This window comes from Strix uralensis, chromosome 5 (genome assembly GCF_047716275.1).
Source record: "Strix uralensis isolate ZFMK-TIS-50842 chromosome 5, bStrUra1, whole genome shotgun sequence".
Taxonomy (NCBI): Eukaryota; Metazoa; Chordata; class Aves; order Strigiformes; family Strigidae; genus Strix; species Strix uralensis.
The window spans coordinates 52,363,704-52,424,651 of NC_133976.1; the positions used below are offsets into that span (position 1 = coordinate 52,363,704).

A 60,948-nucleotide genomic window follows, 5' to 3' on the forward strand; every position below is an offset into this window, starting at 1 on the left:
AGTGCTGGAGGCATCCCACTGTGATGGGGCCCTGCTTCCCCAGCGCAGCAAGGAATCACAGCAAGGCTCATTGGATTAAGAAGTTTCTACTGCAGGGCACATGGCCAGAGCAGAGGAGAAGGAGGAATCCGCATCAGAAAAAGTTACCCCCAAGCCCAATCCTCTTTAGGGGTGATAGTTTGATACCTTACCAGAAACATGATGATGTCTCTGTTTGGAAAGGCTGATGGTGCAGGGTACCTGCTCCAGACAAGATTATTTCCCCCCTGCAATAGTCAAGGTATTTCTATACAAGCTCTGTATGGGTCTATTGCCGAAATCTTGTTATGCCAGGGAAATAGCAAAGCTAGTTTACAACTGCAGTGACAAACTCCCAATACCACTAAGACCTTCTTCCTTTAATTGCTTTTCCAACAGGGCTATAGAAGTACTCACCTTAGACACTGAAATGGCAGAGCTATGATCCCTGAAAAAGGTTGGGCATTTAAAGTGTTAATTGATAATTGATCACTGAAAATTGCAAAGGCACTCAGGTTTTGGATGAATACTTTCTTACTGGGGAGAAGAAGAAATGGAAATAACAGATAAATATTAGACTACTGCATAGCAGGTGACTGACTGTCATTACACTCCACCACTAGTGCACCGTCTTGTTCAATCAGATGTCCTAGAAGTCACAGTAAAAAATGGAAAACAGGAGCAAAGTTGTGCTGATTATGTACATTACTTACAAAGAAGAGAGAGCTTTTTATGTTCAAATTAAAACATACGGATAGTTTCTGCCTACCTAGAATTAGCAATTAGCTGCAAGGGGAACACTGATATTTCTAAATCTGACAGCATTTATATAAACAGAATTAGACACTGTTTGAAAAAAACCCTTGATTTTCACTTTGGTTTTTTTTACTGTTTACTGGCTATTGAAAAGCCAAACTGGTTGACACTCTCAAAAGGTGTGATGAATGTGACAACATTTCTTAACAAAGAGTTAAAAGATAGTACCATGTTGTAGGCAGGAATCTGCCTTTGGTATAGATCTGTAAATTGCCCCTTTACCTTCTATCTCTTTTTGACAATTCAGGTGAAATCAGAAGCGCATCATGACTTCGAGACATTGATCCTGGCTTGCTTTGGACCAGACATCGATTCTGTGGCAAAGATGATGAACCGTGTGGGTGTTTCTGTCACCCGACGGGCTGAGCTTTGTGTTTGCAACATAGCTAGGGAGTTACAGAGTTGTTAAAACTTTGTAGCAGAAAGTCTGCTGCAAAGTTTTCCCTGTATATGTACTAACCTTTCTCCAATTGCAGAGCATTTGTCATTGGCAAAACAGTGTCTTCTATGTAAAGTGGTTTATTACAACCACTTGTGTTGTAATGACCATCCCCAAGCCATTTGCAAAACCTTCTTTAGGGCTAAACTCAGCTATCAGCTATACAGTGATAAATCTGGTTCACACTGAAGTCTTACACAGGTCGTTCACGTGTCTCATGCTAGCCATTTAAACAGAGGCCGAGTTTCACTCAAACGTGAGAAGTGTGTAACAGCAGCATGGCCAGATGAGTGTAGGGATCAGATGGATAAGCAGGACAAAGAATATGGGAAAGAAGAGAATCGCTCTCCTCTTTGGAGCTTGATACCTCAACCAACGTCCTTCCTCTAGCAAAAAATATTTCAGTATTTTACTGATGATAAATGAGCATCTGCAGCAGTCCAGCCTGAACTATCAGCATTTTCATTATGTATTCAGGGAATGGCACTAGGAGATGGTGCTCTGCAGATGGCCAGCACACGTGTTCTGCAGCATCAGAGTCCTTCTCTGTCCTTTGGATAGGAATTTTGGGATTTAAATGCCAAGTATCCCTGTGCTGGTCTTCAAAATCAGGCTGGCTTTCCCTCTCCACATGGAAAAATGAGTTTGAAGTGCTATGCACGTAATTAAACCAAACTCTGCTCCAGACGTTCAAAACTGCCAAGCTAAGCATGGCTGGGACAGTAGTTGATTACTGAGGGAAGTGCATCACCTGCAGTCTCTGAGACCACTCCTAGATAAGGCAGGTAATTTTTTGACAACTTTCCATCCAGTACTGACCAGGTCTGAACATGCTTAATTAGTGAGATCTGATGAGTGCTAAGCCTGAGGTTGTACTAGTCTAGCTTCTATATTTGGACGCATGCTTTGAACTAGCAATACAGGAGTTAAAAGCATCATGTAAACACGATTAGACTTGGCTCACAAAACCTTGGCTTCTTCCTTGTTTGAGGGAATAAGAGACAGCAAGACAAAAATGGCTAGTAACTCTAAAAACACACCCTTCAACATCTATCTCTGAGCATGTAAGAACATGGTATGCCTGGGGTCCCATGATGGGTGTCAGCACTTGCAGGTGGGATGACGTGCCTGGGAGGGCAGCAGCACTCAGCAGCAGCAGGGACAGGAGTCTGCCTACGGCCCCCACCAAGCAGAGGCCTGGCTGCCCCATTCAGAAATATATGCCCGTGGGATGGCATTGCACATTTGCAGTGACTGGAGCAGCCAGTGCTATGGAGCAGCCTGGGAAGGGGCATCATTGCCCAACCTCCCCACTCCGAGGGAGGTAAGGAAATCCAGAGCCCTTATAGGGAGCTGGCGAAAGCCAACTGAGCAAAACTTCCAGGTGGAAAACAAAGGAAGTGTCCAGGAAAAAAAAAATTGTGAGGTTTACCCCATGGCTGAGACACAGCGCTTTGGCTGTTCCCTGGATCCAGATCTTCTGTTGCCAGACTTCAGAGTTCATGGACTAGGCAATCACTGCCTCCGACCAGGGTATGGACATGATGGAGGGAGCACTGGAGGAAATAATATATGGGAGCCTTCCACTCAGTGTGTGGTGCAGGCATTTATCCAGGGATTTGCTGTCTCAGCAGCAGTGCACAAAGAACACATGGAGCTTGATATGTTTGAAAATATGTCAGACAGCACTCAGACCCATGCATTGATGGATGTACACAGCTTAGTATGTTTCATACATCTGAAATACAGCTTTATGAGAGAAGCTCAAGCTTTTGGGAGGGCAGTAGCTCTCTGGGAGAGTGTCATCATATGTGTAAATTCAGCCTAGCACATGGGAATCCAGATTCTTATTTGATCTCTTGACATTTCCCTATATAAGTACTAAATGATAATTTATTGCATCTTCTGAATATGATCATGGATGCCCCCCAGTTTTGCAGCTCTGGGTGACATGGATGCTCTTAGAAATGTATGTTCATATCATTCTTGTCCAGTCCCCAGCATCGATCTCCCTGAGCAGGGATCTCCCAAGCTAGCCAGAATCCCTTCATTTGCATTTCTGTTTAAGAGAGATTTAAATCCCTTTTATGTATTACTTTGCCTTATTTGCTTTTTCTCATTTATCTGCAGATGTTTCAGGACTGGAGTAGAGTGCTTAGAAAAAAATCTCCCTTCTGGCGAACAAAAGACAGTATTTAATTTAGTTACTTTCAAGTAATCCAGTCAAGCCATTCAGACATTTGTTGCCAAACAATATCATCAAGGCCAAGAGGCTTGTATATACCATTCCTATTGTTCTGGTGACTACTGCCTTGTACTTAGAGTAGTCTATAAACTATTTCTCTATATATAATGAGAAGGAATTTTACACATGTAAAGAATTCTCCATGTTTCAGTTTACAAATGTGATTTAACAGTTCTTGCCCTCAGAGAGCTTGACAGAGAAATATCTGAGGTATCTAAAACATTATGAGAGGTCAGAAATGGCACTGAGAACTTAGGGCTGGCTGCTTTTCTGCACTCATTCAGCCTGCTGCAGTGAAAGAAGTGCTTTGACTTTGGGAAAGAGTCTTTAATGGGCTTAGAAGGAAGTGTACAGAAGCCAAAAACATCTCCTGGAGAGTTTGAAAAACATCCTCTTTTTTTTCTTTACGTGTTTGTTTTCCCACTGAAAAGTACTTTCAGTGGAACGTATCAAAATAGCTCCACTGTGAAGGCTTTCCAAACATTATTAAAATACATTTTATATATAGCCTCCATATCATAAAGTGGAAAGACTCATCTCCTGAAACCATTTATTCCTTGTCTTACGTACTTCCACAAGAACACAAACCCAGAAAGTGGGGCTGTTCACACACCGGGAAAAGTAACATCAGCTCCACCCTTTGCTCTGAGGAATATCAGATGAGTTGCGGTTTGCTGCATCCACAAAGGTGTTGGCCCTTAGCATCAGTCTCCTCTCGAGGACCCTCCTCTGGCGATTCCTGCTGACTCGCTTCCCTCCAGACTCCTGCATTTCACCAGACACTTTTGGATTCAAACACTGGACTCCACCTCACTTGCAAATCTGTGGTCTGGATCACAGTGAGGAGAATATTGGTGCAGATATTTTATTTCAGATTTTAAGATGCATGTGTCACTGGGGGGCTGCAACCAACACAGTTCCGTTAGTGGCTCTGAGATGCAACACTGAAATGTTTGCTCTTTTGGACTATGTCTCTTTTGGCCCAGTCAAGATTTGTATTTCCTTTTTCCTTAGTCATTTTGAGCCCATTTCAAATTCAGTGCTGAAAATGAACTTGGAATCCAAGCATCTTTTTTCTAGTTACGGCTGTTCTGTTGGAAGATGTGGCACCATCAGCTGGAGTCCATCCATGTGCAAGTGAAGGAACCAATTCAAACAGCCTTTAGCAACAGTTCAACCACTTTCAAAATTGAAGGCAATTCAAAAATATACAGTTATCTCTAGGAAGATCAGTATTTTCCACCCTCGAAGAAATTTCCACACCCAAGAAGATCATTATTTACAGAACACTTAAATAAATCCAACAGAACATGCATTTTCACAGTCATGGTGGGTTTTTTTTTTCTGCATGAGCAAGTTTTTAATACTTGAAGAAAGCTTCCTTGATATTAGTTTGGAAAGTTAGAGTTCCTTGGAAATAGATAATAAAGCTTGATCTATGCTTTGTACTGTGTGCTTAAAGGCAATTCAGGAATATGAACCTGCTCTGGAAAACTGGACACTGGTGTTGTTGGTGTGGAATGCCTCCAGAGGAAAGCCTCTCAGCTGTATGTGGTTGCCTCCCTCCCAAGACTGTTCTATTGTGTACAAAACCCCACCTGCACTCCTGCCTACACCACTGATCATAATTCCTTCTTCACAAAGTTAGAGTTTCTCTCTCTAGCAACTGAATCTTCCTGGTGGGGAGGACAAGATATTTCTTTGGTTTATCCCAACAGCAGATTCTGACTTTCCCTGTCTTTGATAAAGCACATCCACATCCACAGCCATTTCATTCCTCTCCTGTTTGAGTCTCCCATGAAGGACTGCATCTAGGGTTTATTTCACCTCTTTCTCAAGACAGTCTGGGAACAACATGTGCCTTGTTTACTTAGCAGTATCTCACCACAGCCTCACAGGAGATGTCACCTTGATGTACATCTGCCAGGCCTCTGTTTTTACAAGAGGTCAGTTCCTATGGCGCTCTGGACAGACTGCATGTGTTGCGAGCAGCAATGTAAAACCTAGATCAATATATTCACCTTCCCTTTCAACAGTCATAGTTCCTGAAACTGAATGATTTTATGCCAATTCTGCCAGATCATTTTAATCTCCATATTTGTCTTTGAGCAATTTTTCTGCCTGCATCACATCCAAATTTAACATTTTCTACTAATTTCATTGACATGCTCCTCCCTTTCCAGTTCATTAATAAAGTTGTTAAAAACCTTTTGTTGGCCTTCAGTATGATTTACTACATGTTTTTGCTTCCCTGACTAAGGAGGACTATTAGAGGGTCTGGAACATCTCCAGTGTGCCTGGAATATCTCTGTATCTCTGTAGTTTAAGTCCTGCCTACAAGACAGACTGCCTAGAAGACAGAAACAATAAAATAACACAGTTTTAGACCACTGCATGTGGATTCATCCCTTCCCATTTCTTTCCCTTCGGAAACAGAAGATGTTTCTTTGTGATTTTACATCCCCCAAAACTCTAGCAATAGCCATGAGTCTTCCTTGACCACAATGCTTGAGTACTTAGAGACCTGTGGCTTCATTCATATTTCCAAAGCAGCTGACCTATTGGAACGGCACACTGTGAGGATTCTTTTTATTTATTTACTTATTTATGGCCTAAATTGGTTTTTACTTACTTTGCTGTCAAATTAGGTCTTGCTGAAATTTGCTTTAGAGTGATTGTCTCCATTCCTGGTAGACACCATTTCTCCACAGTAGTGCTGAAAATTACTACTCTTGGTGAAGCCCCTTCTTGTTTCTGCACTAAAATGTGTAGGAAACTCATTAAATTTTCATTGTCTACCGGTATGCAGCCAGACCTTATAAATCAACTGTTTTGCTCTTTCTAATGATTAAACTTAAAAACATCAGTTAGAGGACATGCAGTCCAGGGTTTCAGTTTGCATAGAAAATTGCCTCTGATATCACAAGATATATGTAGCAAAGGTGAAATATGTGACCTCCTTTAACATTCCCCATGTCTTGCTCCCATCCCATTAGAAGCAAGGGCATCTCTTGCCTGTTCTGAACAATCTACTCCACATTGCTCTTGTTGGGTGCTTTGAATGAAGATCTCTCCTTTGCAAGCATCACTCTCCAAGCTGGAGGTAAGATAACAACATTCCACGACAGCCAGAAAAAAATGGCTCTTCATGGACAATCCTCCACATCCCCTCCTGCTGAACCAGCCTGAGGAACTTCTAGTTGGTGGTTTCCATAGACCGGTTACACCCCAAGAGCACTTCTGCAGGACTCAGAAGTGTCCTGCATATCACTCCAGCGACACAAGGGAGTGGACAGGATCTCACATGTAGTTCTCGACTGGGCCAAAAAATCACAGGGTAGTTCAGTGCATCTGGATTTTAAAAGACAAAAAACAGAGAACACTGAAAAGCAATATTTAATATAGTCTTCCTGGTTCTTTTCTTGATTTCTTTTTCCAGACTGGTACCTTGATCATGATGTCCTGGTGAAGTCAAAGGAGGAAGAGAGACAGCACTACAGAAATCAGACCCAGGACCTCAGAACTGAACTGCTGCCTCGAGGGTGGACGATGTGTTTGTGCGCTCTAAGTGGAGGGCAGCCTCCCATCCCTTTGAGCAGCTGTGGTTTCATTGTAGTATCATACAACCCCCTGCTGGCCTCACTTTCTTCCTCAGCACTTGTGCTGCTAATTTTTCTGTTTTTTCCCCCTCGGGATGCTTCATGGAGCCACCCTCCGCAGGTGCTCCTTTCTGAGGATGAAAGTAACCTTTTTAGAAAAGGATGGCCCTGCAAGAGTCCGACCGGTGTTGCCTGGCATTGTCCTGCTCCCTCTGCGGCAGCAGTAGTGGCAATCCCTGGCAGGAACTGACCGTATCTCAGGCTAATGAGTTGTCAGAAACCCGTCCCCATCCCACGCCTCCCAGGCAGGTTATTATTATGAGGCCTGTCAGTGGCAGATGAGGATGGGGCAAGCAATCCATTTCTGCAGCCAGCGGGGAGCTGCGAATCTGTTCACAGGGGATCAGCGGGGTGCTGTGGGAACCGGCCTGCCCTGCAAGCGTCCACCAAGGGCTACCATTCAAGAGAGCGCTGTGGGTTCATGGCGAGCGCAACAAGTTTGCCTCTAATGTATGCCCTAATGAGTCAGCGGAGGGTGTTCTGCCTGCCTGAATGTCTTTAGTGTGGCAAAGCGGAGTGGACATTCCCATACAATAGTGGGCTTAAATTCAGCTTCTCACCGACGCCTAATTCATGGGCGGAACGGCTTTTGTAATACCTATAGAAGAGGAGTACAGTAGGTCATTTCACCAACTAATTGGAGTCGACAATCCCATATCTATCCATATCTCAGAGCCATTTGCACGCATTTGGAATGGGAAGCATTTTGTCTTCCCTCTTGTGGTCAGCCACCGAGAAGGGAAAAATATATGTATGGGTTTGTGCTTTAGACAGTCACAGCTTTGCAACAAAAACTAATAAATCCTGACAATGCCTTTCTCACTTCTGAATGGCAGGTAGAGCATTAAGGGTTATCTTTCTTGCCCACATTCTCCACCTTTTCAGTGATGCTTCATTTTCCCCACCCATGGTTTGACATCTCTGCAGGGCACCATCTTCATGTTTGTCAGGTGCCCCACAGTGCAAAGCCGCAATCTTGCACAAGTCTTCTAGGTGGCATCATAAAATCAATAAAATAATGTGATGATGGTCGGAATAATAATAAATGTTCCTGCTTTGCAAATGGGAGTTTCACAACTTGCTGAAGGCCACTTGCTGGACAAGCAGTAGGGGTAAGACCAGTCCTTGATCCCACAACTATAATGACAGAGTGCATCAAAGCTGCCACATGTTTTAGTTTTTAGGAGCATAGGACGAACTTCTGCTATTATCAACACTTTATTCACTGGCCAATTCAGATACAACAGTTGCCTTTGAGTATGTACCCAGACAGTATTAATTCTTCCATTTTTAATTAGACATGTAACACCTGAAAAAGAAAACTTCCCACATTCTCTGTGGAAGCCAAATGGGCACTTTGGAGTGCTGTGCCAGTTAAAACTGGACCTTTCCCTTTCTTCAGTAGACCATTTTGTCCTCAAAAACGTCAGCCACAGAAGTAAGTCCTGTCCCCACCTATGGCAGTCTTTGGGAAGAATTAACTGTGGCTTGAGCTAATTTGGGGAAATTTTTTTGTTGTTATTAAGAAAAGCTTGGTTTTGTTCATCTGTCATGCTAAAACCTCCAGGCTTTCTCAGTGCAACCATCAACTCCATTAACAGTCTATGATGAAATCATACAACTAAATTAATGGCTTCTTCCACTCACTAAATGTTTATTCCACATGGGATCTGAAATGTGGAACATGGTAAATTGCCTGGTTGGTACTTTGTGCTGGGACTGAAGAAGACAGTAACACCACTTGGATGGAGACAAAGAACTTTATGCATCGATCCTATCGACTCAGAAGTAATTTAGTTGTTCCTGGTTTGACATGGAAGTTTTCTAAGATGCTCTAGAGCTAGGAAGTAGAATAAAGCCACACAAGAAATAGAAAAAAGATGACAAATTGCTGTGATTTTTTTTCTAAACATGTTCATTAAGGATAATACTTTGCTTAGGATGGAAAACTTTACTATGATTTTTCTATTAAAAACAATGATCTGCTGGAAGTGTGGGAAATAAGTTTTAAAAAACCCAGTAAATGGAGCACATGTCAGTAAAGACAGCTCAATTTCGTTACGGTGGTGTGATCACAAAAACATTTTCTACCATGCAACTTTTAATTAGTCTCGCAAAAAATTATTCTGCTTCACTTATACAGAGTACAGTAAATGGCTACATAAATGCATAAGGAATGAAATAAATATGCTTTGTTGAAATGTGGTGACCTTTGGGAGACAAAGATGATAAGAGAATGAAGTTTCTTTCTGTTTCCCCTTGTATTTATCATGCAGCAAGTCAATGTTCCCTCATGAAATACAGTAATTATGATAAAAAATAAACTGAAGTGAACTTCTTCACTTCACACTTCAACAATCTTCCAGCCATACAGACGCATTCATGCATGTATGGCTGTCATTTCCAATCCAGACAATTTTTGATAAGCTTTAGCTATTCTGAGGTGCTGCCAGTTTGAGTGACAACCTTGATACCTGCAACTAAACGGTTAATCTGTTCACCATTGTGAATGTAATCAGTCCTCTCAGACACAGCAGAATCCCACATTTTTCTGATCTCTGAAATAAAACGGTTGTTAGTAAATAACATAGAGTATATATATATATAACATGTAGCACATGAAAATATATTAATATGCATGGTATTGTCTGCACTGTTGTGTGTTATCACATGTGCATATATATGAGTATATATGTATATACTCTTATACATATGAGTATTAAACCAGAGAAAATATGGAAAGTTAAACATATCCTAAAATGATATAAAATGGATTTGCCTTTGCTATAGATAAAAAAAAAATAATAATTAAGCGATGCTTTTCATTGCAACAGCATTTCAGATGTACAACTTGGGTCTGAGTCATGTGTGCTCTATGACTTTTTAGTATAATTTAGCATCCATTTCCCATGGAACTCAGGGGCATTCTGCCCTTGAAAGCATAGTCATTACTTCCATCCTGCTGCTATTTAAACACACTTGGAGATGATGTGTACTTCCAAATGTGAATAAAGCAAAACCAGTGAAGGCAAAGGTTATGTAGGCAAAGGGTATTCAATTTCCCTCATTTGCTAAAGACATTAGAGCTCTGATCAATGTGCTTAACTTGCACCTTTTAGCCCATTATTTGAGGCTGGAGTCAACTTGGCAACATCAAAAAGGTTGTATTTTTCATTTGTATAAGCTATTATATACTCATATATTTGCTCAGCATCAGAAACACTGGTGTGCAGTATTTTCCATCGATACTAATTTACTGATGTTGACTACTCAGGGGCAAAAAAATCCAATTTCATGCAAATGAACTTTTTACTTTCAGAATAAACTCCCTGAAATTCTGCCAAGTTTAGCACTGCAAGTAACTGATGCATAAAGAGAACCTATTGTATGAATAGCATACTAGAGGAATGGAGATCAGTTATATATAACCTCAAAGATACCTCACAAAATACAGGTTCTTAAGTCTGGTAAGTGTTGCTCTCCAGACACCATAAAAAGTAGAGCTGTATTATAAAGGTCATTGTCAACATGGTCTGTGGAAAGTCCCTCCACAAACCTAAATTCAGCTAGTTATTAAATGGTGAACAAGTAACATGGCAGTTAGGTTTCCGGCCACTCTTATCTTCTGGATGGGTAAAGTATCTGCTGGGGTCTTACAGTGGGAGCTGGTGTCCCAGAAACACTGTCACCCACCGCCATGACCATGCTTCTCCTTGGACAGCCCAGTTCAAAGGGGCATGGGAATTGCCATCCACTTCACTCTATCATAAATTATCTTATCAACTGCTTAATATAAAGTCATACCTCCATTAAAATTCTTGGGGTCTCAACATGATAGTACTGCGAATTAAACTGAAACAAGACTGTTTAGCTGTGGATTTGATGTCTGTTGTTAAATAAATCATTAATTGTACCATTTAATCCTCTAGATCTCCTTTCCCAGAGATAAAAAATAAGAGCTTCTTCTTGAGCATTTAAAGCAAGAACCCACAAAACCACAGATGAGCTGAAGTATTTTATGTCCAATTTACAGAAGCATGTAAATCCATGAAGTGTCACAGGTATGGACTAGCCCTTTTCCCCCCCTTCTAATTACGTATCTTTTACAATCTGTCAAAACAAGTAGTCACTTGCCTTACATGAAGCATCATATGAAAGGAACACCAGTATCAATCCATTGCAACCTACAACTGACCAAACAACCTTAAGAATAATTTTAGAAATACAACATTTGACAGAAAATACTCAACATTGTTCATGGATATGCTAAATCTTTGTTTATTGTTTAGCAAAAAAATGGTACCATAGTTTCATATCTAAGATAGCGTTTATTGTATCAAATCCATATTAAAAGCAATGTTGGCAATCCCATTATTAAGATTTCACTGTTTTCCATTCTAAGCTCCTCTTTCTTTGTGGCTTATAACTTTAGCAGCCTTTAACTGTTTGAATAAACATTTACAGGAGGCAGATATGTAGAAAAGCTTTCCTGAAAGCAGGAAATATCTGCACCAAGCTGATATTCTTCAAGAAAATTTCAGCCAAGAAGGTAATTTCCAAGAATGGTGCTTGGGAAAAAAATAGGTTCCTTTTCCCTTATTTAAAAAAAAAACCAAACTAAAACATGTTTCTTCTGGAAAAATTATAAAGAGCTTTGGAGCAAAGGCTTGATTGTCACAATAAATGATCTTTGTTAGGGGTACACCTTTTGCTACACTTGTGAAATGTGGCCACAGTCTAACCCTTGAACATATCCCAACCCTCCAATTTATCGCAGTTTGCACGTGCTGGTCAGAACGAGCCGGCTCAGAAACCAGAATATGCTTGTTGGCAGAGAAGCAGGTTTTTTCAATTGTTTGTATTACTCAAACTAGATTAAGTATCCCTATCCTGCATTGCAGTAAACAATATGGTCAGGGCCTGATCTCTTCACTTGCCTGGTCAGTAGTGTGTTTGTTACTGCATTCTGGGGCAGAAGAGTGGACCCTCTATTGACCATCTCTGGGTCCTATTACAAGAACACGCTCCCCTTACCTATTTGGCCCTTCCTGTTACCTGCAGTGTAAATTGCCACAGAGAAGACACTGCTCTGGAGAAGGAAGGCACCAAATCCATGTAAATGCCTCTAAGACCATGCTATGCTGTTGAGGCCACCCATGCCAAGTGTAGACAGCAACAGTGGCTGCTATAAAAGACTGTAAAGAACAGAAAAGGACCCAAAGGGAGCAGTGTGGCAGTGGGGCCAGGTTACCTAAGGCATGCAAGGAGCATCACGAATTGTCAGTGCACCATCGGGAGCACTGAAATGGCTCCTGTGGCTCTCCAGGCTCTTGGTGCCCAAGCGGGGAAGCCCAGGGCACATCAGCTGCCTCTTCAGAAACACCTGCTGGGCAAAGAGAAGCCAGCTCCCAATCTCTGTGCACATCAGAAAAAACTTTGTAACAGTTCTGTAAGTGACCTAATAGAGCACTCAGTAAAAATGCCAAACTAAGCGACAACTTAAAAGCATTACAGAAAGCACTTGTGACAAGGGAACACCAGCACATCAATGACCTCCTGGCTAGAAGTGAACCAGGTAGAGCTGGTCTCCATGAGCACTGTTGCCATTGACACAGTGCAGTGGAAACTTTGCTGGCCAAACCTCCAACTTACTGAACTCTTAAAGTTCTCTTTAAACTCTTAAAAAAAATTCTGAAGAAAGGCGTTCCTGTGGTGTACCCAGAACATACAGCTGGGCACTGCCCCAAGAAGTATGAAAGTCAGGGCACTGGTAATTTGGGGATGGTTGGCATAAACCCAACATAAACAGCTTTGGCCATGTTCTCTCTCCTGGATTTGCATCAGATGATGTGTGTTAAACCATGGGATTCCGAGTTACTTCCGCCCTGACCATGCTTCAGTCTTTCGTGCTGTCTGCCTTGGGCATCTGGCCCTAATTCACTGACCATCCCTACGGTTAATTCTTGGTCCCTGTCTCCCTTCCTACCTTGGGTAGGCTAAGCCTATGGGGTTTGTGGGGTCTGAGAAAAGCTTGCTCACCTACTGAAGCTTGGACTCCTGCCTGTTTCAGGCAGGCAGTGAGATGCTCTGAGGTTCTGGTAGCTGACCAGAAACTGGCTGCATGAAAGCTTCTCCTCCACTCTGCTCCATGAGGAAGGTTGTACACATACGTTTGACTTTACAGCAGACCCTCACCACTCCCTAGCCCTGGAGTGGCCATCACAAAAGGACTGTCAGTTTAGCGGAGAGGCAGAAGTCACTGGTCTCAGATGCAGGGCAGTGACTGCTGCATCCCAGCTGAGATGTGAGCCCTGGGCTCAGGTTCAAGTCAAACATGAAATGCAGACATCACCTCTGGAACATTTTCAGAGCACGGGGGGTTGGGGATTTTTTCTGTCTGCAGACCCTTCCCGGAAATGAGACTTTCTGGTCCAGCTGCCCCAGGACCAGCTCTGACTCCCCTGGGAGAGGTGCAAACAGCCCAGCAGACTTTGCAGAGGCTCCAACTCCAAATCACTCTTCCCTTTGGCTATCACAAGAATAGACATATCCAGCCAAATTAATAGAATCACAGCACATTAAAGCCTCACGGTGTAATTTGTCCCTACAGCTGCCAGTCAGCCTTGATGACTCATGGGTTTCTTAGGGACCCAGGCTTCTACTTCTCTGCCTTGTCTCTCCAGAATATTGCTTGGGCTCAGACAGAGTTCTCTAAGAAGTCCAGGAATCCTGGATTTAACTCTTCCTTTTAACCCAGCAGCATTTATCTCTTTTACTTTCTCCTCTCCAGCTAGTTTCCATCTGTTCTTTCTCTGAAATGATGAGGGAACCTCTTGTACATCTAGTCTCTCTTGACCAGTGATCCCCTGGTGACCCATGTACCCACTCAACTGCCCAGATGCCTAACCATTCCTTCCTCTTCTCTTCGCCCACAAGATTCACTGTTAAAAATTGCTTTCCTCTGTGTGTCAGGATAACTGTTTGTCCAAGAGGGCTTCAGCATGAATAAAGGACCATTAAGGTTTAGAAACTATTGTTAGTTTTGTACCACCACCACTGGAATTTCAGTCACAGCTGGAGGTAAAAGGACAAGAGAAGCAGCAGACGAGCTGCTCTGTTAAAATACAGCTTGCCACCTAACAGAGAACCTCCAACACCAGCCACATTTTCTGAGCTCTGCTCAGACAGATTTCTCAAAACACTATTACACAGCTATTAGTCTCCATTAAGATGTTTGTGTGAAAGCACAGTTTCCAAATTCCTTCTGCACAATGCTTGATCCCCCCCACTTTTTGACACACACAAGAATGTAATTTTATTATTTATACAGATCACTTTGTTTTCCTCAGCACATAATTTCAATTCCAATTCATTAATGTCAAAGGATAAAAGAAACAACAGCACATAAAGCAACAAAAGTTTGCCAAAAGCAGAAGATAACAGCTGATAATTAAGGAAGTCCCATTATTTCTTGGCAAAGGAACCTGTGTTTACAGAGACACATTCTTAAAGGGCCTCTCTTTAGTGTAGCTGCATAATTTGCATGAATACTATTTGCACAGATAAATAAAGGTTTTCAATATGCATAAAAGGAGGCTTTAATGTTCCTGTAATTTCTGTACAATAGCCATCCCATGCCCTTTCTCACTGGCACAGCCCCAGCCTGGTGACAGGTTCACAGCAGAGCCACTCTGGCAAACCTCCATGGCAGGGGCAAAAAATTGTTGTGACTCCATCAAGATCTGGGGGCTTTAGTTAGCACACACCTGTCACCCCCCAAATCTCATTTTACTGACACCACTCTGCAGTAAAAAGGCATTGTGTTGATCTGAAACTGCCCATAAATCCTCTACCCAAGAAGAAATCCTCCATTTCCATCTTCCCAGGCTCATCTCTGCCTCCTGCCCTGGGATTCCTTCACAGCAAGGTCTCTGCTTGCTGGGCAAGTCCACCCCAAACAGACTTTGCATCTCACTTGTGTTTCCTCACATTAGTATGCCAGGCACTGCCGGGCATGCAGGGCCGATGGCAAGTCTCTTTTTTTTTGTGGTTCCCCTGTGCCCTTCCCTTCAGCTGTTTCCAAGCGTTATTCAGCAAGACTGAGCATCTATTCTAGGCTACAGCCTTACACTGAGATGAAAACGTGGTGGCATGCGGAAAGAGGCATGTTACTTGGATCAAACCTGAAACAGGCTAACCAGTTTTGTGGCTCCTAGCATTTGGATTCTGTATACCCACCCCTATACCACAGCTCAGCTTTGGTTCGGTTGATGAGGATCTCAGAAATTACAGACCCCCCATTCTTCTGAAGCCCGATGTCACCCACTACCTACTGGATCCCAGTCCTGATCCATGGTGAAGGTCTGTGTTGGATGGTTATTGCCTCATTCATGGAGATTTGATCAAAGATGGTGTTATTAAAGTCACAAATCATCAACAGAGAGAGGAAAGAAGTTTTACTGGCAGAGCTCTCTGTGCAAATACTGCTTGAAGAGAAACCGTTTTATTCTGGCAAAGACCCAGAAGGTCAGGATTATACCCTATGTGAGGGTTGTCAACAATCCACACATACTGCCACAGCAGTTCCCAAGTCACCAAGAGCTGATAACTGATAAAGATTTTTTTCACATACAAAAAATTTGTATTTCTACTGAAAAAGATTTTTAGACAAAGCTTCATCAGATACTTTCTGCAGAAAATTTGTGGGCAAGAGCAAATTCTCCATTACAGTATGATTTATAATTGCAAATCTTCCACTATGCCTATTGCTGAAGGAAAAATAAATTTATTTCATGGCAAGATTTAGCCTGAGTCCTAGATCCTCTTCACATTTTAGCAGTATTGCTACAGCAGCAAAACCCTCCAAGGGTGCACACAGCCTCAAAACCCTTCTGGGTCCGTAAGAGTCATAACCACTGCATCCCCCAGTAGAATAGAGAGCTTCTCAGAAATCAGCTCCTGGTCTGCACAAGGCTACTGAACAACCGTCTAGCTTAGACCGAGGCATCATATCACTGAATATTTTCAAGAACCAGACACCGCAGTCTGGGAGCCTGGCAAGGGGGAGGAAGGAGGGTGGTACATCTTCACCTGGGACAGGTTCGTATGGGGAGAGCAGCAGGTTCTTACATGGCTTTGTCAATTATGAACCCAACAGAACCAGAAGCTGAGGTTCATCCACCGCATAGCAGGGCTAACTCTGTGCTACTACCCTGGATTTATTTTGATGCAAACCTGTCCTTTGAAGGTATTGTCTCCTGGTGGAGCTTCCTGTTTTGTTAACTCAGCTCTCCCCACTCTTAATTCAGGGCTGTGCCCTACACAGTTGCTTTTAAGTTCTCCGACTGCAACCAGTGCCCACCTCATGGTGTCTTTGGTGCGATGGCAAAGTTGCTGCTGCTACTACTCTGGTGGAGATGAACTGTGTGGTATCAGAAATAACTTGCTTGATGTGGGAGAAGAGTGCAGCAGAGCAAAACCCCATTTACACTGGCATATTTCTAGGAAAAGGCATGGGATGGTCACTAAATGTGCAGCCCAGAAGCTGAAACAGGGGGCAGCTCTGAGTTTCCTTAAGAAATGTGTTTATGGCAGGCAAAGGGGGTTACTGCTGGGAGTTCCTGTCTCGGCAACTCAGCTCAATCAGGAAATATTTCTGGGCAGCTCAACTTTCTCTCAGCGATGTGAGGGTACAGGGGCTAGCCCTCTCTGCCTGGCATTATGGTGTGTTAATGATGTCAGTGAGCATTTGTACTTACACAGATAACGCCATCTAATGAGTCCCTCCACCAGAAATGCTGCTGCTGTTTGATGTCCAGCTGCTTAACGTGCTTTGTTAGGAACAGAGTGTAGGCAGTCATGCTAAATTCCCATCCCCGAGCTGTAAAAGAAAATCCTATCCATCCACCCAAGATCTAAAGTTTATATTAATCTATGACAAAAACCCTTTCCTGCTCATTTCCTGTTGAGCAGCAGCCTAAATACCCTGGCCCAAAGGCAGAAAAGATTGCAAGCGATTACTTCCCCTATTACAGGGGGAAATACAAAGAGGACAAAAGGTGAACTTCACCCCTGTGCTGAAGGTCAGGAGAAGACCCACGTAAGCAAACTGAGTCAGAATGATTCAGTCAACAAGGTAAACAGCAAATTCCTCACAGGAGGAAAAAAAAAAGCACAGGCTATTTTGTTTCCTGATTAACCAAGTTATCCAGTTAACTACATCAGATGTAGTCACGCATTCTGTGCTTTCAGTACTCTTTCCTACCCCACCGCCACACAAAATCGCTGCAGACCCAGTCTACAGCTGATGAGATTATTGACGCATGAATTCATGCACTGATTATGAAACTGGAAGTCAAGCACTCCTGCTCTCTGACTTCTATGCTGACATCTATGACCCTGGGAAATTCTTCTGGTTTTTAATAACTTTATAACAACAGGGCTGGAATATTTACTCATCTGTCAGAGGAACAGAGTGTATTGAAAGCTGAATGTAATTGCTCCTGCATTTCTTGGTACACAAAAAGGTTTCCCAACGTGGGTAGAAGACATTATGATCAAAGTTGGTTCCATATGTAAAAATAAGAAGTGCTGTTTACAGATAACATACCAATCCTGTTATATTACCATTCACAGCTATACATATTTAGCCTTGGCAATTGTCAGAAAAGTGCAAAAATTGCTCCCACAGTAGGATTTTATCCAAGACACTCACTCTATGCTCATTGCATTCTGCCACATTATACATGTTATCACTTGAAATCAGCTATTCTTTACTCCAAGTGTCATGATTTTGCTAGATATACCATTTGCCACTGAGTTCATGCTTTTCCTATATAGTCTCAACAGAGACTTCCTTACAGAAATCTTATAACTTAGTTACTCTTTCAGCTGGCCCATAGTGAGTCTCGCTACCAGGAAGACTATTAGCATAATTTTGAGGTTGCCTCTGTTGCCCATCCAATACACCTTAAAAGAAAATCACACTCATTTCTAATGATCATGGAAACAAGTATCTGAGGGCACTTTTGATACATGCTAGTTAAAAAGATTTAAAATTCCAACTCTTATTCACTCCTACACATCCATAAAAGTATCACAACCACTGTGTGTGAAGACAGTCTGGATCTGGAAAAGGTAGGTTGTTGAGTTGACAGCATTAAACACTGAGATTTAATCAGGTGATGATGGTTTTGCTTCAACACTAGGGCACTAGACTGAACTTTGGAAGGTAAAGTGCACAAAAAATTTAATAGTTCTGTTACAGAAAGGTAGTCCTTTATATACATTTTACACATTCAGCATCTAAAGATGAAGGGAATATGCTGTATGCAGGAACACTGTGCATTATATATACGTGCATAAATAGACATTGTGCATTAGATGACTTCATAGAGTAGTACAAGACATTGGCATAGACGTGACAAATTAGTGAACAGTACAAACGTTGGTTCAACATATTTGCCTGTCAAAGATTAAGAGTCACAAATTATAGCTGGAGCAGGACTGATGTTTCATGAGCGCGAACACAGGCTGCTGCTCTCCACAGCCAAGAAAAGCTCTGGCAGCTTCTTCACCTGGGAGTCAAATGAGACTGAGCAGAGCACTTGCACATTGGCAAGGACATCACTCATTTATCTTTTACGCTCTCGGATTTTCTATCCGTGCACGCGAAGAACCTGAACCGCGCCAGCCTGCAAATTTATTGCTGTACACGAAGCGATGTCGCCCCGCTGTCACGGCCCGCAAGGCTCGCAGGTAACAGCAGCACAGGAGCCTCAGACGCCTCCCGTTACGTGCCACGGCCGCCGCGGGCTGAGCGCTGCCTCCGCGCGGAGAGCCCCCGCGGAGGGAGAGGGGGATCGGCCGGGCCGTCTGCCGCCGGGCCGAACGCGGCCCTCTAGGCTGCTACAGCTCCGGGTGAAAAGCAACCGCCGCCCTGCTGGGAAGGGCACGCACACGCTCGACTGCTCAGAAGCCAGGCGGGCAGCTGCTGCTCCGGCCGTCTGGCTTCCACGGCAAAATGAGCTGCTGGCCTGAGGGGGGCGAAACCGGCCCCTTAGGGCCTGCGGGGCCGTGCGGTGCCGAAGAGGCCACAAGCCGGGAGGGAAAGGCCTTACGGGCCTGCAGTTCGCAGGAAGGCACCGGCCTCTCGCCAGCCACCGCCGGCTCCCCCGCCCCGGGATGGCGGCCCGAGGCGCCCGGCAGCCGCGGCGCGGCGCTACCCCCGCCCCTGCAAGCGCGGAACGGCCGGCAGCAGCAGCGATTCGCCAGAGGACAGGGGAGGCGGGCGGTCAGCCCAGCCAATGAGAGCGGCCCGGGGCGCCGCCGAGCCAATGGGCAGCCCCGCTTTTCACTTGGCGCGTGAGGGCGCCTCAGCCTATTGAAAGCGCGGCGCGGCGGGGTGAGGGGTCAGAGGTGAGCGCGGCGCTCCCGGAAGGGGAACCGCCGCGCCGCAGCTCCCATTCTTTCGCAGCCCGCGGCGCGCACGAGGGGTTCCCGCGTGGGCCTGTGTTCGTCGGGCTGCTGCCGCGCGCCGCGTCGCCATGGTGAGAGCGGTGTCCGCGCCGCGCGCGGGAGCGGAAGGCGGGGAGGGGCACGCGGGCAGCGGGAGCTGCGGCCGTTAACGGCCCTGAGGCGGCGGGGCGGGGCGGGGCGGGGGGCGGCGGCACTGACCGGCTGCTCTCCCCGGCAGAGCCTGCCCCTCAACCCCAAGCCCTTCCTGAACGGGCTGACGGGGAAGCCGGTGATGGTGAAGCTGAAGTGGGGGATGGAGTACAAGGGCTACCTGGTCTCCGTCGACGGCTATATGAACATGCAGGTGAGGGCCGGGCTCGGCGGCGGAGGGGCGGGAGCAGGTGAGGGGCCTGGGGCGGGGGTGGCGCTGGGCCTCGGCCCGGGGGGCGAAGCGGGGCGCTTCGAAGCGGTACCTTGTTGGTGGGCGCTGTGTCGGGTGGGAGCGGGGTCGCTCGGCCTCCCTCCGTTCGCTGTAGCCGGGCTGCGGGGGAAAACCCCGGTGTGCTTTGAGAAGCTTCTGTTATAAATATTCTGAGGTTTGCTGGTTTCTTTCTCCAGCTTGCAAACACAGAGGAGTATATAGACGGTGCGTTGTCTGGACATCTGGGTGAAGTTTTGATAAGGTAATGAGGATATTTATGGCAAAGGCAGGGTTTCTTTAAATCTTGCTATCACTTGCATTAAAACTTGTATTACTAGGTGCTGCATTTCTTGTCTAACTAACATGCTAAGTGTGAAGGCTGTGAGGGGAGGAAACATGAATTTTGAAATATTTGTGAAGAAGTATTAACAATCTCTTTTCCAGATTATTGTACATCTATTAATCTCTTGGCATTAGTAGAGTATATTAGTGGTTTGCTACTGAAAGCATTTTGCGTGCTTGGAAATTAAACTTGACCAGAACTGTTAACCTAAGCGTAAAAATTTCTTCTACAGCATTGTCAACCAGTTACGGCTTTTATAAACTTGATGCTTTTGCAGTTGTTATGAACTCTGTGGAAAGCTGTACAAGGTCAACAGCAGCAATTTGTTATGCAGAATTTGTCTTTTGTAAGGCTACACTCAAGCACGAAAATGCTTAAAGTAATGTATATAAGGGGTGGAAAATTAAAACACTTATAGTAAAGGGAATTCTTTGTTTCTATTTACAGGTGCAATAATGTCTTGTACATCAGAGGTGTGGAAGAAGAGGAAGAAGATGGAGAAATGAGAGAATAGGTGTTTTGTATATCTGGAAATAAACTTTTTTCTTTTTTTTTTGTTTTTCCATAATTTTGTAATTTTGTGTTTACTTCTTTTTCATTGTATTTTAATATGGGGGAAGTTAACTCTTGAAAAGTCTTTTTAAGTCTTAAGACTAATCTTTTATTGGTGTCTAAAAAACTAATGTTGGAGGAATAGGCAATTATTTCAATTTAAAACTGAAAATATTAGAATGAAAAGTGAATATTTAAAACCCAAAAAAGCAACCACCCACAACTTTTAAGTATTACCAGTGTCAACAAATGCTGTTACTGTCAAGGGAAATACCTGAATTTAATTTAAGTGATTCCTGGAATAAATTAAATCTTCAAAGTTGTGTACTCCAAAAGAAAATAGATGGTTCATCCATGTGTCAGCTCAGTTTAGCATCAGTGTCAGTACTCTGCCATCAGGTAGTTACGCTGAATGCAGACTAGTGTATAACAGAAGGTGAAGAAGGTTTCATCACCTCTGTGTGACTCTTGTGTTACTCGAAGCTGCGTTGCCAAGTAGCTGGACGGAGCTGCAGGAATAGCCTTTTCTATCCATAATGATAATATGGGATGTGGAGTGAGCAACAGAAAAACTTTTAAAATATCCTGATGTGCCTACTGCAGATTGCTGATTATTTGGTAATGATCCCTTCAGCTCTGAAGTGGTGAATTAAAGAGGACGCAGCTATAACGCTTTGTAGCCTTGTTTCAGCAGAAAATACGTTTCACCTCTATGTGAAAAACTAAGTCATCTTCTGTATTTGCATGTACCTTGTTCTTAGCTGTCTTCTCCACTTTAACGGCTGAAGGCTGTGAACAAAATACCAGTTATTTTCTTATGTGAAATACAGGAAAATATGGCAGTCTACATGTTTTACAGCGTGTATGTAGTTACTATTTAAATACACTTAATCTTTAAATCTGTTCATAATATTCGGAAATAGTTGTGAAGACCTCACTACAGGTGAGATGTGGAGATCTGTTATACCCCAGTGTCTGCTGCTTTGAGTCATGAAGCTTGAAGTGGAGCTGTACAGTTCTTATTAAGAAAGGACAAATTTGTATTGACTGTGTAGACAATATCCACACAAACAAGCCTCCTGGCAGCTATACTGCACAATATACACACTGCACAATAGGAGTGTACTTCCACAGTCACTGTCATAAAAAGAAAGTCAGTGTTACCAGGCATCTGGAACGTTAAGTTCTGGCAGGAGCACAATAACCATGTTTTTGGATGTTTACTCTTAAACTTTGAGGTTAACAATGTCCTTTACCTATCAGCATTTCTTAATGAAGGGCCATTGCTTTGTCAGTGCTGCCAGGTAGAGACTCCCTGTTGGAGGCTCTGATGGAGCTACAAATTGCTACCGGTAAGAGGTGGTTTGGAGGGGCATCCTGCAAACCAGAACCCAGACAGCTAGAGGTATGCTTCATGAACCTCAGTTAAAACCGATGTGTTACTTTGACCCTTTTCTCATCAGTGGTCGCTTACCATAATGCTTCTGTCAAATACAGAAGTATTACCCTTGTTTTACACATGGGGAAAATAAAATTCTTTTATCCCTCTTTGATCCCAATTGTGGAGCTTCACAACAGATAAAAACTCCTTTGGTCCTCTGCTGGGGTCCTGGCCTGCCTTAGACATGGTCATAGGGTGGAAAAGGGAGAGGGAGGGACCCCGTTCTGCTCTTTGCAGACTCCAGCCCCTTCCCTAACAGGATTCCTACAGGCATGTTGCACTGAAGACCAAGATATGGAAAAAGGTTTTCCAGAAGCCTTCAACATGCCCCAGGTTGTGTTATGGGCTTAACTTGGTTTGTGTAAGGAGAGGAGCTATGTGATGGCGAGAGCTAATTAGGGAATAAAACCAGCATATGGCCAGCTTCCCAACTTGGGTTTAAACACCACAGAGCGCTGGGTATGAGCTTTGAGTAAACCACTCGAAGCAGAGGGTGATGTGGGTCCTGCCACTGGTGTCCTGGAGGCACCGTGGGTTGCTCAGCACCAGCCCCATCTCTGCATCATCACCAGTAGCAGTTCAGTGCAAAGGCGTTTGAAATCAGGAATTGCCATGAAGGACATCTATGAACTCAATCTCAAACCTCAGCGTGTTCACAAATGAGTTTATCTTTCAGATTAAACACTATTATTTGTCACCTATAGAAAACCATGAGTGTTTTGAGCTGTTTAAAGTGAAAATCTTAAGAGACAAGTCAGTCAGTGCAATTCCACAAAAACTCAGCTAGTACTGGCTATTTACCAGTAAGCGGTAAAGAACCATAAAAGGAAGAAATTCTTTACTATGAGCATGGTGAGACACTGGACCAGGTTGCCCAGAAGCTGTGGATGCCCTCTCCCTGGAAGTGTTCAAGGCCAGGTTGGACAGGGCTTTGAGCAACCTGGTCTAGTGCAAGGTGTCCCTGCCCCTGGGACTAGATGGTCTTTAAGGTCCCTTCCAACCCAAACCATTCTGTGATTTATTCCATGATTCTATGAAATGACCCCACAGGAGTCCCTGCATACAGATCTCAGCTCTTCTACCTGGCCACCAAATGTGGAACCCTGCAAGCGCTCTGGCTTTCATTCGTTTTCATACTAAAATTAGAGCTTTCTTAAGTAGCAGACTATAGTTGCTGTAGTGTACAGACAAGAAGAAAAATTATAGTTTATCACGAATTCTAGCAGTAAAGGTAGATATGTTTCCAAACATTTTTTTCACCATCCTCTGAAGGACAAACTGGAAAGAAAGACATCTGTGCAGACTGCTGTGTTTTTAAAAGGCCCAGTAAAATCAGTAGCTTTCTGTGGAGGGACAGTGTTCTGAACAAAGACCTTGGCCTTAAAACCTAGATGAAAAAAGTCAAAATTCTGTGAGAATCTAGGCAAAGATGAATAATACGAAAGGAAAGACAAGTGGACTTTCATCTTGCAAAAGCAAAAGCCCAGTCAGAACTAAGAAAGCAAATATATTCTTTGCCTGTAATCTCTCCTTTCAAAGACTGAGATCACTTACTTTATAGAGCCTTGAGTTTTCATTCTCAATGAAAGTGTGCTCCTTTCATGTAGCTTCAAACTCTTTTGAAATTTTTTTGTTATGCATCTACAGGGTTTTTTTGATAGATACATTCATTAGACTTCAAACTCAGAAAGATGCTTTTATTTTTGCATAGCACTAGGGATCAAACACATTGACTAAATAATACCTTGGTGTATAACTTCATAACTAATCTTAGTTCTTATGCCCACACACTGCAAAGATGGATGCATGTGTTTATCTTTGCTTCCATGAAGTGTTCCCTTCATTTCAATGGGAGAAACCATGCAGGTATATAGTTAGATAAAGACTTACACATGTGCTTAATTCAGATTTTGGTCCTAAATGGTGTGAAAAGAACAGATGAGGGTAGGGTACTCTGAGTATATCAATGTAACTGGAGCTGGTCCTTAGTTGGTATGGAGTAAGCCCCATGAATATAAACAGATTTTTCCTTTCTTCTGAAGCAAGTCCAAAAGGCAGAAGAGTTGCAACCATTCACTTATGTATGTATTAAAGAGACAAATAAAAGGACTCATGATTTTACTTTTGAAATATAAGGTATATAAAGTAACTAAAAATTAAAATGCTTTCATGTGTTAAATTGTTCAAATTGTCTGTAGGATAAAAGAAATCAGAGACAAAGTGGTAGGACACTCCATCAGCAAAAGATTATACCCTGCAAAACTACTTACTAAATATTGTAAGAAGTTACGTAGTCAAGAAGAGCCTAGAAAGACTTACAGCAAGACGGGAGACATATAACACGTAGTTTTGAGCGTATTTTTCTGTGTTACTCATTTGAGTATAGGTTGTTTGCTATTTATTTTTTACTTTGAAACCCTCTCATTTCTAGGAGTAGCCAATAAAAGAGTACACAACATAGCTAAGAAGACCCTGAATTCTTATTGTTGCTGGGAGACAAAATGCTGCGAACTCTGGCTTGTGCAGATCCCTGACTGCAAAGAATTACGAGCTTTGGTCATAAGGCCAGATGTTGGCATGATACCAGTTCCTATGTCTGGATGTGTCCACATCCTCACTCCTGACAGGACACAGGTGCACACAAACTCTCCTTTTTCCCTTAGCTGCAGCTTTTGTGAAAAGGAAACCTAGGTGCAGAGGTTGGAAAGGTTTCACTATGATCAGAGAGAACCATTCCTGCTGAATTAGGTCCCCTAGGGCAGATCACTGTTTCCCCAAAAGGTCCCCCCATCAACAGGGGATTATGGACTTTGCCAAAGAAGTTATTAAGACAGAACCTGGGAACAGAGGGAGGATTTGGAAAGCTGGCCTGAGCAGATGCAATGTTTCCATGGTTTGAGATACAAAGTTTTTCTTAATAGGAAAAAGAAAACACAGAATTACTTCATTTCTACTTTTGCAAAACTATGCAAAAAATATTTGTTAATCTGATAATCTGATGTAAAACTCAATCTGATACAAGGAGAGCCAAGAGTACATAACAAATTTGCAATTTAGTCTGGGTCAACTCTGCATTTCAAAGTCAGTTTCATCCATGTGATGCAATTTCTGTTTGATCCTCAGGGTCTAATAACCTCTGCTGCTTTTGTAAACAGGGAAATAGCATTCAGTAAACTCCACTAGCAATTAACTTTTCTTAAGACAAGCATAATGCCTCCTTTCAGGACATTTCATCATGCTATGTGTATTACTGTAAAGGACTATTCAGCAGATGAAAAAAACTAACATATAAATTTAAGGAAAATTTAGCCAATTTTGGATAAGACTTATATCCAACCTGGGCCTTCTGTATTTAATTACATGTTGTTTACAAGACTAAACATTCTAAAGTAACTCTGACAGTGTATTTGAAAAGGTGTTCCTTGAGGAATAAGCATATCATACACTCAGATAAAGCACCAGCAAGAAGAGATGAAATCTCTTCAACTAATTACCAGACACTCAATTGACTTTTTTTACTTATCTTTATTTTTACTATTTTTTTCCCTCTCTATTCTTTCTTTTTTTGGTGAAATGAGTTATTTTCCAACCCAAACTAGCAAACTCAAGGAAATTAAAATACCCATGATAACATAAGTAAAATGAGCATAGGATATTATCCTCAAGCTGTTTTAGGAACACACAAATTTTCAGCAGGCAAAGACCCACCAGCGCTGTAAAGAACTGGCCTTCCATCTTCTATGGTGAAAGCAGTTATCTTCTTTTGATTTTTGCCAACACCTATAAAATTTTGCAGAAAAATAAATTATCAGACACTATTAAAGATAGCACATTTAAAAATTATTTTCAAAAAACACTTCCACTGGAACATTAAGGTTGTGATTTAAAGTCTCTAAATTTAAGGAATTTAGGCAGGGTTCCTCTAGCACCCTACTGTCCTCAGAATCACAGCATCATCTAGGTTGGAAAAGACCTTGAAGATCATCTAGTCCAACCATTAACCTAACACTGACAGTTCCCAACTACACCATATCCCTCAGTGCTATGTCGACCCGACTCTGAACACCTCCAGGGATGGGGACTCCACCACTGCCCTGGGCAGCCCATTCCAATGCCTAACAACCTGTTCTGTAAAGAAATGCTTCCTAATATCCAGTCTAAACCTTCCCTGGCGCAATTTGAGGCCATTCCCTCTTGTCCTATCACTTGTTACTTGGTTAAAGAGACTCATCCCCAGCTCTCTGCAACCTCCTTTCAGGTGTTGTAGAGGGCGATGAGGTCTCCCCTCAGCCTCCTCTTCTCCAGACTAAACAACCCCAGTTCCCTCAGCCGCTCCTCGTACGACGTGCTCCAGACCCTTCACCAGCTTCGTTGCCCTTCTCTGGACACGCTCGAGTAATTCAATGTCCTTTTTGTAGTGAGGGGCCCAAAACTGAACACAGTCATCGAGGTGCGGCCTCACCAGTGCCGAGTACAGGGGTAAGATCACTTCCCTGTCCCTGCTGGCCACACTATTTCTGATGCAAGCCAGGATACCATTGGCCTTCTTGGCCACCTGGGCACACTGCTGGCTCATGTTCAGCCGGCTGTCAATCAACACCCCCAGGTCCCTCTCTGACTGGCAGCTCTCCAGCCACTCCTCCCCAAGCCTGTAGCGCTGCTGGGGGTTGTTGTGGCCCAAGTGCAGCACCCGGCATTTGGCCTTATTGAATCTCATACAGTTGGCCTTAGCCCATCGCTCCAGCCTGTTTACAGGCTGTCCTCTGTTTACACCCAATGAATTCTGCCAACATTTTTAAAATACAGCCCAATGTTAGAATCTGTTCTTTTTGTATCAAACACAAGAATTTCCTGTGGAATCCTGTAGAAACTACTCCTGCATTTACCTTTCTGGGCAGCATTCTTAAAAATACATCAGGCACAGCGTGTCAGAAACCACTGACTTTGCAGTGGATTGACCTTTTTCTGCATAGACTGATCTATTACAGAGAAAAATCTTCACCAGAAAAGAACCAGGGCATATACAAATACACAAGCACAGCTGTAAGTTTTCTGCAAGCAGAATATGTCTGAGAATAAAATACACTCCTATCTTACTAAGCATAAAATCTTCACCTATTCTAAGCATTTAAATCAGGATCTGCCCTTGGTTCTTGGAAAAAACTAGTGCACAAAACTGAATTTTATCCTTAAGAGTGTAACAACACACTTCTTGCAGGTGTAAAGTTTTACACAGAATTGATCCTTCCTTTTTTCCCCCTTTTACCACAACTAATGTTATGAGTGGCTGGAGACTGAGACTGGATCACCAGAAATAGAGCTGCAGATGTCACCTTTGCTCTTTGAAATTCTCTCTGGAATTACTGAAAGAGACAAAAGGCAAAAAATGTGTAGAGGGAAGAAACATAAATGTAAGAAGCATTCAGGTCAGTTTCTGTTTGACTTCCAGCCCTTGTTCACAGACCCAGCAGATGGCCAGGCATGCAACTAAACACGGGGATGTGCAAATACAGGTGGGAATTTAATGTTCTCTGGTGGTCCTCTCAAGGGCAGAAAGAGCAGCTCATGGAACATATACCCTAAAATATTTGTGAATACGACGACAATGATTTTGCAGTACTTACCCTGACATAAGACTGCACTACAGTGAAGCCATACATTCTAAACCTCTTTGCCTGCCATCCCACCGCACAGAGAAGTGAGCTCTGGGGGGTGGGGTGGGGTGCTCCCTTCTGCTCCAGCTGAATCATCTTCTCCCCGCTCCTTTTATTGGCAGCACCGATCCCTCGAGTGCCAGACTCCACTACAACGTGCGGCCTTTCATTCCTGACACACCAGTTCTCACCCCACCACTGCTGCTTAAGCATCCCCCCTGCAATGGAGAGTCCTTCTGCCCTTGCTATGAAGCTGTTGCAAGGTTCCTCTTTGATTTCTGCTTTCAAACATACTGCAGTACTGCCAGTGAAAGCCAAAGCCGACAGCAGGAACTCCTGGAAGCAGTAAAGCACCACCTACCACCTCTCCTGTCAATCTTCTGCGCACCTAGTGAGAGTGTTTAGAAAGAAGATGAAGATTGTCATGGTGCAGTATTGAGCCAGTGGAGCGGTATCACAAGATAATACCCGATGCTATCATGGTTTTACTCACTTTTCAGATTTGTTATTAAATGAAAAATACTGCATTTTAGCGGCATATCTTGACTCATTTGCAAACAAGACGAGCAAAAAACTCATTCTAAGAGCTAACATATCCATCTGTTTCTGCTGTATTCTGTACAGGAATATGTATATGCAGATACAAGCATTTTAAATTGATCCTCCTTTTAAAAGAAAGGTGTTTAAAGAAGATTACCACCACCAGAAAGGTGTTTGAGGGACCACTTATTAAGAAAGACACTATTTTCCAGCTGGGAATTACTGGAGCCCTATACACACTATGAATGTTTGAAGAGAGAAGAAAACTAAAAATCCATGTTGAAAGTATTTGTTTCCTGATTCTCTCATCCCTAATTCTGTAGGGGGCAGCAGCATCGCACAAACCTTTCGATCTGCCTGGATAAATTAGTATCTACCTGGATAAATTAATGTCTGCCTGAATATCTGGTGTGGTGAGAGGTGTTATGGTCCCTCAGGGGCTGATGCTGGGATGCTGGCAAGGTGATGGGACACTGGGGAGGGGGGACATGGGCAGACAAACACTCCCAATTCAGAATCTCCTGTTTTCTTGGAAAAGGGAAATCTCCAGGTGGTGCAGTGCGGACAGAGGGCTCTGGGGAATCCCCAGCTGGCAAAACCGCTGCTTCAGAGCTTATCATAAACCAGCACGACATATGGATGTTGTTATATCACCCCGGCCCGCAGCAAGAACAGCATCCTTTGCCCTGAGCTGGCTGCTGCCAAATTCACTCTTAAAGCCCTGAAGCTTTTTCAGCCCAAATTTCTGCCGAGTGCCAAACGTGGCACAGGCGAGGATGGTCACCACCAGCCGCCTCACCCGTGCCCCGGAGAAATCATCCGGCCTGTTCCCCGCTTTGTTTCCCACCTCCGTGTCTTCGCCCTCCCTTGGGGGGTTGGTTGCAAAGACCCACGCGGTCAAAGACCCAGGGCCAGGGCCAGGCCGGGCAGGCAGCGGCCTCTCCCGCGCCGCCCCGGGGGACTTTGAGCCGAGCGGCGGCCGCCCTCGCCCTCCGCCGGCGCCGCCCCCCATTTCCCGCGCTGCCATGGCGGGCCGGTATCGGCTCCTGCTGGAGAACGCCCAGCAGCTGGTGCTGGTCTGCGGCCGGGGCGAGGAGTACCTGCTGCGGGAGGCCGCCGCCAGCCTGGCCCTGCTGCGGGGCGCCAGCCTGGTGGTGGGGCTGTGAGTGAGGGGCCGGGGCCGGGGCCGGGGCCGGGGCCGGGGCCGGGGGGTGGCGGGATCGGGTCGCAGGAGCTGCCCCTGCCCCGACAGCCGGCCGCGGGCTGCCTGTGCCCGGCGGTTCCCTGCGCTCGGTGGAGGCGGCGGAACGGCAGCCACCTGCCTGCGTTGAAACGTGCCTTCCCAATTTTGATTATTTCAGTCCATATCCTGGTAACTTCTATTATCATCCAGTGTTCACGCTTCCAGCCTTGTAAAGATAACTTCTAGCCTAGTGCTGACCATAACTGCTACCCTCTTCTGCCTCTGCTTTGTTTCTAGGTGAACTGGCATGAACTAATAGCAGTCCTATGAATAATTGGTGTAATTAATTATATTTAATTATTAACCTATATAATTACATGTCTCCCATTTCTAAATGCTCTAACTGCTATTTGCTCTGTCGTGGTTTAACTCCAGTCAGCAACTAAGTCCCACACAGCCACTTGCTCCCTCCTCCCTGGTGGGATGGGGGACAGCATCAGAAGGGTAAAAGTGAGAGAACTCCAGAGTTGAGATAAAGACAGTCTAACAGGGAAAGCAAAAACTCCGCATTCATGGAATTCATTCACTTCTTCCCATTGGCAGGCAGGTGTTCAGCCACCTCCAGGAAAGCAGGGCTCCATCACGCATAACGGTTACTTGGGAAGACAAACGCTATCACTCCAAACTTCACCCCCTTCCTTCTTCTTCCTCCAGCTTTATATTGCTGAGCATGATGTCATATGGTACGGACTATGCCTTTGGTCAGTTGGGGTCAGCTGTCCCAGCTGTGTCCCCTCCCAACTTCTTGTGTACCCCCAGCCTACTCACTGGTGGAGTATGAGAAGCAGAAAAGCCTTGACTCTGTGTGAGCACTGCTCAGCAGTAATAAAATCTCTGTATTGCCAACACTGTTTTCAGCACAAGTCCAATATATAGCCCCATACTAGCTACTGTGAAAAAAATTAACTCTATCCCAGCCAAAACCAGCACAGCATCTTAAAAATTCAGCTGTGTGGTATAGAGATACCTTCAGTCAGTTACCCATGATGACTCCCAATTACTATTCCAGTGGCTTGAAAAGAGCTGAAGAAGGACAAGGCTTAAAGGACAGAGGTGCTGTGCGTGCCCCAGGAGGCTTCTCTCCTGTAGGTCAGGTGGAGCTTCATGCATGGCTGGAGGCAATCCCTCAAGTGCAGGATTCCCAGTACCATCCTCAAGCTCCACTGGGAGAAAATTGCTGTTGAACTGAAGATCAGCCCCAACGAGATGTATCCCTATGGCTTCCAAGGGCACAAGGGTATGATTTGGGTCCAGGCAGTGGAGGCTGGTGATGATAGTTTGATTTCTGTGAGGGGAAGAGTGCCCTGCAGATACTTCCTGGAGGAATGCTGTATATTTGCTGATCCACAACAGAAAAATATTGTTGCCTAGCAGAAATTAGAACAAAAGACTACCAAGGTATCTTCCTGAGGGATTTAAGCAGAGGACATGACAAGTGTTATGGCAAACAAGTTGAAATGCATGGCGTTACCCCATCATTTTCTGTGCATCTATAAGATTAGCAAATGACCTCCTGTGTGCATCTTCAGTCCTGCAGAAGGTCCCTACCCCTGCTTTCAGAGAGTTGTTGCTCCAGGAGCTCTGTCAGTGAGCACTTGACTTTTCAACAGGCTCACGATCCCTTTGTTCGTTGTCTGTTGTTTGCAGAGATGGTTGTATCAAAGCTGTGGGCCAGGCAGATGTTATTCGCAGTCAGTTTTCGGGAGCAACATTTGAAAGAATAATTGACTGCTCTGGGAAGTGTGTGTTACCAGGTAGGTGTGTTTTTTCATAATGATACAATGCCGAATGGTGGCAAGAGCTTAGAGACAAAGTACGTGTGTGTTAAACGTCCCTTTGTCCTTTTTCCTCCGTATTCGGTACTGGTTTGATACGTTGTGCTAGGGGCAGAGTACTGCAGCTTCTTCATTGGGAGTGCTGCAAGGAGAAAGTAGCACTCGGGATGGTTCTTTTGGGCTTCATGGTGGAGCTCTGTCTCCTCTGACATCTGTTCCTCCGTGTCATAGATCACAACTGTAACATAGCTGGCCCGCCGAGTGACTTTTCAGATTCACCTCTTTTCTGTGCCCTTTCTTCCCATCAGCCACGGAGCTCAGTCTTTCCATCCTGTCCGCAGCCAGTTGGAGGCAAAAGGGCAGCACAGGATTTTAAGTCACATACTCTGCAACTTTACCTGATAAAAAAATAAACCTGGACAAGTCTATTGTGTGTTAAACTTTGCAAGTGTGTTAGCACACGAGCTATTAGACCTCTGTTTCATTTGGCATTCAGTAGTGTTGGTTTTACAGCTTGTAGAAGAAGCTCCTGCTGGAGTAAGTGTACTAAGTGGAGTAAGTGCTAACATGCTAAGCCCAGCCGAAGCACTTTGCTTTTTTTAAAGAACACAGACTTAGAGCCTAATGAACTCTTTCAAAGTTTGTCATTTATAATTTCTTCCACAGTTTGAAAACATCATCAAAACAATATGAAAAACTCAGCAACTGATGCATTTACAGAGACATTTTGGGTACGGTGTTACACCTAAAAAAATGGAAAGAAAATTAATAGCCTTTGAAGAAAATCCTAGATTTTTTGGCTGGTTGGGTTTTTTCTTTTCTCTAACCAATAGAGACTTTATAGGGGAACTTCTGCTGTCCATTTAATTTGCTTGCATGTTCATAACCTTTTCTCTTACACAGTGAAATAACTCGAGCGTGTGTTTACTTTGTTTTCTTTAGGCCTGGTAGATGCACATACACATCCAGTGTGGGCTGGTGATAGGGTTCATGAGTTTGCAATGAAGGTAACAGCATAAAATTACACAGCTGGATTTTTCTTCCTCTTCTTTTTGTCCATAACTATTTCTACTTTTCAGTGACTCTTATCTTTCATGTGTAGAAAAACATGTAATTTCCATCAGATAATCTGAGAGAAGAGGGATGATTTTTGAATACTGGTAGGGTGAGAGAGGAGTGTAACTGCAGCCTTTGCAGCCAGCCTTGATATATTTTTGCATTAATTGAAGTAATACAGGAGTGCCACCTTCTATTACCATGTACATCTTGATTATTTTTTCTTCTTTTTTTCCACGCAAATGGATTTTTGAGCTAGAGATAGGTTTTTCCCGTGGGCTCAGGGGGAAGTAGATCTTCAGAATAATTCTCTTTATGTCGCTTCTTACATAATTTCTTCATTTAAGTGGGGGGGAGAGAGGAAGAACTAGTGGGGATTTTTATCCCTGTCCTTTTCTCTCTCACTGCAAAGAGACCTCAAGGCACTTTCCAGAATCTCTTGGATAGAAAATGCACATTTAATAGCTAATTGTATGGGGGGGTTGTTTTTTGTTTTCTTTTTTTTTCCCAAGCTGGCAGGTGCATCCTATATGGAGATCCACCAGGCTGGGGGAGGAATACATTTTACTGTGGAACACACTCGGAACGCCACAGAAGAAGAGCTGTTCAATACTTTCAAACACCGACTTGAACGCATGCGCAGAGCGGGATCTACTTTGGTTGAGTGCAAGAGTGGATATGGCTTAAACTTAGAAACAGAGCTTAAAATGCTCAGGGTGATCGAACGTGCTAAGCAATCCATGGATATTGGCATTTCTTCAACGTACTGTGGAGCTCATTCTGTGCCAAAGTAATGTGAATTGATTTTTCTTACTCTTGTTAAGTATTACTGCTTTGCACTGAAAATCGGCTGTTATTTTCAGAAAGGTTTCTTCTGATTAGCCCTCCTAAAATATAACATATTTGAAACAATAGCCAGTATTTACAGAAGGCTCTTCTAAATTTTAATTTGAAGGAAGACAGGAAAGCATTAGGTAGTGGCTACTAAATGCCAACATGACCTTAGCACAAAATGCCTGCCTCCAGCTGATGCTCACACTGAACAATGCAGATTACAGGGTTTCTGTACAGAAAGTTATTCTGCTTGGGTTAGCTGCTACCCTTCCAAGCGTAGTCTCTGCCACGAGCTTTTATTTTGACCAGCTAACAGAAAAAAAAATACTGTATTTAATCCTTATATACTTCAGTAAACAAAGCTTAATTGTGCTTCCATGCAGTGAAGAATTGCACACATCTTATAGGTATGAGTAGAAGATTAAAGTAAACGTGCTTAATCACAAGTATTTTGATGGCTCAAATAGACATACCATAACAAGCCAGCCTTTCTCACCTCGACATTTTTTTCCCTATGATGAAAATAACGTCTTCAAGTTACTAGATTTCATTGTATGAAAGAATTAATGAGGAGTTTTAGCTAGGTGGGTGTATGTGTATGTGAAACATATAATTTGACAGACTAAGCAGTAGGCTGCTGCAAAACAAGGCGTGTAAGATGGAGGCAGGCCTAGCATCACAGAGATACTGTGGCAGTCTTTAAGAGATGTTCATTTAAAAAAAAAAAGCATACTCCAAAAAAAATCTACCTCTTCCAGCATTCAAGAAAACATGACCTGAATACATTTATTTGCAATCTAATTATGCTGTATTTCGAGCAGGTTGGGAAATTATTTTTTGTTAATGTAATTATTCAGAAGGAATCCTGTATCATCTTCAGTAACTGGAAGATGGTTAAAAATAAAGTAACTAAAATTTGCTGAAAACACCAAATATTTCTTTCAAGGCATTCTACTAAAGTTTGGATGACTTAACAGTAAAATATAATTGAAGTTTTATGCCGAACTATATATATTTCTTAGCCCTTCCTTTCCTCTTCCCGTAAAAAACCTTGGGAGAATTTCAGTCAAACTCCCGATAAGTAGTCTTTCCCACCAAAATATTTCAAGCATTTCTGTGAACTAATGAAATAAATTTCAGTGTTTTTACAAATATATCAAATCTTACGTGTTAGAAAGACAGGTATACCATCTCACTCTGCACAGTTCTGTCCCCACTGATGCACGTCAAGCGTAACAAAATATAGGTAGTGAGTATATTATATTTTATGTAAGGAGAAACGGTAGCTGGGGATTTAAGGAAATTTCCTGAAGGAAATACTGACTTATCTGTATTTTCCAGTTTGGGTCTTCTTAAACCCTCTTCTCTTTTCATTCAAATGTTCATGTCTAGAATATCTTGCATTAATTTTCTGCTACCCTTCAAACCTAGTCACTGCCTCAGGTTTTTATTTTGACCAGGAGGAATTCTGCAGCTCTTCCCTGATTTGTGGCCTGATGTTCAGAGCTGTGGTCCTCAGCCTTTGGCTGGCTCCTGAACGTCTGGGACAGTAACATGCTGAGGGAAGCATCCTGCTTTGTTGAGCTTCAGTTTTAAACTCTGAATTTCCTGCAGTTTCCGTAACAGTGGAGGATTGCAAAGGGAATATGTTGCCTGCAGGCTTGGGGCTAGGAATTGCTCTTTCATTTATGCAAATAAGATGATGATCTTGTGGATTCTAGAAGCTGTTAAACAGACATCTTCCAAGTCACTTAAGCTCATGCCAGTTTTCTTTCATCATTGTCTTCCATAAAACTGCCCTGTAGTTCAGTTATGCATAAATCATACAAACAAAAGAGTAAGATTGATTTAACTGTTTTTATTTAAATCTTCTTGATTTATGTAGATCTTAAAATGTAATGCCCTTTTTTGTTGTAGGTACTTCATGGCAACTCTCGATGAGATTGCCATTAAAAGTCTAATAACCTGATGATTTTGGAACGATCATAGTCATGCAAGTTTGTTACTGCTGATCTGCTAACACTGAATCAATTTAAAATAATTCTATTTAGTGTGAAACAAAAGAGCAGTGTTACACTTGCTCATGGAAAATGCTGCTTAGACACCTGTGGAGCTGCTGCCTAGGAGCTTTGTTAAATTCTTGCTAAGCCACTTGCTTGCTTCTTACACTTGGCTTAATTTACTGTTGCAAGTCTGGCCTCTTAGAGCAGAAACATCACCAGAAAGTTCATTTAATTGATAAAGGTGTCAACTCTTTCATATTGCCAAGTCTTGCAGTATGTGGCATGTCTTGTAAAGCTTCAGTATGTTGGGTCTTAAGAGGAGCCTACCTCCGGACTTGCCAGCACTGGTTTTTCTTTTTTCCCACTCGGAAATTAGCTTTGGGCAGATGTTGAGAACTTGCTGCGTGTATCCGTTTGTGATTTCTAGGTATATGGTAATTCAGTCTGATTTTCTGCTTCTAAAAGGTACCATTGACACATGATTCATACTGACCCTGCTCTGTACCAGGGGTTGGATCAGATGAGCTCCAGAGGTCCCTATAAACACAGTTATTCTGTGGGACTGTGATACGGTGTATTGGTAATAGGCAGTACTTCCTGAAGTATGTGCTGAATGGTGCAGGCTACTTTAGTCTGAGCCATCCTAGAGAAAAATAAGGCTGCTCTGTTTATACTGATCCTTGTTTCCGTCCATTGCTTTTAAAAAATGTTTCCAGCCTTGGAACTTCCAGACTCGGAGTATCTACAGTTCTTTAGGAAATGAACCTAAAAAGCTCACAGCTCACAGCAGGGGGGGCAAAGAAATAACTGATGTGTCATCCCTCTAGTCATCATTTGGAATCAAATTCATGATTTTGGGGATGTCTGATTCTAATTTTGGGGTTTTCTTGATTGGCAAAGATTCACTGGGTCCTTTTCATCTTTAGGAAGACATTTTCAAACTCTAACATTAAAACAACAGCAGTTTTGCATTCTTGGGCATTATGTCCCCAAAAAAGTGAAACCAAGACTTACCTTTCCCTCTGTTTTGTCTTGGCTCTGATCCTAATCTTTCAGTCCAAATTTCTCCAAAGGCTGCTGAGTAAAAGAAGAAAAGGGAGAAGGCTTGGCATCATAAAAGCCCGACCAACCCCAGTGACTGTTTCAGTGAGAGGTGAACAAAAGAAGGGCCATAAGCCAGGTGTTGCTCTGCTTTTTAACTGCACAACCTCGTTTACAAATCCAGGCAGAATTTGGCTTCTTGAATTTCCTGCTGCTGTAAACCCCCCAGCTCGCCCCCATGTGGCACTCATGCCGGGCTGTGCGTGCCTTACAGTGCCTGAAAAGACGATTGAGATGTCACATTTAGCTGCAGTAGGTCACTTATCTTTAGATCGTAAAATTGCAAAATACTAACCCAACTGCATGTTTTGGGATTGTTCTCTCTTTCAAAGGCATTTACTGATCTCTCCTGGGTTATCTTTGTGTAATAGGGGGTTCATAAATGGTTCTGACTTTGGCAAATTGAACCTCGGAGGCCCCTCTGATTTAGAAACAAGTTATCTAGCTATCAGTCTGAATGATATAAAAGGAGGAGAGGTAAATTTAAAATAATGGTTTGTGCTGCACGTCCCCTTTGAGCTTTGATATTTGCATAAAAATATCGCATGAATACCATTTAACATATTTAAATAATCATTTACATATTTTAAATAGTTATGTTTTAGGATAGAGTATAAGGAGGTCAGAGTATATGAATAAGAAAGCAGAAGAATTAGTTTTCAAATATCACATATCTTGGTTAGCATCCGAGATGCTAACCTTATAAAAATAGATATAGTAATACAATCTAATATTCTTTGAATGGAAAGTAACTCATGTTTGAGAGTACATGAATTATAGTAGTTTTACATTTTTTAATCTGAAGGTTTTTGGAGTGATTCGTATTTGCATCATTTTGTAAATAATCTTGTAATTGCATGCATGATCTGAATGTTTGCCAGACTTCAAGGATGTTATTCTTATGTCTCCATAACATTTTCTTTTCATTAGAGGGAAAACTGCTACTGAAGCCACAGATGACATTATCAATAACCATCTCCCTAAACTGAAAGAACTCAAACTAAGTGGTGAAATACATGTTAACAATATAGATGTGTTCTGTGAGAAGGGAGTCTTTGATCTGGAGTCTACTAGGAGAATTCTTCAAGCTGGAAAAGATATAGGGTTACAGATTAACTTCCATGGTGATGAACTCCATCCGATGAAATCTGCTGAGGTATGTCTTTCTTAACATTCAGTTAAGCAGTTTCTGCTCTTGCGAGAGCTAAATCTTTGAAAGGATTGCAGTTTTCAAAACCAAGGTTTTCTTTTCTAAGACTTTATAAAATAGACCATTCATAGGCATCTATTTCTGTCAGATGATAGAAAGTGCAGCCCTTATGCAGCACATGGGAGGAAGCCTTGACCTCTGGGACTAGCATGCACTGCCTAATCAAACATTGACTTTGCTTATCTTCCCCATGGGATACAGATGGGGAAGGTGGATATCTGTGAACCTAAGAATGACAAAAATATGGTTTCTATGCAACTTGAAAAATCCTTTTTCCTTAAATGTCCTGTTAGCAGCAACAAGTTAGATGTGCAGTGAGCTCACTCAGACGGATGGGTTAGTCAAGAATAGGCTCCCTAATATCTTGATAAAGAAAGTGAGTCTGAGACCATGTTTCACCATCATGTAAACATTACTTCCTTCCTGTGGGGTCTGCGCAAGTTATTCTCTGCTGTATTTGAAAAAAAAAAAAACCAAAAACAAAACAAAAACTTGATTGATCATAAAAGCCTTTTTGGTGCTTCACCATTGAAGGCAGCAGTTGCACTACTAGTTCTGCAACCAGTGTCAGTTTTGTCAACCATTTTCTGCTGTATACCTTGTAAATGGGATTTGATGATGGTTTTATCCATATCTGTCCCATAGTTTGCATGTTAATCTGTTAAAAACACCACTGAAGGTATGCTTCCACTCAGTGGATGGTTAATACCTTTTTGTGATCAACTTTTCCTGCAGTAAATGAGGAAATATTTTGTCTCTGTATTCCATTTGTTCTTTCAAGCATTCTTTTTCTTTTAGTACATTTTACATTAATAGTGAATTGTCTCCTCCAGTCATTTGAAAACAACATTGCTTTACTGAATTAATTGAGAATGGTGAGTAGTTTTCTTGAAAATTTGTTTAGCTTGGAGCTGAGCTAGGAGCCCGGGCTATCAGCCACCTGGAAGAAGTTAGTGATGAAGGTATCACAGCGATGGCAAGAGCTAAGTGTGCCGCTGTCCTCTTACCAACAACTGCCTACATGCTGAGGTAAGGCTACCTGATTGGAGGAAACCTTTAATAACAGCAAAAATTTTTAGTTTTAGGGTCTTTTACTGTAAAAGTGTAAGCTTGTATCTATGCCTTAAGGATCAGGCTGGATCAGTGAAGACACAAATACAAAGAGCTGAATGAGCCTCCTTATGTCTTTAGTGGAAATCCTCAAAAATAGGCAATACCCCAGTTCTGGCAAGTCTCACAGTAGATCTGGAGTGGTTCAGTCAACACTGGAATTTATGACAGGCTAAGGTAATTATCAGGCATTTATTTAAGAAGAAAACTGGACTGGTTTGCTTTAATCCATTTAGACTTTGAAAACTGAGTTGGCTTCTTTTCAGGCAAATTATATCTACAGTATATGTATTTACTCACTTGCAGAAGGTTTTACTGGGAAATGAATCCTTTGGTTATCATAAGAGCTGAAAGACTGTGGGTAGCATTTTTAAAATCTCATCTGTTTTTACCCAGGCAACACTGATCAGAATTGCCTTAAGAATGCTATTTTCTATATGCAGATATTAGAGATAAGTATAGATGGATCACCTGCTTACGCCTAATGCCAAAAATAAGCCAACTAGATGATGAGGACCATGACCCAATAATACCTTCCCTCCTGAAAAGAGAAGATCCTTGAGCTGATTTTGGTTTATTTTCAACAGCCGACTTTCCTGTGCATTGAGGCTTGTGCCACCGCCACCTGTCCTCGCTTCGATGTCTGCGCTTGTGTTTCTGTTTGTGGTTAGCTGTTCATGTCCTGCACCAGTGCTTTTCAACCACTGACTGATTGCAACTACTTGCACTGCCAAAATACAGATCTCAGGGGGGATGTGTGGTCCTGCAGACTGATCCCGGGCAGGGAGGTAGAGGAGACAACAGAGACGCAGCCACCTGTGGAAAAGGCTGTGGCTGTATCTCACGTCTTACTCCAGAGACTCCATGTGGTGGAAAGTTTATAACCTCAGGATAAGCCTAAGGTGGGGATAAGAACAAGCTGTAGGAAATGAGGCCTCATTTGTTGCAGTGTCCAGTGCACTATTTACTGAACACAGGCCTCCCAGTCTAATACACTCTAAAAATGATGAAGCCATGAGTGAGATAAAGGTTAAAAGAGTATTAGAGGGCTGAAAGCTGTGCAGTGTATGAGAACTTGCTATGAGGTGATGTGGTACATCCTTTGCTGGCATCCCTCAACTCTTTCAGTATCACTTACAAGAACTCAGAACTCAGGAGGTTCTGCGCCTACACTATCCCCTGGTTTTAAGAAAAGCAGTAGTGGCCAAGGATTCACCTGATGACCAGAGCTGGGCTGGAGAGTGCAGGTGGAGAGTTGCTTAATGGTAAACACTCTCATTTTGGTCTTTGGTAACTGTTGCCTGCAGTAGTCCTTAGGAGTCTGGCAGCAGAGCACAGCAGGGGGTGCAGAGGCTGGAAGGACATGTGAGGATGTGGAATGGCTCTTCAGACAAATCTTTTTAAACACAGTTAACTCCTGGAGCATCGTGTTGTGCATGGACAGGTGGTAGTTTTCTCATAAATCTGTGAAGAGGCTTCTATAGGGAGAGGATTGTCTTATACCAAATGTAAGCACTTCATTGAGATCTCATTTATTGTTCTTTTCTGTTAACTGCAGTGCTTTTAATACTACTTTTTGAGCAGTAGTTGCTCTAATGTTTCATTTTTATTGTTACACTGGTTTATTTTCAGACACGATGTTTGGCACTATTGGCTTTACAGCAGTTATGGCTAAAAATTCTTAAGAGCGTGTTATTTCCTAGTGTCTACCCTTGCAAACACCTATCCAGATTAATCCAGTGTCTGAAAAATTTTGAAATGGCTATTCCAGATACTGAAGTTATTGAAGATATCTTTTGCATTAAGAGTAAGTGAGAAAATCCTCTAATGCATACAAATGAAATTCACAGCCTCAACTTACTATTTCAAATTGCCAACAGAATCGGGAAAGGACTACTGCGTTGCTTGTGCCACTGCTCATACATGGGAGCCTGTCTCTGAAGCTATAAGGGCTAGAAAATTACTTTTTTGAGAAATGAAGATTTTCACCTTGTAAATCATTAAGTGGCTGAGGTGTGAATAAATACCAGAATTTCAGTGGCCTGGAGCCTGATGGTTGATACTGGCTGCTGCCACATGCTGTTACTGCAAAAGCAGTGGATCACACTTCCCATTTATGCTGTCCATAGGTGATATGTAGGGAGCCAAGAGAAGAGTTTGGGCTTTTGTCTCCAGAAGGATTACTCTAACTGAATGCATGAACGTAGCCAAACTGAGTGATGACTTCTGCTCCTGTAAATCGTCATATATTAACTAAGTGAATCGTACTGACAAGTGTCTTCTTCCCACCAGACTGAAGCAACCTCAAGCTAGAAAAATGTTAGAAGAAGGAGTTATAGTTGCTCTTGGCAGTGACTTTAATCCCAATGCATACTGTTTTTCGATGGTAAGCTATTCCTAATACTTATGACACCACAAAATTATGAAATCTCTTACTAGTATAACTTGTGCATAGATCTTGCACACTTGAAACAGTCTTCATAGCCACAAAGAGAGCTGTATGCCCTGCTCAGACAACTGCTCGTGCTTATTTATGTGTGTTGGTAGTTTTTGCCAGGAATTCTTGAAACCAGAAGGGGTTCTATTCTTCATATGCACTGAGAGGCTTATAAAGAAGGCTCTCAAAGTTCCTGATTTTAGAGTTCTCATTCTGGAGTGGGCAAGATTTACATTATGCAGGACAACTCCTTCTGTTGCACAAGGAGGGAGGAGAGTGCTTAGGGATTTGAGGCACGAACAGCTTTATTTGTATTACTGGTAACTCTCATTTTCTACTTAACTTGCCTACTAGCCTATGGTGATGCATCTGGCCTGCGTAAACATGAAGATGTCGATGAATGAAGCACTAGCAGCTGCCACCATTAATGCGGCTTATGCCCTGGGAAAATCAGACACACATGGCTCCATAGAGACCGGCAAGCAAGGGGATCTTGTTATCATAAATTCATCAAGGTTTGTTCTTCCACTGTTGTTTGAAATGTGATTTAACATAAGGGGCTTTGTTTTTCACCATGTTTGGATAGTGGAGAGGTTAGTGAATTCCTCGTGCTTCAGAAGTTATTTTAATCTGAAAAAAGGGACATTGCTAGCATTTTAGACCAGCTTTCATGCTCCATAATCACTCCAGTGGAAAATAAAGCCTCAGAATTTTGGGGCCAATATTACAAATAATCCATGCCTAATTACAAATTATCTAAAGATAATACCTGTTTATTTTGTGGAAGGAATTCTCTACTGATTTGTACATTAACTCACTGTATTCATGCAACAAGAGATCAACATGTAGACATGGAATAGTGTTTGTCCATGGTTCAAGCAAATCTTTTATAATTGCCAGGTATAGGAGGTACATGACCTGCTTTTATGCAAGTCTGGCTATTCTTAAACATCTTGTTGTCTTTTTAGGTGGGAGCACTTGATTTACCAGTTTGGGGGACATGAAGCATTGATCAACTACGTTATAGTTAAAGGAAAAGTCGTCTATGAAAATGAGAAGTGTGAGACAATGAGCAGTTACTGAGAGAAGACAACAATTTAGGAAGCTACTATAATCAAATTAGCATGAAGTATTTCAGAGCAACAGACAAATCAGTTTTGTATTTAGCGGTAAATTGTTTGGTGCTCACCTTACCAGCCCTCTTATTCAAATAAACTTTACCAAGCATTACCCATTTGCTGCATCTTCATGTCCATTCTCCTTCTCTCCACCGCATGAAAATAATGTCTAATTGTATCCATTTGAAATAAGACAGTTTCCAAAAATGGTTTCCTATACCATTTTAATCTATAAAATTATTATATTTGAAAATAACCCAAACAAACCACCAGTGAATGAAAAGTTTGGATCCAGGTAAGATTTATTGGGAGGACTGGTGTTAAGTAACCTGTGATGGAGGGCTGGGGTTCAGGTGTGCACATTTGGAATGGCCCTTCATGGTGCTGGGAGGCCACAGCATCCCGAGGCAATGTTCATAGCTCCCAGGTCTGCTCAGTCTCGCACTCAGCAGATACCAGGAACCACAGTCATGGTGGCAAGCACAGTATCTTACCTCTCCAAAATAACAAGTCTCCTGGCTTCTGCAGCCTTGAAACTCAGTGGGAGTGAGCAGCCGGGAGCCCAGCAAGGTGCTGCTTATCAGCTGATCTGCAACATCTCCCTTGCTGAGGATCTCACAGCTCCTTCAGGGCTGTAGGGGCACCAAAAGAAGGAGGAGAGGAGAATGCAATCAGGTACACCACTCACTGGGCTGCTAAAAGTAGGAGTGCACTGTAAGTTAGAGGTTGAATCAGGCCTACCGTTGGAAATCAGTGATGCCAAAATCTTACAGTTCACTCTTAGAGGCAGTTAGCTCAGCGAGGTCTGGTGAGTACAGCAACCTCTCAAAATTTCAATTACCCTGACATTTAAAAGATCACATGCAGTGTTGTACAGATGTTCTAAAAAAAGACCTGATTTCGTTTATTCTAGGCTGAATCTGAAATAACATGAGACATGTTTGTTTATGGAAGTTTGAATGTACTTCTGATGAGAAGTTGAGTGTGAGTATGACAACTCCTACTCAGAGCAATGTCACAACTTAACATCCTGGGTTTGTTTAAAGTTCTTTTTTCTTTCAGCTACTGTCTTTTTTCTGGGGATTGTACCATTATTTGGGGATGTGGTATGTAGAAAAAAGGAGGACACAGTTCTGGAGAGTTCAAGCTGTTGCAGTGTTGTTTAAGCAGAGGGTCTGGGGTAGGGAGGGTGTCTGGATACACACCAATGGAGACTTTTCTCCAACTTTTCAAATGGATGGTGGCTGCAGAAACAAAAGGGCTTAACTTTCTGAAGTTGAAGTCATAAAACTACAGCTGACAAACATGGAGAACTTATCATAAAAATAATTATTGATATAAGCAGGTACCATAACCTGCGGTACAGGGCAGAGTGCTTTAGTGAACCAGACCCCTGAGGAAAGACAACAGTCTCATTCTGATTAACAGATACTTGGAAGCCATCATCACAAACACACATGAGCTTTATTATGACCTGATCTCCCTGAGCCTTAGGCACATGTGTTAACATCCAAAATATGTAAGCCACCCCATAAAGTATCTTTGTTCATGCTTTATTTGAGCCAGGCTAGCCAAGTAAATCAGTTTTTAAAACAATTTAATGGCATTCCTGCCACTAGACGCATTTTTCTGCAAGCAGCTGTTGTACCAGATGTGGGTGTGGACCTTTGTTTTTATAGAGCTTGGAAGAACATCTGAAGTATGTGATCACACAGTCTATTCTGCCCAAGATAGCCTTCATAAATAACATTTATGCAGGCAGTTGGGGAAAGCTGTCAGGGTACGAGTGCAGGCATTTCTGAAATGCAGCATGTGGTCGGAGCAGTGCCTCTTGGCTTTGCACAGGCATGATGCAAAGCTGAGACCACCATGCTGCATCATGTGCTGGTGGTCCCTTGCTCCTAGGCAGCCAGAAGCAGATGTGAGTGGGAAGCAACGCCCAGCATCTCCTCTCTGAAGTGCCTAAGGCATTTGGGGGCCCACGATTGCATTGGGAAAACAAATATTCTCTTGCTGGACAGGAATAGGCATTCATGGCCTGAAACTACTGACGTGAGGGGATTCTGCTCTTACGCACACCTTAGCTCTGACAGGAACCTCAAACCACATGCTTGCCCAACCCACTTGGCTGAATCCAGTAGCCATTTGGGAGTATGCCCCAGGGCTGTGATTAGTGGCAGGTTTGCAGTTAAAGGATGTGGTTATACTTTGGTGGCACAGCTGGCTTAAGTGGTTCCTGACAGCCAATTACGTGGTCCTGCCATTGCGCAGTTTGCAGCGCTGTTACGTGCAGCTGCCGGGGAAGGCCACACCCCACTGAAGCACAGGAAGATTTTTGTTTATTTGTTTTAACGTGGCTCATTTCAGCAATGATGTTCACCATGCCGGCTCCTGCAGCGGCTGGGTGCAGGACGTAAGTAACAGTGCAGTGGGTAGGAACTTCTGCTGGCTTTGCTGCTGAAGGAACTGTATTGTTTAGCCATAACGTGAGGCTGCAGGCAAATGGTTGACCCTACAAGATATAAGCCTTGGCTGTTTGTTCTTACACTTGATTTTAATTAACACCTGATTTTATAGAAAATGGAACAGCTTCAGGAGAAGATTGAGATACACCTGCTACAGAGAGCCTCGAGCTGAAAGGGTAGGGACTTGGCACAGGAAGGAGACAGAGGCTGGAGATGCTGCAAAGCATGTGCAGAAGGAAGGAGCTGAACTGGGAGCTCACACACCATGGCTGGGTACCCTAGTTTCCAGGTCTTCTGGCCAGGTTAGGTGTCTCCCTGATAGCCTGCCAGCAGGCAGGAGTCCTCTCCTCAGGGCACATTTAACACAGCAGGTCTCAGACACCTGAGAGTAGCACCATACTAGTGCTTTGGGTGCCCCTTGCAGCACATCTGATGGCCTGGGAAGATTTCCAGCTCATGCTGAACACCCCAAAGCCATGGGTATCAGGCCAGCAGTGGTTGTTAACCAGCCTTTACATGTCATCACTGCACCATTATGTAAAGTCTAAATCCTGACTCTTCCCTTGCAAAATAAAGTCTGTGCCAGAGGTCAGCGTGCTCCATGTTACAACACTATGACACGAGCCCCTCTGTGGGGACAGGGCCCTTGGCAGCCAGGCAGATACCCGGTGAGCCACAGGAATGTAGATCTTGATGCTATTGCTTCAGCATGGGTTCACATCCATCACTCCTACATCTCCTCCTCCCCCTTTCCTGGCCCCTGTTCCACCCATCCTCTGTATTTCCAAATTAGGCTTTTGCTTTACATTTTCATCATCATACATGACAGGAAAATAGATTGCTACATCCATATGTGAAGCCTCAGTTTATTTATTGCAGGTGTGAACCCATATCTCTTGGAAAGCTGCATTAAGTGTAGTTCATCACCAGAATACAATATATTTCTTCCGGAGCAACGATCTCCATAGCATATTTTTATGCACACAGCTTTTCTGATTTATGAACCACCTGCTCTAAAAATGCTCTTGTTACACATGATCCTGTACCTCACATATGATCTGCAAAAGAGAGGAGAATTAAGTGTAAAGATAATTTTACTTGTGGCAGAATGAATGGGATCACAGCAGTTACCCAAAGGAAAAAAGAAAAAAAAGGTGAAAATATTACACCTAGGCTGTTTGGTATCATTGGCACAGATGAAGACAAAACAAGCAAAGAGCTGACGAAACAAATACAGGAGGTCCTGTATAAAACATCCACTGGTTTCAGCAGGAGTCTGAATGTTTTGTGTTTGGAAGCTCGGGAAATTCAGTCAAAACCACACTATCATGACAAAGCTGTCTTTGCTATCTTGTATGTGCTCCTGAGCTAGACCATCATGTCCTTTGGGTCACCTGAAGAAATCACGTTGAAGTCAAGTAGAACAGCCACCCTCAGGCAAGGCCCTGGACAGGATCTGCTCTCTACCAGAGGACCACAACTCTTAAAGTTCATCCTCATGTCTGTGGTCATGACCAACACCCATATTCATTTCCAGTGATCCCAGGGAGAAAGCTGTTGGGGAAATGGGTCTCGATTCAGGGATATGTTCTCTCCTGTACTTTTCAATGTAAGGTTTAGCCACTTCCCACACCTGTGAAACAAGAAAGTGAAACAGCAGGTCAGAGGCAAAACAAAAGGTCAGGTAAGACATCAATGCACAAGTTCAGGAAACCCTGTAGAAAAGTTTCTGGGGCAGAGGCGAGAATTAGAGACCTACGTAAATATGTTGTACATGATCAGCGGAACCAGAGACGCAGGCAGAGTGAGGTTTAGGGAAGAGCGTGTGGATGGAGTTGACAGGGGATGGGAAAAGATACAGCTCCAGGGGGACAAGGTGAAAGGATTCAAGGTGAAAACATTGCATCTTGTCACCAGGTTAATGCTTTGTGTGTAATAGTTGGGAGAGGATCGCTGTCACTTGCTAGAAAACCACGTGGGCATGAAGGAGATGGGGAAGCAAAATGGCAGCTGGCATGGACAGAGAAAAAGGAAAGGGACAGTGGCTGGGGTTTAAGGCAGAAAAGGAAAATGTTCTAGTCTCCTTTGTCTCTCCTCCTGTAAGGGTTGCAAGGCAAAAAAAAAACCCCAACCAATCCACAAATGGGATTTTCTTTTCCCATTTGCTTACTCTCCTCAATTCTGCTACTTATATTTTACAAACAAATAAAACAGATCCCAGAGCTGTACAAACACTTGGCCCAGGTTAACGCATTTCACCACACTATTCCCTCATCCACATCCCCTTATTGCTTCCAGACAACGCCCAAGGTCCTCAAGGCTGGAGAACACTCACTGCCCCAGGAACGAGGATCACCATCTGTAGAGACTGCCGACTTCTTTGGACATCTGTGGGGTTATAGGACCCTTTCCTCAAACAATTCAAAGTTGGACCTATGTCTGGACCCTGACAGATTTAATAGTGTAAGCTATTTATTCCACAGGGCAAGTTTAGGAACTGATTTCTAAATCTATCCCACTAAAAATAAGAAAAACCAAATCTCAGAAAATCTGGTGGGTTCGCTCCAGGCAGAGGAATGGTTTTAGTGAGGCCATCCAGTGAATGGAGGGTATTTCCAAACCAGAACTGCAGCATGGTCCTCCAGACAGTCCTACTGCACGTGCTGAAAGTCAACACTTGCCTTCTGCTCCACAAGCAGCCTGTGAGCTGCTTCGATGTCTGGGGCCATGAAGCGATCCTTCATCCAAGGCCTGTATTGAGACACATTGCAAACATTGGCCAAACATTAACCATCACTGCCAGCAGCCGGTCTCCAGATGGGTAACCTCTGGGGGAGCCATTTATCTGATCTTACCTCACAACGGAGCGCACAAGGTCATAGACCTTCTCCAATGGCGTTGTCGTTCTCAGAGGGCGTAGGAATTCAATGCCCTGGCAGGCCGCGAGCAGCTCAATAGCCAGAACTAGGAAATCAGAACAGTAAAAGGGATTTTCGGCAGGTACAGCTCAAGGTGAGGTTTCCCTTATAAAGCTATCCCTGGCATTTGATCTGGCACAGCTCAAGGTGAGGTTTCCCTTATAAAGCGATCCCTGGCGTTTGTTCTGGCCAATATGATGTGGTTTCAGGCAATGTGAAAAGACCAGCGGATTCACACGCCCCAGAGAGGCAGCCCAGCAGCAGGATCGTTTCATGGATGGTGCTGAGGGTAGTATCCCGCACTTCAGCAAGCAGATTTTGGGTGCTCTGCCATACAGACATTTCAGTGTGCCAGGAACTCCTGGTCACCAGTCTTAAATCCACAGGAATCATTTCCAGGGTATCTTGAATACTCAAATTAATGGCCATCATAAATCAGAAAACCTCTTTAGGACTGAGAAGAAAGGGACCTGAGCTATAAAAGAAAATTCTGCCTATGAAGCTTGCAAGAGCCCATGTGAAAGCACTAGTAAAATTAGAGCTTTGGAAGAGTCTTCTGTCTGGTGAAGTTTGCCCCATATCTGCCTACCTGTCCTGGTTTAGCCAGGATAGGGTTAAGTTTCCCCAGCAGTAGGGGGGAAGCTCTAGCCGGGTTATTCATATATCATGCTGACATCACATCCTGGCGCGAGCGCGGGGAAGAATCGGTGGACGCATGGGTTGGCGCCGCCGGTTCTCTCACTGCTGTATCGGTATATACCTTGCTCTGTTCATTGTTATTACTGTTACTGTTATTGTTGTTGTTTGTTTTGTCGCTGTTGCACTGTTGTATTAAACCTCTCCTTATCTCAGTCTCAGGGCTTTGTATTTCACTCCCTTTGTGGGGGAGGGGCAGCGGCCGCGTGGTCTCAGACCCCGGCAGGGATTAAACCACCACACTACCTCACATCTGATCATTATTAGCATTAGTTCCTCATTTTCACGAGCCAGTTCACCCAAGGAACTGGGTGAACCAACTGGATCTAGGACACACTGTTTCTCAGCATGTCGTTGAAACACACGGTTTCTCAAACTCATTTCTCTGCACATGAAAAATGTATTTCTATAGAACTAAGTCTTCAGAGCACTCAAATGTATAAACTTAAGTGGGCTAGTTCAGTATTTGTGTGCCGTGTATTATTCTGCTCTTCCACTAACAGCTGACACCTGTATCTAAGCATACTATCTGCTAAATAAATTTTAAAAAAGGTAAAGGAGCAATCTGTCCTTGTAAGCATGAGAGGAAAGTTTCGCTGAGTGTCCTGCAGTAAGCAGTTTTGTTTCACAAGAAACACTTAGTGCTAGATTTACCTCATTTCTGTTAGAAAGATCCAAATACTTGTAAAAGAATGTACTTAACACAGTATTTTTTAGATAGTTCTTTCAGCTGCATTAACTTCTTTTTTCTTAAAATATCTCTATAAGGAATGGCACTAATATCTTAATCTAGTTACATACATAATGCCTGTCTGGAAATCAGCATTTTTATTTTACCTTGTTCCACATGTTCAATAACTCTCAAAGCTTTTCTTGCAGCCCATCCTCCCATGGACACGTGATCCTCCGTAGCAGCACTGGTTGAGAGGGAATCCACAGAAGAGGGGTGGCACAAGGCTTTGTTCTCAGAAACTGAAAAAAAGCAGCACAGTGAATGTAGGACAGAATGGGCACTAGACAGCAGAAGCAATGGCCAACCTGGAGCAAAGAACCTGTCCACTACCTAAGGTCCAACTATTGCTCCCCTTTCGAGGACACATCAGTGTTTTACCTGGACTGAGTAATCTGTAATAAACATTTGAAAATTACCATTGTCTCAGAAAACAGTAACCAATATCAGTCTTTAGATGCAAATATTAACCAAATATAGAAAGACTGCTCACTCTTCCATCTCTGGGGTTGGGTTGCTCTGGCTCAAAGGCCTGATGGAAACTGAAGAAAAAGAGTGGACAGCATAACTGAAATACAAGCCTGGTCTTGCCTGTTACTTCAAGGCAACTCTTTGTAAAGAGCACTGGTTCCCTCTGGTTTTGGTCACAGATACTGCCCCCACCCTGGTTTCAAGAAGAGAGATAGAGATCAGCATCTGGTCTCTACTCATCAGAGCTGAGGCACTTGCAGAACTTGCTCCAGGAAGATGCTGCAGGAGCGTGGTACAAATTCTCAGGGGTGTGTGTGCCCAGAGAAGGGACGTGGGCAGCCTCATAGCGAGGCAAGGAAGGGTGGGAGTGCTCCCGCTTTGAAAGCCAGGTGCAAGACCTGGAGTAAGTCTCATGCTGCACCCAAAAGCAAGGAGAATTTGGCTTCAGGAAGGGCTGTAGGCACCACCTGACAACAATCTGAGGTTGAGAATTGCTCTTTAGAAGAGAAGAAACAAAGTCTGCATTCACAGTACTCTGGCTGCATGCAGACCTTTTCTCTCTGAAGCCCAGCAGGATGCTGTGTAACACCCTCACCAAATTAGAGGCTTCAGAAAAGCAACAAGAGCAGCAGAGAGGTGGTGATACCAATTGCAAATAGGCTGAGAGTGACACAGTCCAGGGCCAGAGCCCAGCTGGTGCATTCAGGCAGGCAACAGCAGGTCCCAGAGAGGCTGCATGTGGGTACTGCAAACAGTTTGGTCTGGCAGGAACAGTGTTATCAGAGAGGAAGGGAGAGACCCATCCAGCAGCATTGTGAAACATCTGCAAAATTTTTGCAGCTTTATCTATTAACCCTGTGAACAGGGTTAATAGAAGTGAACAACATTAGCTGGTACACAAACACCTTAGAAACTGGCAGAGTGGCTTAAAAATATTAGTAATACCTTGTTAAAAAAAGAAAAAGAGCTCAAACTTCACTTTTAGATAAATTCCTGGCTATTTTGACCAGGGAAAGATGGTTTTAACTCATGGACTTGTGGTGTCAATGCAGCGATGAGTTAGAAGGCAGGGCTGTCGTTTTAATTCCCTGCAGCAGAGACCACAAACGCCCTAGAATCTCTTGCTGCAGATTGCAGTAGTGAGCTGCAAAACCTGAAGCCAAGCAACAGCTAAGGCCTGGAGCCATCCTAAACTCTGCCCAGCCAAAAGGAAATGTTTTCAGCCTTCGAACAAGGGGACAAGCGTTTCAGGTCTTTTTCCAGCTCCACTTCCCAAAATGGCCCCTAGGCAGGATTGTTTTATCACATCGATTTAGTTCATTGACTTTTTTTTCTGCAGGATGTTTATCTACACATTCATCTGACATTTTCTGTTCTTTTGTCTGTTTGTATCTCTACTCATAGCATGTTTATGTTGGCTCATGCCTTCCTGAACCTATGAACTGTAATATCCCAGTGGTCAGCAGGCTCCTTGTTGCCTTAGTCATGAGTACTAGTGGAAAAATGCACTAATGCTTATTTTCAGTGTGTTCCTCCGATAACCAGCCCTGAGAACTCCAGTCTCCTGAGGACTATGGAGTCTGATATTGATGTACAGACCTGGCCATCAAATGGAGACACCGAGTACTAAGGGTATCAGGCCCAGCTTTGAGACAAGTGGTGTCCCTGTGCTAGTGAGAAGTGAGGAATAGAGGTATATCCTGCTTACTGTTCAAGCAGAGGTTCTAGGTTCAGCAGAGTGGGTCAGACAGATGTATGTTTGTTGCCTGCAGTGTTTGCTGTTAATTACAGCCCTATCTGAGCTGATTTGCAGGCTCCTGGATACACAGCTGTCACTGATTTCAACCAAAGCTCTTATGTTGGTGACTGTAAATCAGAGCACTCTCTGCCAGCTCCATAAAGATGCAAGCTGACAAGCAATCCCACCAAACTCCACCTAAGGGTTTGCATGCTCAGAGCACTAAACATGCCCATGGGTCAGTGGAGAATAAAGAATCCCAAGCTGAAATAATTGCAGCTGCACTCAACGCTCAAACTTTGCACCCAGACAGCACGAAGCACATGGAGAAGAGATGGAAAACAGGAGTGAGATGCCTTTGTATCTACTATCAAATTACAACTGCCTTGATATAAATTGGTCTTTCTAGCTTGCTCTCTTGATGATATTGCTCAAGCACTTACCGAGGGCCGCTGCTGTGCAGTGTGCAATCATGAAGCCAGAGTTCAGACCTCCTTCAGTAACTAAAAATGCAGGCAGTTCGCTGAGGGAGGGGTTGCAAAGCCTCTCAATTCTTCTTTCACTAATTGCAGCGAGTTCGTGCACACCAATTGCCAAATAGTCCAGAGCCTATAAAAGAAGATCTCATTAAACCAGATGACAGAAAAAACAAATTAAAAAACCAAACCAGAAACGAAATTTTTTTTTTCTCTAAATGCTTAATTACCTTTGCAGGATATTCACCATGAAAATTTCCTCCAGAAATGGTCTCTGCTCTTTCAGCAAACACCATCTTTAAGGAGAAGTTAAGGCACAAACATGGGTGAAATACAGTTTACATGACAGATATATGTCAGTAATCAGAATATCTTAAGTGAAGGAATGTTTGTGCTAATAGACTTTTATTTGCAAGCACATTATATTATATCTGCTTGTTCACTTTTCAGAAAATGAAGACCCAATCTCAGTTCTCCAAACTTGTAGATCAGTTTTGACATGTATTTTTCCAAATAGACTACATAAAATGAGGTGTTTGATCAGGGGTGGGAAGGGGTGCAAACAAACACATGTGTTTGGATCCTAGCATAGCTTCTCAGTTCCTTGGTAGATTCTCTCCATGGCAGATAGCATTTTAGACACGTTGCAAGCAGTAATGCTTACCAGCTATTGAAATGATGTATGTATAGTATCATTATGCTGCTGAGGTGAATCCAGCTTTGCTCAGTGCCAGTGCAAGAACTGTGCACAGTTTACCAGGCTGAGCCATGTTGAGGCTTACCAGCCACATGTCTTTTGTCTGCCTTCCCTGACTGAGCACAAATCTTGCTCTATAGCGCAGGTTTCACACATGCTGCACCAACAGATGTTTCATATGACAAGTCACCATCTGACTACATCCGTTTGGTTGCCAAATCCCATCTATTCAGTGTATAGAATCTCATCTAGGCAACATTTAACATGCGCTAAACCATATGCACATGTGGTTTCCTTGCCCCAGCACACACTTGCGTGCACCAATGCAGACATGGGGAAAGAAAGAGAGGTTGCTGTTGCAACCAATGGTAGTTCTTGGCTAAAGCCACTTACGACTTTTTTGCCTCCTACGCAAATAATTATATAGAAGAAAAGCATAAAACAGGCCAAGCAAAGGTTTACATAGAAATGAAGTCATCAAAAAGATACAGGGTTGTCCGTGGCACTATTGATTTCAGTCATCATGATGTCCTTCACAAAAGCAATTGTATCATTTACAACTCCGTGGACCTAGAACAAAAGACATTAGCACCTAAGCTTGGTATCTACACTTCATCTTCAGGATGCTGACTGAGCTGCAGGCACCCTCTTTCCCATAATTTCCCACACATGGACATGGTCTTGGATTTGCTCTTAAAATCAAGAGCATCATTGTGGGACACTGCCCATCCTAGACACCTGAAAGACTATATTTACTAATATTATGGCAGTATGGCTAAAAGGGTAATCCGAATGTGGCATTCTTTACTTGTTTGGGTTGGTTTACCCTAAATGGAAGATACTCAGTGGCAGAAATATTATTAGCGAAAAAGTAGCCTTACAAAGCCCCCACAGAAAACAAAACCTCTCATTAATTAAATTCCATTCATTCCACTGATTTAATAGCTTTGCTCATGTTAAAACTCATGGGATTGAGTTCTTCCAGTATATTTGAGATATTGTACTCTGGCTGCTTCTGGAAACACTTCTCCCCAGCTCATGGTCTTAGCACCAATGCAGAAGAAATGCCCTACAAAGCCTGCAAGCACAGAAACCAGCACCTTCACCTTGCTTCCGACACTTGGCCTCTTCCAGATCTGAACACAACTTTGTCAGACACTGTCTGATGGGTGTGTGCATGGGATCAGCGAATTACATGTCTCCATTAACACTAACTTTGAAGTGAGGGAGAAGCAAAATAAAACCGCTTCCTCTAATGGAGTCAGACAGCACGTAATTGACAGTATTTCTGAGGTGGGGACTGCATCATTTATCTATTGCTATGAAAGGAAATAAAAGTCAGTTTTTACCTGAGGGCAGCAGCGCATTGTGTACGCATCCTGAACTCGGTCACAGAATCTATGGCTCTCTGGAAGGAACAAGGGAGGGAAAAAACAAATATTCCTCACTCAGAAGTGTATGGGCTACTGTAGAAGGACTCAGCCTGTCCCAGTAACCTGAGAGGGTGAAGGTTAAGATTGTTGACCTGCTATTTCTGATGGATGATGGTCAGAATCTAGAAGGGACCTGAATCGAAATGCCACTTCAGCCTGCCCTCGATGTGGGCGCACTGCGTGGATATCTAGTAAAACAAGTTAGATTGTTAGGTTCTGCCTCTCTTGTCAACAGTTGTTAAGCAAAAGGAAAGGCCCAGTACCCACCAGTGTCAAAGGCCCTTGTTGTACCCTTCAAGACTTCAAGTGTAAGGGCAGCGATTATGTCAGCTTGTCTAGCTATAGCACCAGCTCTTTCAACTGCTTCACATCCCAGTGAGGTGATCATTTGTGTCCCATTGATGAGAGCCAGACCCTTCAAAGGGAGAGCAGACATTAAGAAAAATTCATTGCAGCCATTTCATATGCTGTGATAATTCCCCATCTCTGTGATAACTCTCCTTCTCATATGAATGAGTTAAAGACCTTTGCTTCCTGGATCATCCTGAAATCATAAAATGCACAGCTTGACTGGACATCTTTGCTACATAAATTATTATGTTCATGACCTTACTAAGTCACTAGAGACACCCTTGGAGCTCCAGTAGTTCCAAGCAAGAGGTTTATTTCACATTATTTCAAGCTTAAGCAAGAAAAGTACAGGAAATATTCTTTTTCAGTCCTTTAAAGTGGAATTCTATTTTTATTAATTTCTTCTTCAGTTATTAGTTAAACCAAAGAAATTATGAGCATAGGAGGGTGAAAGACCCAATCATAATCAAGTGGAGAATTAAAATGGCATTAGAAGTTATAACTGCTTTAAAAGATTTGTTGAGTTCAGTTAAAACTAGCTTTAGGTTTGTTCTAAACAAACATGAGGCCCATGGGAGCCTTCCATTTGCCTTTAGGAGACACTGGATTTGGCTTCTTGCTCCTGGTGCTGTTTTACAGCGACTGAGGCCCCTTATTGGAGAGCTCCACAGCTCTCAAATCTGTTGTGTTCCCACATAAACTTACAGTGAGATTCATCTCACCTAGTTTTAATGATCTAGAAGTCAGATACCTGGTTCAAGTCAGTCATCTGAGCTCCTGTTATGGTCAAAGGGCAAATAGGTACATTGAGAGGGCTTCTTAGACAGCTGTTTCAGGATGATATAAAGTGTTTTCTGAAGCTGCCTGTCTCTCTCCACCAACCACAGAGCCAATCTTAACATCAAGCTTGGGTCTAACATTTCAAGTCAAGTAGGGTAACACTAGGAGAGGTGAATCACACTCCTGATCATACTTCATTAATACCCTTCTGGCACTTGATTTAAAATGACTGTTAATTATTTCATGCTTAAATTGTAAGTATGAAGCTACTAGTGATTGACTATGCTTGTTTTCCATCAGCTGGCATCATTATGCTTTATTACCTCTTTTGGTTTCAAGGTAATAGGTCTCAGACCATGGGCTTCCAGGACCTGTGAAAGCAATTAATAAAAAAGTAAATAATGAAAAATATTTTTCAGTAATTCAATCAATAAAACTTTTAAATCTTAAATGTTTCCATAAATAAAAAAATATAAAAATATTAAGGAATTCCTTAAGTGATGGGAGAAAAAGAGCTTTATATCACAAACATTTAAAAATATTTTTTTTCTGCTGGGCTAAATAAAGAACAGCAGTTTTGGGCTTCCAAACTAGCACCTCATTTGCCAGTGCCAGTAAAAGAAGATAGTAGGAGCACTGAAGCGAGATACTGTCACAGCCCATTAACATCTACCATGTATTAGCTGATGGGAGAGAGTAATAGGAGAGAAGGCTGGAAACGTCTTGGGAAGGTAGTTCTGCCTCCCCCCTGCCTCACAGCAGGTTTGGTTTGGCATAAATGATTCCTTTATAAATGATTCCCTAACCCTTTCTATAGAAAATCTCCAATGGCAGGAGGAGTCTTACTCAGTTTATTCTATATGCCTATTCTATAGGGCATTCACTCTTGTGGGAATGGCATAACCTTGATTCTGATTAGAATCCTCTCAACCTCTCCAACTGAAGAGGTAATACACCTCAGAGGTGTACAACTGTAACTTCTGGTCCCACAGGTCCAGGACACACTGGCCTGCTTCCTCCCTACTCTTCTCCCTGTGAGTTCTCAGTACTTCTCCAACCTACGGTGATGGTACAGCTATCAATCCATGAATAAATCTGGTGTTCAAATATTCATGGATAGGAGTGATAGGTGTAGCAGAACAAACTACCATGAAAGACTTTGGAGGGGCCAGACTTGGAGATATTCAACACTAGATCAATCTGCTGATGTATCAGTGACAGAGTAACAATTCATTAAAATTTAATTTCATTGTAAAACTTCTATCTTGTAAAGGAAGATGCTCTAAAGGTTCCTTGTAACCCTAGTTAATTTATCAAAAATGAAATGTCCAGACCTGTGTATTCACTTAAAGCCATTTTAAAATCACTAGAAATTTTACTGATAATTTCCTGCCTCCAATAAATCTCCAGTTACTCTCAGCATTGAAGCTCTGAATCTGAGAGATGATCTTGGGTTTGTTGTAGCAGTTTGATGTTCATGGAGCTGAAGATGTAGTAATAGTTCTTTCATAGCTGGTATCATATCCCATCCCTCTCTCCCGGTCCTAAATGATGTCACTGTGGTAACTTGTGTTGCAATACTATGGCATGGTATTTCTTTAGGACTTAATAACATGCTGTATATTCACATCTGCTCCAGTGACATGTGGGTCAGTTATTCCATTCTCATGGATCCACCTTCCTCAAGGTAGAGGATGAGTTGCTAAAAGCAACCTAATCCAAATGCCAACTAGTACAAAAAATCCAAAGACTTTTACATGTTATTAGTCTGAGCAAAAGCTCTCTTTCTCTCAATGTTACATGCAATTTGGCAAATGAGCCAGAAAGTAGAAAAAAAAGCAAATCAGTTGCACAAATCTTACATATTTAGCATCAGCCCAGCCACTCTTTGGGGACCACATCTTTCCCTCTCCAATTAATCCCAGAGCAAGATGAGAGAGGGGGGCCAAGTCTCCACTGGCTCCAACTGTTCCTTTCTCTGGGATATATGGAAGGCAGGATGCTAGAAAGAAAACAAAAATGACTCCTGTTAGAGCTTCCCCTTGATATACTCCTTGGAAAACAGAGAAGCCAGCACATGAGTGTGGTCACAATAACATCCTTCAACCACGGTCAATGGCACCAACAGGACTACTCTTGTTGCAGACTGGAATTTGTCCCTGCTTTCAGGCTAGCTGCAGTTTATAAAGACATAAATTCCCTTAGTTCTGCATTTAGTTTTGGAGTGGGGGGACCACAGCCCAGGGTGACTGCATCTACAGCCACACAGCCAGGCAGGTAGAACATCACTCTTCTCAGTTCTCCATTGCAGGGTGACCACCTGGTGTGGACAAAGCTACCTCTTCATTTCTCACTCCACTAAACATTGGATAACTCCTACAAACCATCTTTGGAGCCCTCTTCCCCCTACCCCAGCCCCCTGAGCACTGAACATGTAGAAATGAAGAAATGGAGCCCAGAGAACTGCAGAAAAAGCAAGGAAGGGACCAGTCTGTTTCATTTCTTTTGCAGAGTTAAACACTGAATTGCAGCTCCTTCATTTGCTGTGGGAGGAGAAGGAGGAGGGTGCAAAAGAGGGCAGCACTGCAGAGAGAGAGGTGCTCTTTGCTCATCACAGCCACACTGGCATGCTTCATCAGAGGGACCATTAACAGACATCAGCTAACGAACAGCACAGACACCCCTTTGGTTTCCCTGTCACAGCATCTGGCAAAGCCACCCAATTTTAACTGCTTTGACAGCCATGGCCACGTGAGCTGCTGACCAGCCATGTTCTTCTGCGTGGCTGCCTTGTAGCCCTTGTTCATGAACACTTATGTAGGTCTTGGGAGGTCTACTCACAAAACAGGTGCTGCTCAAGCAGGTCTGCTTGACAAACACAAACATGTGCAGTTTTCTATGTGGTAATAGCTCCACCCAACAATCCTGGCGTCCCAAAAGATGGTGGCACATGTGACAGAACAAACATTAGACACCTGAGCCTTTGTATAAGAGCTTGCCCAGTCAGTCATGTTCTCAGTCAAGCTTAGCCTTGAACTAATTACTTGACCTCTTAAGGGCTCATTTCCCAAACTTCTACCTGTTGCATCCCTTTCTCTCAGCCTTTCCCGTCACTTCTGCTCACACCCATGTTCTTCAACAGAAGAATGGTCTCTAGCCATGATATTCTACAGGACTGGTCACAGCCAAGCTTTGGTCCTGATCTCTCACAACTACCAAGTCAAAAGATCAACATCCATAGCTTGATACATTGAGCTACACCCTTTAACGAAACAATTAAAAGAGGAAAAAAAGGGGGGGGAGGGGGAATTTTCTTTAAACATCTTTTTACCATTAAATGCTTCAATAACTTGCTGGAGCGTTTCTAGGGATATTCCACTGTATCCTTTTGCTAGGACATTGATCCTCAGTGCCAACAGCATGCGAGATCTCTCTGGGCTCAAAGGTTTCCCCACACCTGAAACAGTAACCCTCTCAGTTACCAACCCACTACCAACAGTGGCAGAAAAGGAAAAACACCAAGCAATTTCTTATTACCTGCAGAATGCGAACGAACCAAGTTCACTTGAAGCTCCCTATGGAAAAAAAAGGTAAAAACCCAAATAAGTTTTGTCAGGTTTTATTTTGCACAAAGCAAAGGGAAATACTGAAGCAGCCCCTCTCATCTAACCACAGAGTACAGGGTTGAACTCCTCCCTCCTCTTCCTTTCCAAAAAGAAAGGATGGAGAAAGCCACACACACAACTTACCTCAGCTTACTGTTTGGAATGACAGTCCTGGCAAACTTCCCAAACCCTGTGGTGATTCCATAAACAACTGCAAGAAACATACACTGCTGGTTAAGGGGGGAACCCGATGAAGTTTTTTTTTAAATGATTAATAGTTAGAGGCAAAAATATTTACCCGTCTGTTCCTTTATGATCCTTTCAATCACTTCTCGTGATTGTTTGACTTTAGCTTCAGCTTCAGGTGTGAGCTGCAACATAGTTTAAATATAATTTTATCTATAATTATTTAAGTTTAATTGCAGAAAGATATATCCATATTTTTTAGCTACGTTTGTTCAGGATCTTTACCTTTATCTTGTAGAGCCCCTTTCCTAAATTGACCAAGTCCTCCGTTGTTAGGCTGTTGCCATCTAAAGAAATATACTACACCAAAGAACCACCTTTTAGTTTGGGATATGTATAAAGTTGCTTAATAATCAGAAGAAATAAAAAAAAATACAGTCAAAACTCAGCAATGACAGGAAGCTCACTCACACTTATACATGACAGGAACTTGCTAACAAAAACATAAGCAGCACATTATAATTTAGATTCCTAGACCCAGCCAGTCTAACACCCCCTGCTCTCTTGAATGCTGCAGTAGCTGAACTCTCAGCACATTCTAGTGAACAGCAGGATTTGTTACCGAGTTGTAAAATCACTGGTGATTCCTACCTGTTCTGGTTCTCGGTATTTGCTGTATCTGAAAGTTCTGTAAAGGAAAATAAAGGGCAGACAGGATTTCACATGTAGTGACCATTCAATTACAGCTGGTAATGTGTTTTAAGAATGAAGGAACACTAAAAGAACAGGGAAATCTAGAAAATTATAAATCTGGAGTTGTAATGAAGTTCACAAAATGCTCAGAAAAGGATACAAATGAACTCCTTCTGGCTGAGATGGTATGAAATCTGGAGACATTATATCTCCTTCTATAACTAGAAGAAATATGGAAATAAACATGACCAATATTACATTGTATTCTATATACAAATTGTTTTGTTATTCATTGTAATACACACCTGTAAGAATTCTAAGTTATCAGCCCCAAATATATTTGTATGCTTCTAGGAAAATAACAAGGGACTATGTAGTTTATTTAAGGTACTCTAAAGGCAAAAGAGCCACTCAACCTTTGGACACACAGTTCATATCCCATACAATCATATAGCACATATGATATCATATACAAATGACATGTATAGAATCCTGTAGCTTCTATACCTTACATAGCTCTATACTTAAAAACTGGGTGGATTTTAGTATTTTTCCATAAATATCATTGACACTATCTCAGAAGCAGTTTTAGATAAACTAAATGACTGTTTGCTGACTCAGATGCCAACACAGTCACTCTGCGATGCATTGCTTAAGGTTTTACTTACCAACTTCAACAAATTCATTGTCCTCTAGAGCATCCTCCACTGTATCATCAAGATCCAGCAAGCCAAGTCCCTTGCACCTTCGAATGTAAAATTTTACTTCTTCCACTGAGGCAAATCCCCCGTTGTCAGGTTTGTTTTTCATGTACCGTCTCACAGCTTCCTTTCCCAGCCACCCGATCGTGTTTGTGCAGTTCAGGCACGGCACTGCCAGCCATTCCCCTCGGACATGCACCGTGTATCTCGGCATGCTTTCTCTCCAAAATTGTCCCTTGATCGAGAAGGGCTGCAGTGTGCAGCAGCCCTACATTTACCACGTGACAGCCTAAGAGCAGTGTCTAGCTGGAGTCCAGTGTCGCAATCAGATACAGGCAAAAACCCACCCCCAAAATCCCCACTTTTGTAAATAAGCAAGATCAATGCATCCACCTGACTCCATCCAATCAAACCAAAGCCTGGGAGCACACCCTTTTCATGGAAAGGCAAAAAATCCCAACCCTATTACCACAGGAATTTTTTTCCAAAGATCACATCAGGAATATAGAAACTAATATCTAGGAGCTGGAATTTATG

The 60,948-nt window shown here is 43.0% G+C and overlaps 3 protein-coding genes across 3 annotated transcripts; 2 read left to right on the forward strand and 1 right to left on the reverse strand.

The window, feature by feature from the left end:
- The first annotated feature begins 19,568 nt into the window (after window positions 1-19,568).
- Window positions 19,569-20,965, forward strand: SNRPF (small nuclear ribonucleoprotein polypeptide F). Its single transcript, XM_074869416.1, has 4 exons — window positions 19,569-19,725; window positions 19,872-19,997; window positions 20,252-20,316; window positions 20,845-20,965. The coding sequence occupies exons 1-4, from the start codon at window positions 19,723-19,725 to the stop codon at window positions 20,909-20,911; spliced, it is 261 nt and encodes an 86-aa protein (XP_074725517.1). The 5' UTR covers window positions 19,569-19,722; the 3' UTR covers window positions 20,912-20,965.
- An 8,644-nt stretch (window positions 20,966-29,609) lies between these two features.
- AMDHD1 (amidohydrolase domain containing 1) lies at window positions 29,610-42,583 on the forward strand. Its single transcript, XM_074869417.1, has 9 exons — window positions 29,610-29,746; window positions 31,475-31,581; window positions 32,545-32,609; window positions 33,171-33,448; window positions 37,527-37,752; window positions 38,711-38,835; window positions 41,209-41,302; window positions 41,708-41,868; window positions 42,322-42,583. The coding sequence occupies exons 1-9, from the start codon at window positions 29,610-29,612 to the stop codon at window positions 42,434-42,436; spliced, it is 1,308 nt and encodes a 435-aa protein (XP_074725518.1). The 3' UTR covers window positions 42,437-42,583.
- A 3,203-nt stretch (window positions 42,584-45,786) lies between these two features.
- HAL (histidine ammonia-lyase) lies at window positions 45,787-60,735 on the reverse strand. The gene is made up of 20 exons (XM_074870791.1): window positions 60,379-60,735; window positions 59,871-59,931; window positions 59,669-59,696; window positions 59,303-59,377; window positions 59,130-59,202; window positions 58,976-59,042; window positions 58,764-58,801; window positions 58,558-58,683; window positions 57,089-57,228; window positions 55,550-55,597; window positions 54,363-54,510; window positions 54,188-54,283; window positions 54,012-54,070; window positions 53,152-53,232; window positions 52,196-52,261; window positions 51,933-52,098; window positions 49,388-49,522; window positions 47,792-47,900; window positions 47,618-47,687; window positions 45,787-46,569 (listed from the first exon to the last, which is right to left on the reverse strand). The coding sequence occupies exons 1-20, from the start codon at window positions 60,623-60,625 to the stop codon at window positions 46,420-46,422; spliced, it is 1,983 nt and encodes a 660-aa protein (XP_074726892.1). The 5' UTR covers window positions 60,626-60,735; the 3' UTR covers window positions 45,787-46,419.
- Between the last annotated feature and the right edge of the window lie 213 nt (window positions 60,736-60,948).

What these genes read in the sequence shown, in the direction of transcription:
- HAL (XM_074870791.1), bottom strand. Translation starts at nt 60,625, where the DNA reads ATGCCGAGATACACGGTGCATGTCCGAGGGGAATGGCTGGCAGTGCCG. An exon ending in ATGGTGAATATCCTGCAAAG is followed by an intron (nt 52,099 to 52,195) that starts GTAATTAAGCAT and finishes CTTCTTTTATAG; the next exon opens with GCTCTGGACTATTTGGCAAT. An exon ending in CTGCACAGCAGCGGCCCTCG is followed by an intron (nt 49,523 to 51,932) that starts GTAAGTGCTTGA and finishes GCTTTTTTTCAG; the next exon opens with TTTCTGAGAACAAAGCCTTG.
- AMDHD1 (XM_074869417.1), top strand. Translation starts at nt 29,610, where the DNA reads ATGGCGGGCCGGTATCGGCTCCTGCTGGAGAACGCCCAGCAGCTGGTG. An exon ending in GGAGCTCATTCTGTGCCAAA is followed by an intron (nt 33,449 to 37,526) that starts GTAATGTGAATT and finishes TCTTTTCATTAG; the next exon opens with AGGGAAAACTGCTACTGAAG. An exon ending in ATGCATACTGTTTTTCGATG is followed by an intron (nt 41,303 to 41,707) that starts GTAAGCTATTCC and finishes CTTGCCTACTAG; the next exon opens with CCTATGGTGATGCATCTGGC.
- SNRPF (XM_074869416.1), top strand. An exon ending in ACGGCTATATGAACATGCAG is followed by an intron (nt 19,998 to 20,251) that starts GTGAGGGCCGGG and finishes TTCTTTCTCCAG; the next exon opens with CTTGCAAACACAGAGGAGTA. An exon ending in CTGGGTGAAGTTTTGATAAG is followed by an intron (nt 20,317 to 20,844) that starts GTAATGAGGATA and finishes TTCTATTTACAG; the next exon opens with GTGCAATAATGTCTTGTACA.